The sequence below is a fragment of the Mytilus trossulus genome, chromosome 14, assembly GCF_036588685.1.
Source record: "Mytilus trossulus isolate FHL-02 chromosome 14, PNRI_Mtr1.1.1.hap1, whole genome shotgun sequence".
NCBI lineage: Eukaryota > Metazoa > Mollusca > Bivalvia > Mytilida > Mytilidae > Mytilus > Mytilus trossulus.
The window spans coordinates 7,040,294-7,098,463 of NC_086386.1; the positions used below are offsets into that span (position 1 = coordinate 7,040,294).

Below are 58,170 nucleotides of genomic sequence, written 5' to 3' on the forward strand. Positions count from 1 at the left end.
GTTGGTTACTTATTCCCTATTCAGTATTCGTTACCTATTCCCTATTCCCTATTCGTTACCTATTCCCTATTCGTTACCTATTCCCTATTCCATATTCGTTACCTATTCGTTACTTATTCCCTATTCCCTATTCGTTACCTATTTGTTACCTATTTCCTATTCCCTATTCGTTCCCTATTCCCTATTCGTTACCTATTCGTTACTTATTTGATTTTTAATATCCTTCCCTCTTTTTAATTATGGCATGGAATGGTTTAATATGGCTGCCGTTACCATGGAAACGGCACAAATGTGAAAAAAAACAGTTTTGGGTTTTTGGTGAACTGTTTGGATATGCTTCAACTCAGAATCATCATATTTTAAAACAATGTAGGTGTCCACTATATACAGGTGTTGGATGGTTTTGGTGATCATTGGAACTACTATGTTGCCATGGAAACTGCACCAAAATTTTCAAAATTCTCAAAATGCTCAAAACTTCATGAAACTTCACAGTAATGATGAGCAACATTGGAAGATGTGGTATTTGAAGTTGGAATTTCCAAAATTGTTGTCAATCAAGAAATCAAGCATCTTGATAATATCAGTTTCAGAGAATTTTTTTTAGAATCAGAGTGGTCTTTTACAAAGTAGGATTTATTCCTCCCTAAGACAAGATACTTATATCTACGTTGGCCATTCTTTTTTATGAAGCAAAGTAATACCAACTCTTTCAATTTTTCTTTCAGTTTTGAATGTGGAATACTTGTGTAAAGAGTAGAAAAGTCAAATGTTTTAATACTGTTACAAGATGAAAGAGAGTTAGATTGTATGTACTCTAAAAGATCTTTGGAATTTAAGTATCCACATCTGATTCACGCCACCTCTAGAATAGGCAGTTTCACAATAACGTTGAAGCCCGTCTTTGATTGCTGATAAAACAGATGTTAATAATTTAGAAAGAGGTTTCGTGGAGCACTTGGAAGACCCAGCAATATACCGTTGTTTGTAAGGACAATTATATAGTTTAGGTATCAACGTACAACAAACGTATTATAAGTGAATTGGTAACGAATAGGTAACAGGGTATTAACCGAGCGCTGGAACGGGTACATGCGCGCTAATAGGGTCATTTCATCTCTTAGGACATATTATTACAATCAGAGATACGGACACAATTAAAAATCCTTTTCTAAAAGGTGCAACGTACAACAAACGTGTTATAAGTGAATAGGTAACGAATAGGTAACGAATAGGTAACAGGGTATTAACCGAGCGTTCACTTGGAACGGGTACATGCGCTCTAATAGAGTCATTTCATCTGTAAGAACACATTGTTACCACCAGAGACATGAACACAATCTAAAAACGATTTATTTCAAGTTGCAACGTATACCCCGCTCATTAAAAGCGAATAAGAAACGAAAAGGCAACAGGGTATTAACCGAGCACTGGAATGAATCCATACGCGCTTATAGGTATATTTCATCTATAAAAACACATTATTACCACCAGAGATATGAACTTAATTGAAAATCCTTTTCTAAAAGGTGCAACGTACAACAAACGTATTATAAGTGAATAGGTAACGAATATGTAACAGGGTATTAACCGAGCGCTGGAGCGGGTACATGTGCGCTACTAGGGTCATTACATCTGTAAGAACACATTGGTACCACCAGACACACGGACACAATAAAAAATCGTTTTCTTAAAGGTGCAATGTACAACAAACATATTATAAGTGAACAGGTAACGAATAGGTAACGAATAGGTTACAGGTTATTTACCGAGCGCTGGAACTGAACATGCGCGCTAATAGGGGTATTTCATCTCTAAGAACACATTGTTACCACCAGAGACACGGACACAATTGAAAATCCTTTTCTAAAAGGTGCAACGTACAACAAACGAATTATAAGTGAATAGGTAACGAATAGGTAACAGGGTATTAACCGAGCGCTGGAACGGGTACATACGCGCTAATAGGGTAATTTCATCTCTAAGAACACATTGTTACCAACAGAGACATGAACACAATTAAAAAACGATTTATTTCAAGGTGCAACGTATTACGCTCGGACTAAAAGCGAATAAGGAACGAATAAGTAACAGGGTATTATCCGAGCGCTGGAACGAGTCCATACGCGCTTATATGTATATTTCATCTATAAGAACACATTATTACCACCAGAGATATGAACTTAATTGAAAATCCTTTTCTTAAAGGTGCAACGCACAACAAACGTATTAAAAGAGAATAAGTAACGAATATTTAACAGGGTATTATCCGAGCGCTGGAACGGGTACATATGCGCTTATAGAGTTATATCACCTCTAAGAACCCAGATCTACCATCAGAGACAACAAAACAATTGAAAATCATCTTGTTTTAAAAGGTGCAACGTATGATACACGTATTATAAGCGAATTATAAGCGAGTGATGGGACGAATTAAAAAGGTAATAGCATGCTCCAAAACGATGTACACCCTGCTAACATGTTTAACCCCACCACATTATGTTAGTATGTGCCTGTCCCTAGACAAGAGCCTGAAATTAAGTAGTTATCGTTTGTTTTTGTGTTACATATTTGTTTTCCGTTTATTTTTTTGTATATGAAATACGGCCGTCAGTTTTGTTGTCTGAATTGTTTGAGGTTGTCATGTCTGGGCCTTTTCTAGGTGACTACACGGTTTGGGCTATGCTCATTGTTGAAGGCCGTACAGTGAACTATAGTTGATAATTTCTGTGTCATTTGGTCTATTGTGAAGTGTTGTGTCATTGGCAATTATACCACATCTTCTTTTTTATGCAAGCGCTAACACAGTGATTTCATCCCATCGAACCAAGATCCATCTTCAAACATACGGACATAAAGCAGTTAAAAGGTAGAACGTATAAAAAACAAATAAGGAACAAATGCGTATCGAACATGAAGTAAAAGGATCGGTTGAGCACAAACCGTAAATAGTTCATAAAGAGGTCATTTTACCTCAACAAATTTAGAACTATTACCAGATATAAGAGTATTAACAACTAGATTCGTAATTGCTAGAAATAACGGATGGCACCCTTCCCCCTATTGCCAGGTGAGCGGCAGCCATTTTGACAATTTCAAAGTTAAAGAGAGCATCTAAAGATGTCTAGTAACATTTTTGCAAAGTTTTATAAAGTTTGAACATTTTGAAATTTTGGATATTTTTGCTGTTTCCATGGTTACGGCGGCCATTTTGAAAATTGGAAATTCAAAATCCAACTCTGCCTATGCCAGTAACCATTCCTGTAAAGTTCCATCCAGTTTGCTGAAAATTCTTATTTTTGAAATTTTTAACCTTTTTGCATTGTTTCCATTGTAACAAGACCTATTTTGGATTGACAACAATTTTGGAAATTCCAACTCCAAAATGCCACATCTTCCAATGTTGTTCATCATTACTGTGAAGTTTCATGAAGTTTTGAGCATTTTGAAAATTTTGGTGCAGTTTCCATTGCAACATAGTAGTTCCAATGATCGCCAAAATCATCCAACACCTGATTTAGTGGGCACCTACATTGTTTTAAAATATGATAATTCTGAGTTGAAGCATATCCAAACAGTTCACCAAAAACCCAGAACAGATTGTTTTCACATTTGTGCCGTTTCCATGGTAACGGCAGCCATATTAAACCATTCCATGCCATAATTAAAAAGAGGGAAGGATATTAAAAATCAAATAAGTAACGAATAGGTAACGAATAGGGAATAGGGAATAGGGAATAGGTAACGAATAGGGAATAGGGAATAGGTAACGAATAGGGAATAGGGAATAGGTAACGAATAGGTAACGAATAGGGAATAGGGAATAGGTAACGAATAGGGAATAGGGAATAAGTAACCAACTTGACGCCCATCTTCCCATCAATATAATGGTAGTGCTGTTGTTGATTATTGTATTGTTGGTAATAATATGCTAAAAATGTAGGTTTTTTTACTGTAAAGGATTTTACCGTCCACTCTGATCACTGTCATATAAATGTATGTTTATCTTTAAATTTTTCTCAAGTACAACAAAAAGTTGGGAGACCAATACCTAAGGGTTTACATTGGGACAATGAGGTTCAAAAATGTTATATACAGAGATGATGTTATCAAAAGAAGTTGAATCTAATGTAAAATCATTCTTAAGTAAAGACAGAGTACCACAAAGAAATGGGGTGGGTGAAGCCACCGAGGATTTAACAGATATATTCAACATTCTCGATAAACTAAGAAGTCTTTTAAATCTTCCTAAGGGTAACAAAACGTAAACAAATCTAGTTGAGGGTTTGACAGCGAGTGTGAATCAATGTATCGTAATTTAATCCAATCTTTTCGTTCACTCTCTAAGGGTTCTGTAAACGAAGAAAAGTTGAAGAAATATTATGGGCTAAAAAAAGCAGTTCAAAAAACTAGTACGAAAAAAAACCCACGACAGTATAAAGCAAAGATGCATGATTCCTTGCTGGAATTAGAAGACAAAAACCCCAAAGCCTATTGGGATATCATTAATAAATTTAAATATTAAGGACATGAGTGATCAGAGTTCCAATAACTATTAAATGTAGATTGTAGGGCAAAAAAATAACTATATTGCTGTTTTTTTATTTTTATTTTAGAAAAGCCTTTGACACAATCCGGAAGAATTTTCTGTTTTCTAAACTTTTTGAGCAAGGTATTAGTGGCAATATTTTCCATTTAATTAAAGATATGTACATATGTGTTAAATATTCAGTTAAACTAGATTCCGGACTGACTGACTGATTCCATACTCTCAAATGTTGGTGTTAAACAAGGGTGTAAACTGTGTCCCCTTCTTTTCAATTTATTTATGAATGACTTTCCAGGATACCTTGATAAAAAGTGTGATCCAGTAGATATAGGGAATACAAGCCTAAATTGTTTAATGTATGCAGATGACATAATTTTAATGTCTCAAACCAAAGAAGGGCTACAAAATTGTTTATCCTCATTGGAATTTTATTGACAAAAATGATCCAAACTCTCCTTCTGAAGTATGGAACCTATATATGTTTTTTAGTTTGACTGACAATAACTTGAGAGTTTGATCGACATTTAGTTCTGGAACACTGTTTGATACAACTATAGGAAGATTTGGATTGAGTTTGGTGGTTATTGTCGGAGATGTTTATGCGTAAGGGGCCAAAAAGGTGCCAACATAGGCATTTTCATGTTTCAGGAGAATAATTTATTTAGTTTAAACAGATCTTAACTACAAACGTCAATATTGAGCTTGACCTTTTTTTTCATCGTTACTTTAAAACCACGGAAACGACATACACATGTATAGTGATATTTTTTTTTTCAACCAATAACTACAATTCCTGACTATTAAACGTGAAAATCATCGGCATCGAAAAAGACCTCAATCAGTAACAACATAATCAAATTTTAAAAGATAAGCTTGAAGGCTTCATGAGTTGTTATACGGAAACCATGGCAGCCACATACTATACTTTGCCATTTTACCAACCCGATTTTTCTTTTGAGAAACCCGTCGGAAAATCAGTTGGTTGAACCATCCTTAGTTGAACTCGTCTAATAGACTCTAAAAACACCCAACAAAATAAAAACTTTTAAAAGACGGAAATTGTAGCGTACTCTCAGTTGACCAACATTAACCCTAGTTTGCCACCACGGAAACAAGTAAAAAAGTGCAAACTTACTTTTATTACGTATTCTATTCCACTAGATGTTAAATAAAGGTCCAATACTCAATTTATCAGCTTTCCTTTATGTTGTGTGTAATACCGATTTTAATGAAACGGTGAACGGACATGTTTTAACCAGCATGCCAAGTAGCGAGCAAATGTGTCTTATTTTAAAGTCGTGACCATGGAACCTGTAACAGGATATCAGTCTGGTTCGAACACAGTCAATTGATTATTTTAACAACTTTAAATGTGATATACCGATAAGGAGCCTATTGATGGGCAGAGTAATTACACTTGCAATTATGAATACAATAACACTGAACATAACAAATCGACATGTATTGTATCAAATGTAGACCTTGGTGCTTTACGGATCATCAAAACAATTATAAAAATATGTAATGCCGTGTTTAAAACTCATAATTTGTTGACTATTAACAAAATTATGCACCTGGATAAGTTTAAAATCACGGTTTTTTATTTTTATTTAAAAGTTATGTGTATTTTGTATTTTAAAGAGAATCAAACATTTTCTTTGATTTTGAAATTATAATATGCTCTTCCCTGCTTGATGGAAAAATGAACTTACTGCTTTGTGTTAGGGTTTAATTTACTACAGTCCCCCTGAATTGTCATTGCCCGGGTATGTCAAACAAACTAGATAATTATTAAATGTGGTTCAGTGGTTGTCGTTGGTTCGTGTCCGTCATGGTTTGTTTTTAGTAAATTATTTTGTAAAAAAATATAGGACGTTAGTTTTCTCAATTGAATTGTTTCATATTTTTCATGAAGGGGCCTGTTGTAGCCCTTTCGGTATGGGCTTTTCTCATTCTTGAAGTGCGTATGGTTGCCTATAATCAAATCTATCTCATTTGAATTTCGGTTCATTTATATGTTTTGGAGTTTGATATGACGTCCACTAGCGGATCCAGAAATTTTCATAAGTTGGGGCCCGTTGACTGGCCCGTTCCGGTCATATTTCAGTGATTCCCTATATAGGCAACCAAATTTTTCCCAGAAAAGGGGGGCGGTCGACAACCGCAACCCCCTCCCCTTTAATCCGACTCTGACGCCCTTTTTCATTGAACATGTTGACCTAGTACACAATTTGTTTAGGGCCAAATAAAGCCCGCCTCCAGGTGTGGTATAGTCTCGCTATGTTGAAAACCCATCGGTGGTCTTTGGCTGTTTTAAAATCGGCTCTCTGGTCGGGTTGTTGTCTCTCTGACACATTCCCCAATTCCATTGTCAATTTTATTTTTAACGTATTTCTGATGGCACAGGTAATGAAGTCTTTAAAGCCGATGTTTGCCTTTGATAAATCATAGATGTTATACGTGTACCTCTATGGGTAAATTGATGACCTATTTCGTCCAAGTAGTAAAGAAATCACAAGATAATACAAATTGTTCTTCCTGCTGCGTGTTATTGTGTTATTACAAAAGTGGTACATGATCGTATCCCTCGGAATTTGAATCGTATTCGATACAATTTTCAATTTTAGCAACCTAGATCGTCATTTGTAAATTTAATTATGAATCTTAAAAAATAAAATTCGAAATCATAGGACAATGTAGGAGTCTGTAACATGTTAAAGTATATGATATTTTAGTGTTTTTTCTATGCCAACTGTCTTTGTTGACACTTTAAAATGGGTACATTGGCGTTTTAAGGATTTATTTTAACTCTTCTGTTTAAATTATTAAGACACTTTACACATTCTCTTTTAATAAAGATGAATCATCATTTAACATGTTTAAATATAGAATAAATAAAGATATCATAGATAACAGGAATAAAATTTTACACTTATTCGTTTCCACGGGTGTCATTCGGTTTATCGAGAGAAATGATCGTGAAAGAATATCTAACGGCGGTCAAGTATTGAGAGACGATCGTAAAAGTTCTGGTAACGGATCGTGAAAGACATTTAATGTACATTCTTGTTCAGAATCTTTGAAAAAATCGCTTAATTTTCAAATCGTGGAACAAATCCGAACAAAAAAAATATGTCTGTCAAAATGGTTTAACTTCCTCAACATAACTGTAAAATCAGATAGAGAAAATATGCAGTACTTTATGAAAAAACACAAAAGGCGCAATGCATGTCTATGAAATTAATTACAAATAACACGCCTTTTGTACCTATAATGGTCATATTTCAGTTTATCGTGATATATTTGAAATCTCATCTTTGGTGTATCTGATAGTACAGTAAAATGAATGTATGTTCTTCTCTTAAAAGCATTAATTTGTATATGAAAACCTTGAACTTGTTAAATATCCATCAAACTTGATCGTGAAAGATCAGGCAACGCATTATTTTGATCGTGAAAGATAAAGCGTGACCAGACTTATTACTAGTAATCAGAAATCAGTATTTCTTTTACCATTTGATGAACCTGCAACTGGTTGAAGCCTATAACTATTTTGATAAGGATGAACATTAAAGCCATTTATTTTTATTCAACACTTTACCTAGAAAGTTAAAAAAACAACAACTAAAAACGTCTCTAAATAAGTTTAAAAGATTCAGCTCTGAGAATCGGTCAAGTGCAATTCAGGCAGACCGACACTATTTAGCCAATAATATGGATATGCAACGTTTATACCAAAATAATATCCATCAAACAAAAAATTACAGCAAAACAGCATCATTCATGAGTAATTTTGTGCAACAGTACTTTCTTATGTTCTGTATATATATATATTATTTTGGTCTCTTGTGGATAGTTGTCTCTTTGGCAATCATATCACATCTTCTTTTTTTTTTAATTAGGATTGTCAATGGTTCATACAAAGAGTGCAATGTCAGATGAACCATGCCATACAGATCTCTACAAATATCCCTTAGACCAAATAAATGTGTTCCGATCCTTACAATGCATTAGAAACTGACAAATGTAAAAGATATGCTTGGCCAATTAATTCGAAACATAAGGTCAAAAGTATATGAACCCTGGCCGACAGCCAGACATAGACATTTTACTATCATTCAATATATCAAATACAATTGATGTCATCATCGTCATATATGAAACAGGCAGACAGACATGTACACCATACACGAAATACCAGGGCGCTATAGCATACAGGTATTTATCCAAAAGGCTAAACAACATAAAACGAACATTGCCGAATGATGCATGCTAATGAGTTCGATGTTATTTGAAACCTTGCAGAAGTCGAAAATGTACACCTCACAATCATTACAACAGACAGTTATCCTAAAGCTTCACGAATCTGCGATACGGACTTGACCACAAAAATGAATCTTCATCTGTGAAATAAGGCATAGTCGGGGTCAGATTAATCCTGTCTGACTGACATGTAATTTATAGGATCCAATATACAAAATGTGGGTATCCTATAACTCGTGATAAGTGAGTACTTCACATGACAATAAAAAGCTTCATCCTACATTCAACCAACTATTTTACATTTCATTTTCTGAAAATATTAATACTTTGAAAAGCTTAAACCTATTGAGGATGTTGACCTATGTAGCTTTTCTCAATTCCAAAAAAAATATTCATCATGATATAATTGAAGAATAATTTGAACGTCTTCGTAGCATCAGATCTTTCACGATCCTTTTCACGATCTTCAAAAATGCGGAACGTGATCTTTCACGATCCGAAAAATCAATTTTTGTTTAAATAGTTCTTTATTTACCAAGTTTCATATTATGTTCATACAAAATAACTATTAGAACTATTTCATTAATTCAAATAGAATGCCCTTATTCGTATTAAAATTAGTTTTCTAGTCGAATTTGTGAAAAAATCATGTTTGTTTACATTTTTAAGTCATTGAAATGTCGAGAAGCAATCTGTCTTTGGTTGTTTTGTAATAACTATGTACTTTTAAAACTGGATATTCTCACATATTGATCATAATGTTGAACCATTTTGACAGACAGTTTTATTTTGTCGTAATTTTGTCTGTGTAATTAATTAAATTAGAATATGTATTGACCTTTCATATGTCTTCTCGATTAAATGTCTTTCACGATCCGTTACCAGAACTTTCACGATCGTCTCTTAATACTTGACCGCCGTTAGATATTCTTTCACGATCATTTTTCTCGATAAACCGAATGACACCCGTGGTTTCGTTTCGTTTCCAAAAGACTCATTAGTGACGCTCGAATCAAAAAATGATTAAAAGGCAAAATAAAGTACAAAGTTGAAGAGCATTGAGGACACAAAATCACTAAACTTTTTGCCATACATCATATATACAGCTAAGGTAATCTATTCCTGAGGTAGAAAAGGCTATGTATTTCAAAAATTCGAAGTTTTGTTAACAGTTAATTTATTATTGTCAACATATTATAACACAGAAAGTGGATTGCCTATTATTGTTCATTGTTTAATAGAAATAATGATGCCAATAATAGATAATCATAGACTGAATTGTTCTTTCCATTTCTGAAGTTCGTTTAAACTGACACCACTCCCTCCACAAACTACCACTAAAACAGTCTTAATAGATCCCAGTTCTCCTCCTTTGATAAGTTTCTCAATAACCCCACTATATACGGCGGCTAATGTAGCTCCACATGCTGGTTCCACAAGCATTCTGTGATCGTCTGCAAAACGTAAACACGCGCTAACAGCTTCCTTGTCATCCACCACTGAGGATATAACTTTATGTTTAGAACAGTACTCCAAAGATGTAGCACTAACAGTACAGGCGCCAAGACATTTGGCAACACTGGTTATACCCGGCAAGGTTACAAGTTTATTTGCCTTGACAGCAGCATTAAGACTGTCGGCTCCGTCAGTCTCCATTACTAACAATGGTACATCATTCCAGCCCTCCTTCCACATACCTTGTAATAATCCATTCATTAAGCCCCCTCCGCCACAACAGGTCACCACCAAGTCTGGTTTGAATCCAAGCTGTACTGATGATTCAGCAATGATTGTCGAATGACCTTCCCAAATATCCGGATGGTCAAATGGGTGAATGTACACACAATCAGGATCTTTTGACAGTTCTAACGCATGTTTATTACTTTCGTCCCACATGCTGCCATGATAAAGTACCTCAGCTGAGAAGTTTTCCCTCAGTTTGTCAGCTACAAACTGTGGGGTGCTCGTTGGCAAGACTATGGTAGCAGGTAAACCTAACTGCTTGGCAGCATATGCGGCGGCGAGTCCAGCATTTCCTCCTGAAGCACAGACAATCCGTTTACATCCACTTTCCTTTGCTTTTTGGCACAAATTCCCAATGCCACGTATTTTAAAAGATCCAGGTATCTGAATATTTTCTAGTTTTAGGTAAACTGAAAATCCTGTTAGTTTTGATATAGACGGACTTAACACTGTTGGTGTTTGTAAGTGAAGTTTTGATCCGGATGATAGATCATGCGAATTCATCGTATTGATTTATAGCTTGAAAAGTATGCCGAATATTGACGATATAGCCTAATTGATATTTGTTGATCAAAGGTAATACACAAAACACGTGAGGTAAACAATGAAGTGACTAATAATAGAATAACTTCGGATGGGATCTGTTAGTTTTACGACCTTAGGTCACCACTTTAAAAAGGGTTGGGTTGCATTTGGAATATTGACAGACCGCAGGCCGGACAGGGTGTGTTAGATATAATTTCTTCAAAGACATGGAAAATATATTTATATTACAACATTTTGTTTTATTACGTTAATACTTGGAATCACACAACATAATAGCACGAATAATAATCAAATATTATACAATTACTGTCTTTTGATGAGGTAAATGTGTGGTTTTATTGACTTTTGAAAAACTGATATTCACTGAGGCCAACGGCCGAAGTAAATATCAGTTTTTCAAAAGTCAATAAAACTACATATTTACCGAAACAAAAGACAGTAAATGTATTATTCCATATTCCGAAAGAAATTAATGTAATAGAAAATATTTACCAAAACCAATTGTACATCAAACGTTTTTTACCAAAATTATACATGTAAAAGCACGCGACGTTTTGCGCGGTGAATATCCTTTTTCCGCAGGTGAATATGCTTATTTATTCAAAATCCCGTTCATATAGAAAAACCTACTTATATTTTATCAATATGGAATAATATAAGATTATTATTATGTTAACGTTACGATTTTGAAATATCTGCAGATTGTTTTCTTTTTCTGTTGAAGATAAGCAAGATCATATGCCACAAAGTAATCGAACATTTTAGATTCTTATTAACCTTGTTGCAAAATCTCCTGTTTCAGAGTCAATCGTCAATCTAATTAAAATATAGATCTCTGATTTCGACCGTTATACTACATTATACTACATATTATTATATAGACTTTTAAAATGTAACATGTCTGACATTAATTGACATATGTCCGGTGTGTGCACAATCTTTAGAAGATTTAGAACATATGTTTCAATCTGCCACAATTCAGCGGCTGATTTTCTGAGGAATTTTTTTAACAAATTGTATTATTGTGCAATGTGGATGATACCCTTGTACGCTTGAGTTTGACCAAACGATGCCAATGGGTTTTTTGAAGAGAAGTAACGGTTCATGTTAATTTTTATTTCGCAAATTTTATTATGAGTATATATAGCAAGATTTAGTATCTTTAAAAGAAGATATTTCGTATTGTTGAATCCTCGACCTAAACACAATTTAGTAGACTATTTTAAATAGATATAGGAAGATGTGGTGTGAGTGCCAATGAGACAACTCTCCTTCCAAATAACAATTTAAAAATTAAACCATTATAGGTTAAAGTACGGCCTTCAACACGGAGCCTTGGCTCACACCGAACAACAAGCTATAAAGGGCCCCAAAATTACTAGTGTAAAACATTGTTAGAAAATAAAAACCCTCATTATTTTTATCTTTTATATCAGAGAAAGGAACATTTCTATTAGAAAAATATTTTAGATCGGACAATCTCCTTATTAAAGTAACAGATAACTATGCAAAATATTGTATTAATTTTAACTGAATTAGTTGATAAATGTATGAAGCATATATAAACTTTTGTTCAATTGCTATTAATATTGTTTTAACTGATTAAATGTAAAAAGTAAAACAACAAAAATACTGAACTCCGAGAAAAAAATCAAATTGGAAAGTCCCTAATCAAATAGCAAAATCAAATGATAAAACATATCAAACGAATGGACAAAATCTGTCATACTCCTGACTTGGTATAGACATTTTCAAATGTAGAAAATGGTGGATTGAACCTGGTGTTATAGCGCTAAACCTCTCACCTGTATGACAGTCGCATCAAATTCATTTATATTTACAACGATGTGTGAACAAAAAAGACATAATAGGTAAAATAGTCGTAATATGTAACTGTCTGTTTGTGACACCAGGTACTGCCTGATGATTTTTTTTTATTATACATGTTTGAATAAAATTGTATCCATAGAAAAAGACCGATGGCTTCAGTGCTGAAGGTCTTGAGTTCGATTCTGACCGTCGGGGAGCTAAAAAAAAAATCAGTACATCAGAAGAGTGATTGTCACACCCACACATATCTCTGGTACCCAGACCGGAGTTTAAACTAGAATTGGTTCTTTATGGACCTTGGCCGTTAGTCAAAGTTGTCCCCGACTATTTATGACCAAAAAACATGATACCAGAATCGCTTTTTTAGCTCACCTGTCCCGAAGGGACAAGTGAGCTTATGCCATCACTTGGCGTCCGTCGTCGTCCGTCGTCTGTCGTCGTCTGTCGTCGTCGTCGTCTGTCGTCGTAAACTATTTCAAGAATCTTCTCCTCTGAAACTACTGGGCCAAATACTTTCAAACTTTAACTGAATGTTCCTTAGGGTATCTTATTTATAAATTGTATCCGAAGTTTTGATCTATCAACAAACATGGTCGCCATTGCTAAAAATAGAACATAGGGGTCAAATGCAGTTTTTGGCTTATAACTCAAAAACCAAAGCATTTAGAGCAAATCTGACATGGGGTAATATTGTTTATCTATCTGCTCTAAAATTTTCAGATGAATCAGACAACCCGTTGTTGGGTTGCTGCCCCTGAATTGGTAATTTTAAGGAAATTTTGCTGTTTTTGGTTATTATCTTGAATATTATTATAGATAGAGATAAACTGTAAACAGCAATAATGTTCAGCAAAGTAAGATTTACAAATAAGTCAACATAACGAAAATGGTCAGTTGACCCCTTTAGGAGTTATTGCCCTTTATAGTCAATTTTTAACCATTTTTCGTATATCTTAGAAATCTTTTACAAAAATCTTCTCCTCTGAAACTACTGGGCCAAATACTTCCAAACTTTAACTGAATGTTTCTTAGGGTATCTAGTTTGTAAATTGTATCTGAAGTTATGATCTATCAACAAACGTGGTCGCCATTGCTAAAAATAGAACATAGGGGTCAAATGCAGTTTTTGGCTTATAACTCAAAAACCAAAGCATTTAGAGCAATCCGACATGGAGTAATATTGTTTATCAGGTCAAGATCTGTCTGCCCTGAAATTTTCAGATGAATCAGACAACCCGGTGTTGGGTTGCTGCCCCTGAATTGGTAATTTTAAGGAAATTTTGCTGTTTTTGGTTATTATCTTGAATTTTATTATAGATAGAGATAAACTGTAAACAGCAATAATGTTCAGCAAAGTAAGATTTACAAATGAGTCAACATGAAGGAAAGGGTCAGTTGACCCCTTTAGGAGTTATTGCCCTTTATAGTCAATTTTTAACCATTTTTCGTAAATCTTAGTAATCTTTTACAAAAATCTTCTCCTCTGAAACTGCTGGGCCAAATACTTCCAAACTTTAACTGAATGTTCCTTATGGTATCTAGCTTGTAAATTGTATCTGAAGTTATGATCTATCAACAAACATGGTCGCCATTGCTAAAAATAGAACATAGGGGTCAAATGCAGTTTTTGGCTTATAACTCAAAAACCAAAGCATTTAGAGCAAATCTGACGTGGGTAATATTGTTAATCATGTCAAGATCTATCTGCCCTGAAATTTTCAGATGAATCAGACAACCTGTTGTTGGGTTGCTGCCCCTGAATTGATAATTTTAAGGAAATTTTGCTGTTTTTGTTTATTATCTTGAATATAATTATAGATAGAAATAAACTGTAAACAGCAATAATGTTCAGCAAAATAAGATCTTCAATTAAGTCAATTTGACCAAAAGTGTCAATTGACCCCTTAAGGAGTTATTGCCCTTTAAAGACTTTTTTCACAATTTGTTCATCATGTTGACTTACTTTAAAAAATCTTCTCCTTTGAAACTGCTGTATCAATTTCAGCCAAACTTAGGCTAAATGAGTTTCAGAGTATCTAGTATAAATTTTATATTTTATTTCCTTGTATGTCAAGAAACATAGCTCCTATGGCTAAAATAGAACAAAGGAGAAAATGATTATTTTTTTTGGCTTTTGAAGAAAATAGGACGATCCAAAAAACATTTAGATAAACTGAAAAGCCAAAATAATCATTGATTAGAGATTTAACCAAAAGAATTAAGGTGAGCGATTCAGGCTCTTGAGAGCCTCTTGTTAAAAATATTAGTCCTTTTTCAAACTTAAGATAGCCGGAAAATCTGTATATCATTGAACCAGTGACTTATTGATATTTTATACAGAGTAATTCAGTGTATTAGTCCCAGAATGAATCGCTTCTTTCCACTTTAGATTTTCCAAGGTCGACGTTTAAAGAGACACACTGGTAAAAGCTCTAAATATGTATTCCACTGAGTGTATAAATAATCTTTCAATCTGTTCAATTGACGTCTGGATCTGGCATGTACGTAACTACTACTAGTAGTCCTTTGTTAATTTATGCCGAGACTACTGAAACACAGTGTTATAGTCCTTTCAGATTTACGTATCATTGTCATTTTGCTTAGTTTCGTCTATTAACTTTTCTGGCATCGGACTCAGTTTGGCTGTGGATATTGTTATGTAATTGTTTATTTTACATTGGCTAGAGGTATAGGGAATGCAGTCAGTACCCTCTGGTCTTTGTTAGTTTTGTATGTTTTTCTCTCTCCATTTTTAGGTAAAGACTGCATGAAATGCAATCAAACCCTTATAGGACTGACTTGATATCAAAATCTTCCAAGGCTTATCAGTACCTTTTGATTCACAAATTATAGTGCATTGATCATAAAATTCTATACATCCTATAGTAAGTATCTTACTATACAAATCCTTGATCCTATCCATGAACATTAGATGTCATATATGCTCAGATATTCAAGGCACAAAATGATGTTACAGTTGTCAAGAAAATAATACTTCTATGATAAACTGCAACTGGTCTAAATCAGAGGTTCTGAATTTAGACTAGGAACATCAATTTGAGTAAAATTAGTTTTATCATTTGATTGCTTAATCACATGTTCAATTTAGCTGTGTAAAATTTAATTACTCAGTATTGAAAAAGGCAACAAGAACTGATTTACACATGAAATAACTGAATTTTAAAGCTGTAAGTTTTATCTGAATTATTTGGAACTCCAATAATGCTGTCTGCTCTATCATTGTTAAAAAAAAAATCCATTTAGTGTTTAGCAAATAGCACCATAGGATTTGAAATAACAATGTGAAATTCATTCCATTATAACACCCATTGAGATAGCATCATGGTGTTAGAATCACTGGAGAGAAAACAACCATTTAGTGAGTGTAACAGACTATAAATGGGTAGATAAATTCCATGAGCAAGAAAATGTCATCCTCAATGCAATTCATAAGAATTTTTTTTACACATCTATAAAAATTGGATAATTTCAGCTGTTTTCAACATTTTGGTCAGTACTTCTTACCATTTAGGAAAAAAAATATTTTTTTTTATTGTGTACAATGAAATAAGTGGTCATGATGTCCTGAACTATGTATGTATTTTATTGTTTTTTTTTTTTTTTTTAACTTTTACAATACATGATCAAAATAGGCAAAAGGAGGGGCATGACTGTGTTTTTAGGGGGGTCAGGTGTTGAGGGTTAGTTTGATCTTTTGTAGGTTTAGCTAGCTATAAAACCAGGTTTAATCCACAATTTTGTACATAAGGAAATGCCTGTACCAAGTCAGGAATATGAGTTGTTATTTTTTTGAGCTTTTGATTTTGCCATTTGATTACAGACCTTTTGATTTGAATTTTCCTTGGAGATTGGTATTTTTTTTTGTACTGTCCATTGATTTTGGTGATTCCAGATGTACTTGAAAGTACAGTATAATAGTACAATATACTACAAAACTTGACAGCAATATTTTAAGGGTACATGATTATGCACATGCTATTATATAATTTGAAATTGGACCTATACAACAATTTTTACTGAAAAATAAATTCTACATGACATAATTTCTGGTTAAATAAATAAAATAACAAGTCCAGAGCTTATATTATTTTATTCATATGGACAAAAACTTAACATTTATCAGGTATAAAAAAACAGACAATTTTTGTCCAATATCTAGGTATGAAATTGACAAGTTTAATAACAATCAATACTTAAATATGGATAACAGCATTTATCAATAAAGCTGAATCCCATATAGCAATTTCTTGGAATATAACTTTAACCATAGATATAGGAAGATGTGGTGTGAGTGCCAATGAGACAACTCTCCATCCAAATAACAATTTAAAAATTAAACCATTATAGGTTAAAGTACGGCCTTCAACACGGAGCCTTGGCTCACACCAAACAACAAGCTATAAAGGGCCCCAAAATTACTAGTGTAAAACCATTCAAACGGGAAAACCAACGGTCTAATCTATATAAACAAAACGAGAAACGAGAAACACGTATATATTACAGAAACAAACGACAACTACTGTACATCAGATTCATACATATATATATATATATATAATGATAAGAATATAATGTAAAATGTGTTTTAGTAAAAACAAAAGTGCATTTTTTTTTCTTTTCTGTGAAAATATTTTAGACAAGAAAAATTTGACAACAGTGGATAAAATTATCTGGCTTCAATCTTGACCATAAGTCTTTAGATAAAGTTTTTTTTCTGAACAATTTTTATTTTGTCTAGTCTTATTTAACTCATATTAAGGGGATAGTTAGAAATCAAGTCGTTACTGTCAATTCAGGAATTATTGTGATGTCTTTATTATTGCAAATAATGCAAAAAGGATATAATCGCAATAATTTAAACTCACATTTTGAATAAATTAAATTCACATTTTAGTTTTAAATGGCAAAATTGCAATAATAAATGCATGCAATAATTTCTGGATTTACAGAACACATTATTTACAAAATATATTCAAATTTATTTTTATTTATATGTCTGCACATGACAGTGTCAATGATCACATCAAGATGTATATGGTGCATTACAATGTACAATGCATCAGGACTAATGCATCAAATAGTTCCTGATCCATTGTTGCACAATTTGTGTTTGTATTTTGTAGATATATTTATAAACTTGTACTTGAGTTTCTCTTTGTAAAACAAGACTGATGCCATCCTTTGTATGTTTATTGGTCTGCTCATATAACTGGTGAGTACAAAATTAGGGCTTGAAACACCAAATCCATTATTTTCAATGGTTGTTTTCTGAGTCTGAGTTTTATAACAGCAAGGACTAGTCTTTTAACATTTCATTCTGTTGTTTATTTTTTCAAAACACAATAGTTTACTATGACAATCTATCAAAAATGTTAAATTTCATCTTAATTTGAGGTAGTTTGTTTTTATTTAACTTTCACAGAATCTATGAAAATAACTTTAGATAACAAGTTGAGACTCTAATTATATGATTTTACATACAGTTTAACAGGTAGTGGCTGCATGGCTGACTTGAGAATTACTAATACAACACAATTTCCATTGAAAATTTATTTAAAGCTATATAGGTATGATTTAAACTAACAATTGAAAAGAAAAACAGATTAGTATTTATATTGTAACTACAGATAATTTATTTTGTACATAATTATTATTTTGAATTGGAACAGATAGTTCTGATTTCAGCAAAATTTTTCAATCATGATGTCAAATTCTACCTTTTTATAGAGTTTTTGGCTTTAACTTCTTATCAAAAATAAAATCATTGAAAAAACATATAAAAGATAAAACTGTCAAAATAATTGGAAGACACAACATTTACTAATGTTGACCTCAACATGACATTTGGATCAGATCTTAAATTGATAAAAAAAAAAATGTAATAGAAATGTAATGGATAAGGCTTTTGAGAATGAATCAGCTGTTTCATATTATGCCGGAAATTTTGATCTTTTTAAATACTATAAAAATAATTGAAGAAACATCTGAATATTTATACTACAATACAGAAAAATATAAAAAACAAGAAATGTCTCAAAGTAACAAATAGCATATTTTCAAAATAAGTAAGATGACAAAAAGTACAACATGAACAGTACAATACATGGATACAAATTTTATGTCAGCAGCATTTACAAAACATCCCCTTTGGTATCATTCCCAGCATGCATTATACCTAGTTCTGACAGGAAGTACAATACTTATGTCACCCTTGTTTGTAGGTTGTATTTCTCTGGCTGGAGGAAGTATGTTATTATACACTGTACAATATCTTCTAATTCATGCTGAGCTGACTGCTTGTCCAATCTGTAAACATATCATATTTATTAATACATAAAATTGTGAATGGAAATGGGGAATGTGTCAAAGAGACAACAACCCGACCATAGAAAAAACAACAGCAGAAGATCACCAACAAGTCTTCAATGTAGTGAGAAATTCCCGCACCAGAGGCGTAGATTTTAATATTATTGAGTGTTACTAGTTCTAAAATAACATATAAGCCGTGTAACGTATGAATATTTTTTTTTATTTAAGTCTTGTAAAGGAAAACACAAAATGGAGCTGATAGCCATACTTCTGCAAATGACAAAAGCCACCTTTCTGTGAGATGTGAAGTCTTTTGATATGTTTGTTTTTAAGTTATTACAATAATTGTAACTTTTTAATCTTGAGACTGTCCTTTTACATGGTTCATCATTAGAATCCTGTTTGTTTCAAAATAATATGTTAAAAGACCATTGTTTGGAAATAAAAACAAATGTTTTTAAATATCATCTTTTTACTAAGGATAGATGCACATCTCTATAAACTTACCCTTTCTGTGGATCTGGTTTATGTTCAGTATAATATTTGATCTTAGGTTCTGTTCCACTCGTCCTAAGTGTGGCTACACAACCATTCTCAAATGTATATGTAACCATCTGACTTGACTTACTCACTGGTAAAGTCTGGAATATATTTAATAAAATACATGTTAAATTTATATTATTTTTAATATGAGGAAGGCGCTACCTTAAATGCCAGCTTTATACTAAGACAATGTCCTATATATTGATTGGTTGTTGGTTGTTTAATGTCCAGTGGCAAGTATTTCACATATGGTCCTTTTTCGGTTCTTTTCTGTAAATCATCACTCTTTTCTGTAAGTTGTCGAACACGATGTAGCTTACTTTAACTGTAACATGCAAATAGACCATCTTTGTATTGCTACACTAAAAAAGTTTACTGTTATACAAGTGTCCATCAAAAGTTTTTTTTTTTCAATCAAAATAAGTTTGTTCCTTCATTTAACAATGATCAGAATGAATCATAAGGTAGATAACTCTGTACTTACTGGTATATTGTCTGGTTTACTGTTATCAATTCCTACTGTTAGGTCTCTTACATATTTAATTTTATATGGACCACAGGTATCAGGGTGCTATAAAGACAAAGATATGACTGATAACATCAACAGTAGCAATTCTAAACAAAAATCAACGAATAAAATTCTTAGTTTCATCATATTCCAGAGCCTGAAAATATTATTATTGTAACAAGCACATAACTGATTGATTGATTGATAGTTGGGTGTTTAACACATCTTTCAGCAATATTGGCCATATCACGTAACTTTTATAGGTAAAAAATTCAGAGTGCCCCCGAAGAACCACAACTTTTAAGTGAAATTAGTGTTACTTTTTTTTTTTTTTTTGATTGATACTATCTTGTTTTTCTTTAATGTAAGAGGTAAATAAATATCAAAAGGTTAATTTAAATAGAAATTGCTCATTTACATAGTCATAGTGTATGTAGAATATTCTAGCTAAATGGTTTTCTCTATCTAAAAAGTTATATTATTATACACTTACCTTCCCAGTTCCATTAAAATTTCTCAGATCATCAAACAACTTTTTTATAACATCTTTATCATGGCAGATAAAGTAGGAATTCAAACTTATGTGGTAGCCATACCTGTAAGAGAATATTACAAATAATAAATTAATTAGCTGGTGCCACTTTCAGCACTTTATCATACTGGCGTTGTTTTATTTGTGGAGGAAGCCAGAGTACACATTGTTATGCATTTACTTTTCTACATTGGCTAGAGGTATAGGGGAGGGTTGAGATCTCACAAACATGTTTAACCCCGCCGCATTTTTGCGCCTGTCCCAAGTCAGAAGCCTCTGGTCTTTGTTTGTCTTGTATTATTTTAATTTTAGTTGCTTGTGTACAATTTGGAAATTAGTATGGCGTTCATTATCACTGAACTAGTATAAATTTGTTTAGGGGCCAGCTGAAGGACGCCTCCAGGTGCGGGAATTTCTTGCTACATTGAAGACCTGTTGGTGACCTTCTGCTGTTGTTTTTTCTATGGTCGGGTTGTTGTCTCTTTGACACATTCCCCATTTCCATTCTCAATTTTAGTCAGTCAAACATGGTATGGCCCCACATAACTCAAAAACTGTCAGTTGAAAACATCGATATAGTATGGTTAACTGGAAATGATGATAAGCAGGCTACAAAGCTTTCAGGCAAGTAGATAAAGAGGAGTAAAGTATGTAATGGGTGGATAGAGGAAGACAATTAATGTGACCTCTGAAATAGCTAAGTGCAGTACAGTCAGGCTTTGATTAGCAGGTGTGTGCTTCCTCAAAAAAAGTTTAAATAGAGAGTATATTTTTTAGACATCAGAGCTAAGATCAATTGATATAAATACATGTACTACAATAAAAAGGAACACCTCACAAAATAAAATTGAGTATTCTATGACAAAGTTTTTCATATCAGAATATCATACTTATTATTTATTTTTTTTAAATAATTTCTGTATTTCTGTATTTAAAATGTATTTTCTAATAAAAATATTGTATGTAATGTTCACTTTGATTGGAACATTATTTCATTGAAAAAATCCAGGATTGATGGTCTGAAATTGCAGGTACAAACACATTCATCCTAGCTGGGATGATTATTTTAGGAAATAAGTAGTGTTTTTTTTTTCAGTTGGATGAGTATAGATATAACATCATTGTATTTGAAGATATGTAGGCATCATTTTTTTATTTGATGGTCACAAAATCCTTATAGAAGTATAACAGAACAGTAACTTACTTTTGGTAAACATTTTCTAGTTGTTTGTAAAGTGTAAGACCCTGGTCATACAGATAAGTGGCCATCTCTGCTGTTACCATGGAGGCACTGACTCCATCCTTGTCTAGCACACTGGAACCACACATGAATCCTGTGGAACAAAAACAGGCATTTGTCATGGGTGATATACATTAATTGTTGAAGGCAGTAAAGTTGGAGTAAGCTCTGCTCCTTTCATATATTCTACACAACAGTACAGTTATCAAATAGCAAGTTCATATATAGAAAAGTAATATAATACAACTCAACAGAAAATATCATTTTGTTGGGATTTTATAATGGTATCTTATTAAAAAGGACAAAAAAAGTATAGATAAAAGAAAGAAAAATATGATTATGAAAAAAAAAAAATATAGTAAATTAAAAAAAAATTTAAAAAAATAGTTTCATATCTGTTTATTTTGTAGTTGCTAATCCATCAAATTTTCCTGAAAAGCCGCCTGGTAAATATGCCAAGCTTGATTAAACTTATCAAATCATTTATTTTGAATTGATATCTTCTCCAAAATAATGATGCTTTAAAAAAAAACTCTGCTCCTTTCTTGATGAATGGTATCTGATTAAAATATAATTACATAACAACCAATTATATTTCAAACGACATTTCAAGCACCTGTTTTCATATCACAAGCAATCATTCTGTTGTCAATTCAATTTGCAGTGTTTTCCTCGCTGCTGTAATATTGCCATTTCTTTTATCATTCCAAATTTGGTATAATATTATTAGGTCTTGTCAAATTTGAAAATTAAAAAATATCAGCAACAAGCAGGTGTGTGAGAGTTCAAGAACATGTGACAACTCATCACTGTGTAGCTACTAACAGTCATTATATTGAGTGAGAAAAGAGTGACTAAATATCTGCTTGGTGAATAGACAAATGAACTGACAAATAAATGGATGGACAAAATGTTTGAGATAATGCTTTATACACTGTCAGTGTAGAGTAATAAATTTAAACCAAACAATCTTACCAATGGCCTCCTCAAAGGCAAACAGGACAGTTTTCCCTGCCTTCAAATATTCATCGGATTTGTTTCCCATCCATTTAAACCCAGTCAAGGTTTCCTATAAAATACAGATAAAGACTAAATGTATGAAATCATTTTAACTTGACTTTAAAAATCTTTTACATGTTAAAACCAATTTTTATATTCATGCTTGTACATATCCTACTGAACTAGAGGAGAGTGATGGGTAAATGGGAATCATCGAAGACTTTGAAAGGTAGTGAGTGCATACCTGCCAACATTTCAAAATGTTCATGGGGGTTTTACTGCAAGATGATTGCCATGGTCCTACAAATCCTGTAAGGGGGCCTTCAAATTTTTTCTTATGTTGTTTATTTGCTTCTTCATATTTTCACAATGCTATACCAATAGTAAAATTGATTGTTTTGTTTTAAATTGTGGACAAAATCCCTATTGCAAAATTTCCAATTATTGAGAGCCTCCAAAGGGGAAATCCCCCACAAATAGTGACAAGTTGGTAGATATGTGAGTGGAAAGATTTAAGTCATGTCAGGCCAAGTGGGTAACACTAGAATTCAAAGTATCATTTAACAGAAAAATACTTCCTAGGAGATCCACAAATGCTTACAAGATACAACTCATCCTTATGAAGTTCAAAACCAACTGGAACTATGATTTATCTCACAAAAGGATAACTCTGTCGTACATTACTGTACGGTAATTTGATTATCTCCCCTTTAACATGTTAGCAAGTCTACTATTCCTTTATGCTTGTGAAGTGTTCTACAACTCTGTGTTCTTTCAATTCTATATTTCCTTCAGTGTAGGAGGTACATAGAATGATAGGGTGATTCCTATAAACTCCAAAAAACTTTGAATGTTAGAAACATGCAACAACAAAAAAACGTACGCATGGGGTGTATTAAAAAAAACAAAATAAGAACAAACTGACAGCAATTGCAGGGCTAATCTGTAGATCATGTTTATGAAACATGCACAACTGAATTTTGTAAAGACCTAATATAAAACCACTTATCAATTTTATTTATCACAAGCTAATGTGTTTATAAATACATGCATGAAAAAAAGGCCAATTGTTCAATTACATATAAACATGGTAATATTTATTCATTAGTTAAAAATACCTCAAAATTAAATCCTTCATTTCTGGCTATTGTCTGTAATATCTTAGATGATACTGTACTTGCTAACATATACACTTCAGATGCTAAAACATAGTATATTAGTAGGGAAATAAAAGCATATGTTGGGTATATGTCAATTAGACAGCTATCAAACAACACAAAAACAGAAAAAAACAACATCTACTATAAATTTATATTACAAATAACTCTAGATTTTTGTCCATTGAATTTCAGAACAATACATTGTGGGATAGTATCAATTTGTGATACATGGCAGGAAATATTGATATAGCCACATATGATTGAAACATTATTTTTAAATTCTATTTTCAACAAAATAAAGCCATGATAATCCAAACAAAACTGATTTAATTGGATAGACAGTTAATTAGCAATCTGATAAGTATTTCTATTGTTTATATCCCATGTACATGCACAGTAAGTTAGTCCTGTTGAGCGCTTAAAGTGGTCACATGGATTGTATTACACCTGGCCTTACTGACACCCAAGGCTTCCAAAACGGTCATATATTCCGGACAATTGTATAATGTCCGGTAAAAGTCCGGCTGGGAAAAGCATGAAACGGTCTTTTACTTTTAAGATATCAAGGCTTTTTCGGTCATTTTTACATAATTCACGATCTTTTTGACCCAATATTTTGCCTTTAACAGCCACACATTTCCGGCCATAAAAGTGACATGATGATTAATTACTATCAAAACATTCCCTACTTCAATACTTTCTAATTTAATCAAGGCTAATTAGTTGTTGGACAGCTGAAATCGGTGAACCCTGAAATCTACCTGTTCAGGTAACAGGTAAACTATTTTCAGTACAGGACATCGTATAAATTGATCAGTCTATTCACAATTATTTTTTAACATTTCAGCAGTTTGTATCTACTTGATTTAGTTCAAAAGATTAAAATTATAAAAAATACGTTTGTAAACATGATTTGATGAAAAATTTAAAAAGGATTTAGAATGAAAAATCGTCAGAACTACTTAGTATTAACTAGAACACATGTGCGCATGTGCACAGGTGGGAAGTTTAATTGTGCATCCTACATTTCTTCCAAAATGCTAAAATTATCAGTTAAACCTGTATCTAACGTTCATTTGAAGTATTTTGTTGAAGAAATAACGTGGAAAGAGCTTCATCACTCAGTCGTGCTTTGTAAACGTACACGGATTTTACGTATCCGTATATGGTCCATGTTTTACCATTGTCAAGTCAACATCCGGTTTAAAACGAAAGTAAAGTTTTTGACATCATTTTGCACAAATAAAGAGTCTAAGGCAGATATGAGCACACTGATGTGCACACTTTGCATGATGCACTGTCAATTTAACAGTTTACGTCAGAACATCAAATTCATATCAAAGTAAAGTTTAATAACGTTTTTTTTTAATCTAATGTCAATCATTGGGATGGCCATCTGATTACTTTAATTTATTTAAATTGCCTCTTGTGACTTAGTCTTAGGGACTAAAATTGGGATCAGATATAAAATGTCCGGCTGGCTCAAATATTTTTTGGAAGCCTTGCTGACACCTAGAGGAAATGGGCCAAGATACCAGGCTAAGCACCATCATCCTTACACTATACCTTACCTGGAACATCAGGATTCTTCTGTCTAAAGGAAAGCCAACTCCACCATCCCAGCAAGGCACCAATTTCATTTCCTGAGAAAATATGCCATTTACCACTGGAAATTATCAATAAAATATTTACTTCATCATTAATCTTTTTGGTTAATTTCAATGATTTAAAATAGATAAAAAAAAAAGAAAACAATTGGTGTCCAATAGTTTAGAAATTATGGTTGCCTTTCAAGAATGCACAGAGGCAGGCTGGCTGTTTGACTCACTGTCAAAATAAATGAAACTGTTCTTACGACTCTAGTATTTTTAAACTATAATCAAAATGTATAACTATTTCAATACTGTAGTATACCTAGAAAACATTTCAACAAGGCACATTTCTGTGTTACAAACGGAATAAAATATTTAGTACTCATGAAAGCAAAACAATTCAAGTTCATGAGCTATCAAAATTCTTCAATTTTTCAATAAAATATAAGCACCCTGATAAAACAATTCATGTGAAGAAGAATGGGGATTTGAATATTGATTTACCTTTCTAGTTTTTCAGCGATAGCAAGTCTGTCAGCATCAGGGTCATTAGCTAATATCACACTACTATTGTTAGCATTGGCTGTGTCTATTGCTAGGGACTAAAAATAATCAAAAAGTTAGATCTTAATTGACATAACATGTATTGGCAGTTTATCTTTAAAGGATGGATAGGTGTAAATACATTTACTGTGTAAGCATGAATATTTTTTTGGCAAGAGTTGTGTAAACTTCTTCATCATTTGGTGTCTGGTGGAGAAATTTTTCATTGGTAACCATACAATGATACATAATTATTTTTAACCCCTTTCAATTTTCAAATGTTTTAATGAACGAATCTGTCAAGATTTTGTGTGGTTTCACTATTTCCTTACCTTTCTCTCCTTTCAAAACTATGTAAAGCAGGAAAAAGAAATATTCAAAAACTAAAACCATAATTTATTTATAGGTCTAGGTAGATTCAACAGTTTGAAATTATAAAACATATTTAAAAGCCAATGACTCCATAAATTTACTATTTTCTCTATATCTTAGCTTTTACTACTTTTGTAATCCCACTATTAAGTTAACTTATTGTCCTTCCCTATGCCTATATCACCCTGCTCTGTCGCTTTGTAATTCTTGTATCAAGACTTCAAAACGAGACCAGGCATTATCAGTAACGTCACAATGTGAGAGGAGAAGTTATCACGGACGTCACAATGGGAGAGGAAAAGTTATTAAGCTTGATTTCGTCAAGCGTAACTTGGGGAGAAAGAAAAGACCAGTAATAGAACAATAACAAGAATGTGTCCATAGTACACGGATGCCCCATGCGCACTATCATTTTACATGTTCAGTGGACCATGAAATTGGGGTCAATACTTTAATATGACATTAAAATTAGAAAGATCATATCATAGGGACCATGTGTACTAAGTTTCAAATTGATTGGACTTCAACTTCATCAAAAACTACCTCGACCAAAAACTTTAACCTGAAGCGGGATGAAAGAATGGACGAACAAACGGACGAACAGAGGCATAGACCAGAAAACATAATGCCCCTCTACTATTGTATGTGGGGCATAAAAAGATAATCAGGTTTTCTATGTATAGATATCGTAAAATATCAGCTGCTCAGCACAATGTGAACCTTTTGAGCTCGTTCACTGCGCTCACTCGCCACAAAGGTTTACATTGTGGCTTGCAGTTGATATTTTACAATATCAATGTATAGAAAACTCAATAATTTATACTTACTAAAGCTCCTTCACCTTCTTCAGGGTTTGGATATCGTACTGTGGGGAATTCAGGATCTGGCATTATCTGTTGAAAGAAAATTACTTTACAAATATTACAGTAGTAAGACATTAGGAAAGTATATCAAAATCCTTTCAGACTACATGAAACTGCAGTGATAAATGCATTGTCTCCTTGTTGTTGTGCGACTAAACGTTATAAGAAAGTTTATATGAAGAGGACATACAGCAGTTCATGAACAATGTTGTTAAAGATATATAGTGGACTTTCATTGTCTTGAATTTTGACGACTTGATATTTTGCAATATTGATATTTCAGCGCAGTCCAATCGGTTTCAAATAACAGATATACTGACCTGTTCTATCACAGGGACGGGTTCTTTAACACCAAACACTTTACAGGCCTCTATAACATAAGGATATCCCACACCATGCATGGCAGTGTATGTAAATATTACAGATGATTTACTATTCTGCTCCCTACAATATATGATAAAACCATACACACAATATGCTCAATTTGAATTCTATATTCTTAAGTGACTTAGTCTCTTTCTATTATTTGGAATTCTTTTATAATTGACTAACTATAAAATGTTAAGAACAGCAGGATCAGTTTTGCTTTAAATATTTTCTTCCTTGAAAAGGCACTAGATGTCAAATTCATGTTTACTGATTTTAATCAAATTCTCATATTCAATTTATAACAAATTGAATGTAAAACATTTATTCAAACTATAAAAAGTCTAAAATAAACAATAAACAGGTCAAGGGCATGAAAATATGTTGCTTCATTTCATGTGTATTTTAATCTAGACACCATCTAATTATCGAGTTGACCTCTAAAGTCATCATATGACCATATAAGCAATATAAACATAAATAAAGATATAAATAGATTAAGCAAACTGGTGCTGTTGGATTTTTCTATGACTATTTAATTTCATATTATAGATGATAAATAAATGTTTATCATCGTTTTTACCTGTATAAGAATGAACTTTTGTGGATCAAATCAGTCAATAAAATGATTTACCTTTGTTTTACTTTTTATGTTGACATTCTTTTTCTTTAAATAAACTTTACACATACAATTCATGTGTTATCAATTTCAAACCAGGGGGTTAAATTGAAGTTCACATGAATACAGATTCAATGAGGTCCAGTTATTCACTTGCAAGTGAATAATTCATAATCAATGTTTTTTTTTTGCTTATGACAAAATTGAACCATAGCTGCTAAAAGCTATTTTTTATTGGACTATTTGCATTTCATTAATGATTGAGCAAAACAAATAATGTATTAGATTTTTTTATATATTTGGTAGCTAGTGACCCTTTAATGGAATACTTGTTTGGTTAAAAAAGTTACAGTAATTTTACCTGAAATAACATAATTTTTTCAGATCTTCATTATAATGTTTCAAAATATCATTGTAAGGATCCTTCCTTAAAGGACTTTTCTCTACAACTGATGCATCCCATGAAGTAACCAGTGGTACCAAGTTTTCCTCGATTGACTTGGCTACATGTTTATCAACAGGGGAGATAATCTGAAATTGAAAAGGGAAATAATTAAAATTTTTAATGATTATATCCATGTTTTAACAGGTCTTCATAGACTTTCGATCTTAACTGAAACTTGATAAACTTGAAATCTTACTGTTTCTACTCTTCAAAAAGTTTCATTTAATGCATTTTCGTGAAGGAATATATATTTTAAGAAAAAACAAAAAAATGCTAAGATCCCTTCATGGTATACACCACAATAAAGCCATTAGTAGACTTTAAACATGAATGATGTCACAATAGTAAAGGCTCAAAAGTCTATTATTCTTATAAACAAACAATAAGAAGCATATTAAATATTGATATTTTTAACACAAGTTGAACAAAGTATGATATTACGACAGATCCTAAATATCTGAGACCTGAGATCCATTACTTCCATACACTTTGTAACCATTGTCTTCTTTAGGATTATGTGAGGCAGTAACCATGATTCCACAATCTGCTTTACAATATATCACAGCATAAGCCTGAAAATGAAAGAGGTAAATATGTAAGTCCATTATTGGTAAAACTAATTCTTTTTTATTGAAATTTTGAATTACCAAAATTGTATATTATATGGAAGTTTTTTGTGTGTTCTCTTTCTTTTTTTTCCCTTTTTTTTGTAATTTCATGAAATTTTCACTTTCAATTCTGTGTGGTATTTTTATGATCTTCAAAATTTTAAAGAAGACCTATTGGTTAGAATATTTGACAACTAATTCTTATCATGAATAACCTAATGCTGATCCCTGAACCATGACATGTGGTCAAAGTCAGATGAACCTAAAATAGCTTAAAGATATGGATATTACATGCAATGATTCTATAAACCAAATACAATTGTCCTATTTCAATGTATTCATAAAAACCATGATAACTGGAACAGCCTCTGAGATCACAAGAAAGTTCTGTGTTCAATCATTGTCAAAGTCAAACACAAGACTTTAAAATTGGTATGTTCTGCTTCTCCATTTTGCAAGCAACATTTTTAAGAGTAGAACAAAGACTGGTTGGCTCAAATACAGAATAATTTGGGTAGTATGTCTTTCTGTAGATTAATACTAGTTTGTTTTTTTTAAATATGCTTAGCATGTGTCTAGTTCAAAGCAGGGTTCATATTCATATAACATTTATATATTATAATAGGGAGATGACAAAAAAAATGCCTCTAATTTTTTTAAACATGAAATCTTTGTACAAATGTATTACATATTATCACATATTTGTTATGAATACCGTAGGTTTTGCATATGCAATAACCTCCAAATTGCCCGGGGCAAAAAAGACATATCCATATTGTGCCCTGTTCCTAATGACGTGACGTCATTGCATCCTCAACAACACGTTTGTGATTATTTGCTTAAAGATTTTACCTTTTATGTATCATAAAATTGTTATAATTTACGTTTTTTCTCTTTTCTGCAGAACTTAAATATGTGATAAAAAGATTATAACATGTCTTTTCCATATTGGCCCGAGTATCATCCCTCGACCCATATCGGCCCTCGGCTAAAGCCTCGATGCCGATATGGGAGTCTCGGGATGATACCAGGGCCAATATGGAAAAAGGCATGTTATAATCTATACTTATCATTTTTAGGAACATAAGAATACAGCATATTTGAAACCAATTGTTTTTGCAATTATCATGGTGAAAGTTAAACAAATCAAGATCAAAAATAATGTGTAGAATATTAACAACAAGAATGCGTCCATTGTACACAGACGCCCTACTCACACTATCATTTTGTATGTACCATGGTCCGTGATTTTGGGGTCAAAACTTTAATTTGGCATAAAAATTAAAATAATAGGGAATATGTGTAATAAGTTTCTAGTTTATTGGATTTCAACTTCATCAAAAACTACTTTGATTAAAAACTTTAATCTAACTAGGTGTCGCTCACCTTGGTCTATGTGCATATTTAACAAAGGACACAAATGGATTCATGACAACATTGTATTTTGGTGATGGTGATGTGTTTGAAGTTCTTACTTTACTGAACGATTTTGCTTCTTACAATTATATCTATAATGAACTTTGCCCATTAGAAACAGAGAACTATATTTGGTAAAAATTTACAAAAATTTACCAAATTAATGAAAATTGTTAAAAATTGACTATAAAGGGCAATAACTCCTTAAGGGGTCAATTGACCATTTAGGTCATGTTGACTTATTTGTAGATCTTACTTTGTTGAACATTATTACTGTTTACAGTTTATCGCTATCTATAATAGTATTCAAGATAACCAAAAAGTCAAAATTTCTTTAAAAATTACCAATTGCAGGGCAGCAACCCAACAACCAATTGTCCAATTCATCTGAAAATTTCAGGGCAGATAGACCTTGACCTGATAAACAGTTTTATCCCCAAGTCAGATTTCCTCAAAATGCTTTGGTTTTTGAGTTATAAGCCAAAAACTGCATTTTACCCCTATGTTCTATTTTTAGCTGTGGCCCATCTTGGTTGAATGGCCAGGTCATTGGACACATTTTTCAAACTAGATACCCCAAAGATGATTGTGGCCAAGTTTGGATTATTTTGGATCAGTAGTTTCAGAGGAGAAGATTTTTGCAAAAGATTACATTAATTTACGAAAAATAGTTAAAAATTGACTATAAAGGACAATAACTCCTAAACGGGTCAACTGACCATTTTGGTCATGTTGAATTTGTAGATCTTACTTTGCTGAACATTATTGCTGTTTACAGTTTATCTTTATCTATAAGAATATTCAAGATAATAACCAAAAACAGCAAAATTTCCTCAAAATTACCAATTCAGGGATAGCAACCCAACAACCAATTGACCGATTCATCTGAAAATTTCAGGGCAGATAGATCTTGACCTGATAAACATTTTTATCCCACGTCAGATTTCCTCAAAATGCTTTGGATTTTGAGTTATAAGCTAAAAACTGCATTTTACCCCTATGTTCTATTTTTAGCCGTGGCGGCCATCATAGTTGGTTGACCAGGTCACGCCACACATTTTTTAAACTAGATACCCAAAAGATGATTGTGGCCAAGTTTGGATTAATTTGGATCAGTAGTTTCAGAGGAGAAGATTTTTGTTAAAGATTACTTTAATTTACGAAAAATGGTTAAAAATTGACTATAAAGGGCAATAACTCCTAAACTGGTCAACTGACCATTTTGGTCATGTTGACTTATTTGTAGATCTTACTTTGCTGAACATTATTGCTGTTTACAGTTTATCTCTCTCTATAATAATATTCAAGATAATAACCAAAAACAGCAAAATTTCCTCAAAATTACCAATTCAGGGACAGCAACCCAACAACCAATTGACCGACTCATCTGAAAATTTCAGGGCAGATAGATCTTGACCTGATAAACATTTTTATCCCACGTCAGATTTCCTCAAAATGCTTTGGATTTTGAGTTATAAGCAACTGCATTTTACCCCTATGTTCTATTTTTAGCCGTGGCGGCCATCTTGGTTGGTTGACCTGGTCACGCCACACATTTTTTAAACTAGATACCCAAATGATGATTGTGGCCAAGTTTGGTTTGATTTGGCCCAGTAGTTTCAGAGGAGAAGATTTTTGTAAAAGCCAACGCCTGACGACGCCGGATGCGAAGTGATGAGAAAAGCTCACTTGGCCCTTTGGACCAGGTGAGCTAAAAAGGGACAGACGGACCAGCAAGACAAACAGATGCACAGACCTGAAAACATACAGCCCCTAGGTTGGGCATACAAATAGCAATGGAGTTTTAATTATTTTCAATGTTTATCCTATTCATCTTAAAGTAATGCAACTGTCTGGATGTTGCTTCAACTTTTCAGTAATTTAATTACAGTCCTTTTTAGTATTACTTACCACATAAGGAGTAGGACAAACTCTGGAATAGAGGTAGACGGGTACTTCTGCATTAATAAACACTGTCGCTGTCAACCAGGCAAATCTGTAACACAAAGTCAACACATAAATATCTTTAAAAAAAAATAATATAAACCTTAATAAACACTGTCGCTGTCAACCAGGCAAATCTGTAACTCAAAGTCAACACATAAATATCTTAAAAAGTAATATAAACCTTGATAAACACTGTCGCTGTCAACCAGGCAAATCTGTAACACAAAGTGAACACATAAATATCTTAAAAAGTCATATAAACCTTGATAAACACTGTCGCTGTCAACCAGGCAAATCTGTAACACAAAGTGAACACATAAATATTCAAAAAAGTCATATAAACCTTGATAAACACTGTCGCTGTCAACCAGGCAAAACTGTAACACAAAGTCAACACATGAATATCTTAACAAGTCATATAAACCCTGATAAACACTGTCGCTGTGAACCAGGCAAATCTGTAACACAAAGTCAACACATAAATATCTTAAAAAGTAATATAAACCTTGATAAACACTGTCGCTGTCAACCAGGCAAATCTATAACACAAAGTGAACACATAAAAATTTTAAAAAAGCTTGGATAAGAGGTCAACCAGCATACTGTAAATTCAGAAATTAGTGTGTACATTTATTATTGTGATTTATAATTTTATAATGCAATTTTAATATTTTGCAATATGAAGAAAAATCCTGTTTAATTCATATAACTTTTCGGAGACAATGTGTGTATTTAGCACAGCTGGTTTGAGTTTACAGTAAAAAGACTGCAAACATCTGAAATGTCACAATTAGCACTAGGAAAATTAAAGAACCTTAGTGAGCACGCTCACATACATGTACCCCATGTCCCCACATTTTCACTGAAGAAATAAAATAACTATAAGAATCATAATTTCCTGTCGATATGCACATCTACATAGTATGTCCTTATTATCTACAAAGTTTCATGAAATTCTGACGTGTGGTTTCAGAGGAGTTGCCATGACAAACTGTTGAAGAAGTATATCGAAGTAAATAAGTTCAAAGGGACATAACTCATAGAAAAAAAATTGCATCATAATTTCCTGTCGTTTTGCACATCTCCATAGTATGTCCTTTTTATCTACAATGTTTCATGAAATTCTGATGTGTGGTTTCAGAGAAGTTGCGATGACAAACTGTTGCAGTAGTATATTGAAGCAAAAAAATTCAAAGGGGAGTAACTCCTAGAAAAAAATTGAATCCTAATTTCCTGTTAAAATGCACATCTACATAGTATGTCCTTATTATCTAAAAGGTTTCATTAATTTCTGATGTGTGGTTTTAGAGGAGTTGCGATGACAAACTGTTGCAGAAGTATATTGAAGCAAATAATTTCAAAGGGACGCAACTCATACAAAAAAAAATTGAATCGTAATTTCCTGTCGATATGCACATCTACTTAGTGTGTCCTTATTAACTTCATTGCATGGGGTATAATAAGAAATAGTTAGACTCTGTCTTTGAAATGAAAGTCTGCTCTTCATTCACCATGCACATGGTTACTTAATTACAGGAACAACCAAACGTTTAATTCATAACAACATTTTCTAACTGTTTTAGTCATATTTGGGAAATTTCGTCTGAAGTCGAATATGACAATACAATTTTATATACATAACATTATGACATATTCTGTAAACACTGTGGAACATTCAATGTACAAGGAATGCTATATGTTGTATGTACATTTACCTTTCACTATTGTGTCTGCCATCATAACCCACAACCACACCATTACTTTTAACAGATGGACAATTTTTTAATAAATATTGACACAGACCCTGAAAATATAATGAACATATTATTAAAATTATTATTATTGACTTGTCAACAGGACATATGTAGTTTTTATAAGGCCAAAATTCTTGTGTTTCTGCTAACCAAACCTATTCTTATTGCCGTGCATTAAAAAATCAACTTTCAACTGTTCGTGCCTTGACAAAACTTTACAAACTAACTTATTTTATTTTATACTTCGCAATGAAGTGCATGTATGCTCTATGTTATAACGGCATCCATCATGAACACTTTATATTTTGTCTTAGAATTCAATATAAACAATATATAATTAAAATATATTTTCAAAGTTAATGCTAGATTACCTTAGCCATATTTTGCACAACTTTTTGGAATTTTGGGTCCTCAATGCTCTTAAACTTCGTACTTGTTTGGCTTTTTAACTGTTTTGATATGAGCACCACTGATGAGTCTTGTGTAGAAGGAATGCAAGTCTTGCGTATTAAATTATAATCTTGGTACCTTTAATAAATATTTTAGTCATATCTAATATGAAAATTATAGTCATTTATATTTTGATATTAATATTTATATTTTATTATATTCTCTTTTTTACCTGAGTTTACCTGTAAGATAAATACACGCAAATGTAATCAAAAGCTGCACGCAAACTTAAAACATTTTATCCCAAAATGCACGCAAATGTAATGCTCCCACTAATCTTTAGTGCCTACCCTAACATTTTTTATGACATTTTGGAATACGCACTGCTGTTTAAGTGTTAGTAGTAACCAGCTAAAAAATGTTTGTAAAATAAAATGATATTGCATACCTACCTACCTACCCTATTTTTTTCAGCACTTTAGCAGAAACACATGTATTACAGTATTCTTTCGTGGCTTAAAGAAAAGCTATGTCTCTGAATCCTTCTACATCTTAAACTAAACAAAAAGTTTAGTTTGGATGCTTTAAACCCTTAAATTTCCAAAATAGTCTACCAGGGCAGTGGTTGACTGAATTTTGTTTTAAACATTTTTCAGATGTTTAAAAAACATTAATAATATCATTTTTGTCCTGTCAAATTAACCTCAAAAGGCAGACTTCTAGCAAAAGATGAACTATTACAATTCATGCAATAATTCAGGTACAAGTTCTTTTTTACATAGTTAAATAAATAGTATAGAAAGATAATGCTAAAACACATAGTAAGCCTTGCCCAGGGATCATTTTTAAGGGTATGAATCATCACCAGGCACTGTTAATTGTGCATTTTCACTTACCTATACTTTTAAAATGTCAGAACTTTTGCCACTGATACCAATAATTGGTGTGGTTTCAACTAATAGCAGTACCATTGGAGCTTTAGTGGTAAGTAAGGTCAAACAAAAAAGTATGTGTTTACTGTCATGTGCCGGGAGAAAAATAGGTTAGGTAGGTAGGGATTTTTTTTTAAATTTAATTATTTTTTTACATTGTGTTTATTGGAACAACATTGTGACAGTTCAAAAATTATAAAAAAAAACTTAAAGGTAGGGGATAAAAATTAGGGTAGGTAGGGGTACAGTAAACTCAGATACTTATTTTTTTGGCCTTATCTCTGTATATCAGTATTCTCTCTATTTCGCCACTAGTAGGTAATTATACGAAACAGGCCTTGGTCTGCAAAATATAACAATAATTCTTACCTGAGTAGTTTGGATAATTGTTAAATCATTCATCATAGAAAATCCTGCTGCCATTCGAGTTCTAAGTCCTGCAAAAATGCATATAAAATGTTTTTGAAGGTGATTGAATTATCAATGTATAAACCATTACTAGAGTTAATCATGTATCTTCAGCTTGAGAGTTTTGATTCTTGATGCTATTTACATTAACACGATAAATGTACGAAGATCCGGAAAATATTTTTTCAGAATTTTTATCATTTGATTTTTTAATTTTTTTTCAAGCTCGAATGCATCAATTCCGTCATGTCTGTAGATTTTTAATTTAAATTTCAATTATATCAACAAAAATTACTTAAGTTACAAAAAATTTGGATTTACATGAAAATTTAGTTATAGGAGCAATTAATATATACATCTTAAGCTGCGCTAGGTTTAAATACATTGATCATTTTATCATGCAGTTGTTTACAAAGCTTATGTTAAGCATGTCAGCATTATTATTTGTATCTACTAAAAGCTGTTCTAAATGGGTTTGTATCAACCTTTTATATTATGGTAGGGATTTTTGTTTTATATTTTATGTTAGTACTTGAATCTAACAGTGTATGTTTTATGTTTTTGTCTTTGATTTCTTTTATTCTTTTAATTACCATGCTGAATGTACAGCGCTTAGAGTAATTTTCATTTATTTATATAGGGCGCTCTTTAAATTTTCATTATTATTATGGAAGCAGGACAAGTCGCCCCACTGGCATTTCTTTAAAATTTTGTATCAATTACAAATGTATAAAATGAAAATCTTATTTGATGGGTGTTTGGGGTCTAAAAAAGCGTGCCTCTTATCCTATGCGTTTAAATCTGGACAAACTCAATCATTCTCTAACAAATTAACCTGCAGTCCCAAACTCCATTCTTTTTAACAATCTTTTCTTTAGTTCTTCTATATTTTTTTCATTTACTAACTGTAATATGTTGGATCTTGTTGCTTCATTCTGAAAAAAATATTCATAAAGCTATTATAAAATACCTTTAAAATTATAAATGAAGACACCTTGAATGTATATATACATGTATGTAATTTTTAAACATAAGCACAAGTATACATACCTCATTGCCATGTTAAGTGGAACAATTATTTTGACAGAATCAATAGTTTCTTCTCTTTATTTTCAGATATGATTATTTTCAGTAATATTTTCAATTTGCTACATAAACTTTTTTGTAAATGTGACCTTGACCTCGATCAAGTGACCTTAACATTAATTGGGTTCTTTGTTTCATCATATAAATTGTATGATCACTTATCTGTAAAATATCAATGCAATCCCATTTGTAACTATTTGATTTGGTACCCCTGTTTTGCACAAATGTGAGTCTATTTTTAGTAGCTATGACCATGGCCTTGATCTTTAATGACCTCAAAATCAATTGGGTTCTTATTGTACCAAAACCTTGGGTTCATGTACATATCTAACCATCATATTGTCATACTCTTCCAAAAAGGGAGACAATCTGTTACAAACAATTATATTTCATACTTTTTTTTTTAAATCTTCAAAGTTTTAGTGATACCAAGCTAAATATATGCAGTTATTTACATCAAAGCAAGTTAAAAGACTTTAAAAAAAAAAAATCATGATTTTTAAACACTTAAAAAATAACACCAAATTAGGCTGTGTATACATTTTTGTAAATAACAACTAGCAGTAATCATTTATAATTAAAAAAATATTGGATAATTTCTCAAATTTAATTCAAGAATTAAGAATTGGTATTTGTATACATATAAAAAAAATATTTAATAATTCAACTAAAATATTAATCCAAATTGGGCATGAACATGTAGGGTGCGAACAGAGATTGGGACGAACATGTGGGATGCGAACCTGTAGGATGTGAAAGTATACTGGGCGCGAACAGACCTGATACAGTGTACATGTAAACTGCAGTTTCAATCTGCCTTGCACATTTGCAGCATATATGCTCTTAAAGTCTTTACTGTCAGGCGTCAAACAGTCACCTTCCGCTACTGTAAGTGTTATTTTGTTAAAATTGAACATCGTTCATCAAAATATTCTCATCTTGATTTGTCTGAGGTATATATGTAATTATCCAACATTATTTTGGAAAAAAATACTGTGATAATCATCTAAACATGCTTTGAATTGTTTTACATTGTCTTATCGGGGCCTTTTAAAGCTGACTATGCAGTATGGGCTTTGCTCATTGTTGAAGGCTGTACGGTGATCTATAGTTGTTAATGTTTGTGTCATTTTGGTCTTTTGTGAATAGTTGTCTCACTTGGCAATCATACCGCATCTTTTTTATATTAAAGTAAACATGAGTGTTAACATTTTTTTAACAATTCCTTTTACAGTATGTATGTATGTATGTACTGGTAAATGCCTCCGATATCCAAAGAACCCCTCAAAAACTGCCAGGGTACAGTGGCATCCATGTGTACACACTCCCTATCGGGATGAATTAGAGATTGTGTCACTTACTCACTAACATATAGTTTTACGAACATTATTTTTACAAGGACAATCAATCCCCACCCAACACAAAGGGAGTGATAGGACACCAGGAAGTCTGTTATTAAGGTGGAGCAAGCGGAAGTACTCGGAGAGAACCACCGGGCCACTCGCTGGAAACAGACAAACCAGAGAGATATCAGAAGATTGATCTCCAGGTCAAAGTAGGGGACAACTTTGACCAACAGAGGCCCCCAAAGTACCCATTCTTGTTTAAACTCCAGTCTGGGTACCAGAGATGTGTGTGAGAGGGTGAATATTACCCTTCTGAAGTACTGATTTTTTTAGAACCCCAAGTGAAAATACACCTTATCGCTATTTAGTCCATTCCTGGAAAAACAGTCATTAATACAACTTCCTGTTTAGGTCACGTGGGCCGAAAATGGAGGTCACCAGCAGTGAGCTGAGGGAGGAAAAACTTTAGAAAGTGATCATCAAGAAACATTGATATAGTATGATCCACTTTTTTCGAAATTGAAATTGAAGTAAAAAAATATTCTGTTTGAAGTATTTACAGTAGTTTAAACAGGTCTCATTAACAAGTATCATGCATGGTGAATTGTTTCAACAGGGTCCCAGATAGCTTCTACTGGATGAAAAAGTTGTGTAATTTTAGAGCTTACCCGGAATGGAATAAATAGCGATTAGGTGTATTGAACTCACTCAGGACCTTCAGCACTCAGTCACCGTAGCCACCGGTCTTAACCACTAGACCATGAACTCACAGTAATTGAACATGAAGCTATTCCAATTATTCATATACACTTGGGACAGTCAGGACAGGTCAAATAATTTTTGTTTAGCGGCTAGCCCTCCCCCTTTTTTCCTTTAATATTATCAGTGTCAGTGACCACTGCGATCAGAAAAATATATAAAATACGGTGTTCTCTACAAGTTAACTTATGTTAATTTGCTACACATAAATAATTAATATAAAAAATATACAAAGAAAAAAATATTTTGAAAAAAAAAGGGAAAGCTTCCAGGGCTAAAAAAATATGAATTGCAGCATCTCAGTTGAAACCACACTTTTTGACTTACTTTATCCCATTCAAACCATTCCCTCAGCCTTGTGTTTAATTCTTCATCTCCTGTATCATAATTTGTAGCGTTTAAGGCCATGCTTGCAACAATATATACGCCAGAAAATTATAGCAGACAGAATATTCAAGGCCGCTAAGGGAGGTAATGCGGAAAATTACCTGTAAATTAAAATTACTGTTTATTTTTTACGAAACGAATCTATATTCGAGAAAAGGGGTGGGGCCGCGGGCCCCTTGTCTCCTTAATCCACCACTGGTGGAACCCCAGATGAGACTGGTACTGATTTAGAGGAAATAATATATACGACTGTTTGTGTTCTATCGGATAAAAAAGTTTGGATCCAGTTAATAGTATATTTTTTTCTTATTTTTTATGCAGCAAAATACTGCAATCTGATTGGTTAATTACCCGGTGTAAATAACACCCCATCCTTGTTCTCCCAGGGATAAATATAATTTTACCAAAAATTAAGAATTAATTCTTTTTACCAAAATAGAAAAAAAATCAAATGTAAAAAAAAAATTATAAATAATTATTAAAAAAAAATCAGTAATTAAAATTTGAGGATAAAAATTGAAAAAGAAAAAAAAATCCTAAACATTAAAAAAAAAACATTTTATTTTTAATTTCCCAAAAATAAAGAAAACAAAAGTATTTGACAATCTGCAGCAACATGTACGTTGAAAACTTGTTACACTGACATTTTCATTAGCAATTTTAAATTTGACATTCCGGTTTAAAAATGATTAAAGGAATTGTTCATAAGAAATACATTCGTTATCTTGGCATAATCAGGGGTGTACGGAATTTTACACCGTTGTTGAAAATGCATACACCCATTCGGCTGCGCCTCAGCAACGGTGTAAAATTATGTACACCTCTGATTATACCAAGATAACTAATATTATACAACAGTAGACCCCCACAGTAGGTATACAAAAACGTTTACATAATTTAAATCCGAACAAAACAGCAGGACCAGATGAAAATAAACCAAGATTTTTAAAAGGACTTTCATATAAAATTGCACCAATACCTACCATTATCTTTGAGAAGTCAATTAAAACAGGTATTGTTCCAGATGACTGGAAAACTGATCATGTCTCTCCTGTATACAAAAAAAGGCCAAAACTATATTAACCCTGAAAACTACCGTCCTATATCACTTACATGTATTTGCTGCAAACTTTTAGAACACATCGTAGTTAAACACATCATGAAACATGCAGATAATCACAACATCTTATATCCCCGGGTACAGCATGGATTTCGCAGAGGTCGATCTTGCGAAGCACAACTTCTAGAATCTATAGGCGATGTCTCACGTAACATGGAAAACGGTAAACAAATAGATGGCACTGGATTATTCTAAAGCATTTGATAAAGTTTCACATTATTTTCTTACTAATAAGCTTTATCATTACGGGATACAGGTGGAATTAAATTACTGGATACAAATTTTTCTTAGCAATCGCAAACAGGCAGTAGTCCTAGAGGGAAAAAAATCTGAGTATGTTGCAGTTGAGTCAGGGGTTCCACAGGGGTCAGTTCTTGGACCAAGTCTCTTCTTGTACTATATTAATGACATTCTAACTGGCCTAACATTTACAGTACGTTTATTTGCAGACGACACAATAGTTTATTTGGCAATAAAATCAAATTCCGATTCCTCAATATTACAAAAATATCTTGACAAACTGGCATCGTGGGAAACTACTTGGAAAATGGCATTCCACACACAATCATTCATTAGAACATTTTAACAACTGTAAAATATCTGGGGGTCACCACCAGTTCCAACCTTAAATGGGATGTGCATATTAACAACATATGCAAGAAAGCTAAAAGCACACTAGGCTTTTTAAGGAGGAACCTGAACATAAGTTCAACATCCATTATTTAAAGAACAAGCATATAAGTCCCTAGTAAGACCATAACTAGAGTATGCTTGCTCTATTTGGGATCCATACTTACAACAAGACATATATATATAGATAACATTGAAAAAGTTCAAAGGAGGGCTGCACGTTTTCTTACCAACAAATACAGAAACACCTCAAGCGTTGGTAACATGTTACAACATCTTCAGGAATGGCGCAGTCTCTAACAGAAGAAAAGACTCCAGATTGGTAATGAATGCGTTACAAAATTGAACACGAAAAGGTTGCAATTTCTAAAACTACTAAATTAATTCTACAAAAAAGACAAACAAGACATTATAACTCGAACAGCTTTCAGATTCCATCCTGCAAAACACAGTACAGAAAAGGATCATATTTCCCAAGAAGTATTACCGACTGGAACAAACTACCAGATAACATTGTAAATTGCACTTCAGTAGACACTTTCAAATCTTCAATTTCAAAGCATCAATATTTACTCAATTACAACATCTTACTTTATTATACACATTTTTTAATTTTTTTTATTTTTCGTATTTTTTCTATAAATTGTACATTTTTCAATCTATGTCTTGTTGTAAGTTTCCTCCTGTGACATAATCTTCAATTTGTTGAAGTCGGTCACTATATGGTAGAATAGAATAGTATAAAGTTGGTAAAGTGATATATTTGAGGATGGAACGTTTTAGCCAAGTCCACAATGATGAGGTGTGTATGCTGCTCATGATTATTTCTAGATATGCTATTTCTTTGTTGAAGTAACGTAAATTATAAAAGAGACCATTGAAAACTTGACTGTATTTATGTATATTTAATTTATAATAGAAATTATTGAACCGAAAGAATAAAGTGCGTTCTTCGACTGTCATAGTTCATTTATTGTACCATCCAAAAGCACAGAAGGCTTCGTACTTTATTTGACCTTTTTAACTTTTTTGGATTCGAGCGTCACTGATGAGTCTTTTGTAGGCGAAATGCGCGTCTGGCGTATATACTAAATGTAGTCTTGGTATCTTTGATAAGTTTATTTACTGCATTTGTTTGAAATGAGTAAGAACAAAATACCTGTTTTCTTTGAGGGACCCATATCATCAGATTCACAACAATATACTACTTTTACACGCAAGGATAAAGAGCTTGAAATGAAAGTTGTGTATGCAACACGCAGAGGTCTGGACAAAATATGAACCCAAGGAATAAGAATACACCTTTGACTATGCAAAATTTTAAAAGTAAGGGAAGAAAAATGGTAAGACTTTTGTTCTGAAAATGTTGTTCATTTTGCATGTAAAGGACCCTTGTAGAAACTCTTTTGGATAAGTTCAAAGAAGTATGCTAATATAAAAATTCCTGCAAATCTCAATTAGTTCAACAGAAATATATATGCTATCATATCAGTACTTCATTTGAATCATTTAATTCAGTTTCTTAGAGAAGTATTTGCCGCTGTCAACCGCCATATAATTTAACACAGTTTACTTCGATTCTTTTTTGAGAAACCGTGTACAGATTAGATATATAATTATCTTTAAATGTACATTTATATAAAGTAAAATATTAATTGAAATCCAGTTCATGTTCGTCTTTGTCTTTTTCTTGTTTCCGATCCTCATTTCCCTATAAAGGGACATTAATTTTGGTGACATAGGCGGATCCAGGGGGCCCGGCCCCCTTTCGTGAGAAATATTGGTTGATTATATAGGGGATGACTGAAGCATGACTTGAACGGGCCCCTGAGATCAGTCAGCGGGCCCCTTACAAAAAGTTCCTGATCCGCCACTGGGTGATTTCATTTTTCATTTTTTTTTAAATATTACTCATATATATATACTTCCTATAGAAGGACATGAAAACAATTGTTCCTTTAAAAAGTAAGGAGAAACGCTTTTTGAAACTGTCTTAAAAGATGTATATATGTTTATATGCCAGCATTTTCTTTCTTTGGTTGTAATTTTTTGTTTGGTTCCTTCTAACATTGTCTAATGTATGGACATGTCTCAGTTTGATATATGTGTATTTATATTGTAGTTCCAAATGCTAATGATAGTGTTGCGTGTATTATATCAGAAACCCTTTTACAACAAGGATAAAGATGAATACATAAGCCAAGTCATCTCAAATATAGAGGTTCGTTCCATTTGTATAATTACACTTGAAGAATAAATAAACTTTTACTTGTCGGTGAGTTTTAATGTAATTGTTGTTTTTCAAACCATTGCGTCTCTACTTTCTAAGAGACAAATATCAATGGGCTCACTTATAACTAAAACAAGACGATAGCGTTTTTTACATTCTTTTTCCATATTGAAACCCTTTATACAAACTTCATGAAATTGTGCTCATTGCACAAGGTCGATTTGAATGGCTTTAACGTTTCTATATACTAGTAACAACTTCTTCGAATGCAGACCAGCAGCTGCGGTTTCTTTTTTCTGTTGTTGTTGCGTTGCTGACTCATTGAGGTACCCCCAAATCTCTTTTTATCCAATTTTTATTTCAATACATTTGAAATTCTTAATTTTGCAAAAACTCAAATCTTAATTTGCAAAAGCTTAAATAACGGTCCATAATTTCGAAAAAGCAGGATTTATCAGAACTTCTACAAGTTGTCTATTATAAAGATCATTAACATCCTATAACAATCATGAATGTTGACACGCATGCGAGTCGTGTGATAATAGAAGGAATGAATAATAACGAACAGATCCGATAAGAAAGATGATGGGCGATTTGTCAGATGATCATAGTGATAAACAACGTTAAACACAATCAATCCATCAATACAAATTATTGCACAAATAAAAACTTTTATTTTATTAAGACTTTATTGACTGATGGCGCTCATTTTTAACAGAAGTATTCATTCCTATATATTTTTGTCTGTTAGATCTATAAGGAGCAGAACCACGTATGTTATTTTGTTTTGGTCTGTTATGACTTTTTTCGGGAATGTTCTGGTTCGTGTCTACATTATCATCGGGTTTCTTTTCATCATCTATATCAAAATCTGACAGTTCAAGGTCATCACAGGATATATCATCCTGAAGCACCACATGATTCTTTATCGGGCCGTTTATCGCTGCTTCCTCTTCCTCTGTGCTCTTGTCATTTATATTTAATTTGTCGTTGATCTGGAAAACTCTGTCACCACTTGAAGTATTACCTTCATCTCCAGATGGAATAAATAATTCCCCATCGAAGTCAGCTTTTAATGACATTACTTCGTTATCTGATGGTTGATTGTCCACTGATCCCTGGTCGTTCAATATGGTATCTAGAGAATCATGACTTCCTATTGGAAGTGAATCAAGACTTCCGATGGGAAATGAATCCATACTACTTCCTTTGTCAAAAGTTTCGGTTGATTCCAATGTGTCAATACTTTCAAGACTTCGACGTTTGGATGGCAGCACTCGGCGAAACTTATTTTCGCTTTCAGGGTCATATGCGTTGTTATCAACTCCACTTTTATTTTTTTGTTTTTTTGAAGGGGACTTGGGAGGTTTTGAACCTCTTTTATGCTTTTTACTTTTCTTTTTTGTTTTTTCATGTGGAACTAACTCTGTTTGCAAAAACGTTCTGAGATCAATTTCACTGCCGTCTCCGTTGTCCTCTTCATTTGACTGTGTTATTATCATAATGTCACTATTGACGGTTCTCGCTGATGGGATGGGAGATAACTCTTTTCTCATGGTGCACGACTCTATTTCCATGATAGATTTAATTTTATTTTGACCTTTTGAATCGCCTCCAAATCCCGAAGAATCGGAGGAATTAGTGTTTTCACGAAGATTAAGACGGCTTAGCTCTAAGTTATTGCTTTCTGTATTGGTTACAAAGATATTCGGCTGAACCGCATTGCTATCATTCTTATCTTCATCTGTTGACTGAAGCGAGTTTCGTTCATGTTTATTTTGGTCATACTTATGGCTAGTCTGGTGTTTATTGAATTTTTCTTTCATTTGTTCATTATCTTTAGTTAATAGATCACTTATGTCTGTCGTTTCGTGTTCTATATATGAATGGTTCTGGTCTCTATTGCCGCTCTTAATAGCTTTCTTCACGGAGATATACTTATTACTTCCGTGTCTATCCACATTGGTATGAACTTGAAACTCTTCACCTGCCTCTTCCATGGGTTTGGTTCGGAATATTTCTTTCTGGTAATCTTAAAGAAAACAAATTTTCCAAATTTTAATACTAGGACAAAAAAGGGATATACTAGATTCATCAATGTTGTATTGTATATGATGTAATTTTATTCTAATTTTATTTCGTTCAGCTTTTATTATTTGTATGTAATGGAGAACATGTTCTAAGTTGCAAAACTTGTGTCTGGTCCTATTTTCAATGGTTTATTTTACAATAAATTATAATGTTTGGCTTTTTTATTTAAAATAATGCATTTACTCCACTTAACCTCGAAGTCCAACTCTTGCATTTGTTTTCACACAAAATCTTAGTTAATAGTGACATGTAAATTTCTACGCTTGCAAACACAATATTTTCTGCAGTTGATGAATAAATGATGTTTACGGAATTGCATTGTATCGTTGATGATTGTCGGTTCTTCGTTTATCATGCTATTGCTGTTAAGGTAGCTACCGATGAGAAAATATGAATATCGTGTGGTTCGATCTTGTATGTCTTGTTAACATTTGCTTTAAACAAATAGAAGTTAAGATCAGTGATATTGTTGGCTTTTTTTCAAAACTACCTCTACCCTTTTTTTGTTGGGAAAATATGCGTCATTTTCATCAAATTGGGAAAAAACATAAACCATGAATTTGACTGAAACTTTAATTTACAGACCCATTTTCAAGAGTCAAACCCTGCTTTAAAATAAGACTCCATTTTGTAAGTGATGATACATAAATAGACCCTCAAATGTGCATATATAGTCATTTTAGACAAGAAAATTGTTTAAATGAGTGTTTTTCAGTTTGTATTCATGCACAAAAGTACTGAGACTGCACTGCTTGGGAAAAAAAAGTTGTCTTTTTGGGAAAAATTTAAAGCCATTTTTTTAAATTGGGATTCTTCTCAAGGGGAGAAAGCATGTATCCTCCATTAATTTAAGGCAAACAATATCACTGATTATTAACATTTCTATATTTCAGCCAATAAATTATATGAACGGAAAAATGTAGAAAAAGCAAACTGAAGATATACAGTTCATGTAATTGTCTTTTATTAAACAGCATAATGTTTTGCCTATTTCAAGAATTACAAAACTATACCTCTAAACAACTTAGCTCTTTGGTTTTTGACACCACCCAGTGTCCCATGCAGAAATAGTTCCTCGGCGTCAAATTTCAATTCTAAATCTGTGTACTGTGTATGTCTGTGAATCTAAATTTGAAAGAAAGCAGTCAATTTAATTATTTTAAACGTAAAAGTATAAATATTTTAAACGGGAGTCTCAAACATTTTTCGCTGAGCTTAACATTCGGAAACCACAATAATGTATACATGTATATGTACATCGTGTCATTCTTTAACTTGATTGACAAGTATAGAACACCGCACGTACGCTATAGCGTAATGTCATTTTCTATTAGTTAATCTCTCTTTTCTAGTCAATGATGTTCACGTATTTTCAACAAGCAGAACATTTCAAATGAAGTAATATATTACATTGTCAGAGCGGTATTAAACTGCACAAAACTTGAAAGATAGAAATATAAAGATAGAAATGAGGTGTCACAAAAAAAGAAATAAAACTCCGATGTATTTCTAAATATCGTGCAACTCTCCGACTTTTCACCTCAAAAAAAATCCTACTGATTTTTTTCAAGCAGAGCAAGAACATGTGATAACGACCCCAGTTTTCGTCGAAGTTGGTAGGCTTCAATCAATTTTATTTACTGCCGCTAAATTGTCTGTATATATATAGTTGTATTGTCTGTATATATATATTTGTATTGTCTGTATATACTACGGTATGGTTTTATTGCTACAAACATTTGAGAATTAGTATCTTGACATCTCGTGAGGAAGTAGTACCCGGACATAAGTAAGCCTATTTTCATTGGCAAATGTGTAAATGTATAGGCAGTAGATATTCTTGACCTTTATACAGGTGTCATGATCCCTGAACCAAATTCTTACAAAATTGTTGTCTTTAGTTGAAATATTGCATGTCAAATTCCTCTGCCATAGTCATTCATTTTGGAGCTTAGTTAGTATTATCTACAACATTCCAATCTGCATTACGGAACATGTCTGATTATATAGATTCAATGTTTAAAATTAGGTTCTTCATAAAAATTCAAGAACAATATAAAATCCAATTGTCTAGCTAACTTAAAAAAAAATACTATTCTTTTAGGACAATGGTCAAAATAAAAAAAATAAAAAAAGAGGAATCCAAAAAAAACCATGAACGGTCCGTACTGTTCTATAATGACTATGTGCTGCTTTGTGCGACTGGAACATACCTTATAGATACCGGTCTGTATTGACCAGATAGGTAGACAGACTATACAACAGATGATGTTTTCTGCGTCTGTGAAGTCGGCCTGTTCCTCGCCATTTGTAATGACCAATTTAGCACCAACAGCCTCACACTTCGTCATGGTGATTCGGCGACACCATCGCTCAACACATCCATTAAAATTAATCTAATTGATGAATAAAGCATATTCTCATAAAAATCATATAATGGCTTATTCTTTAGGTTTATTTTATTTTATTTTATTTATGTGTGTCATTTAATGTCTATCTACATTATTTCAAATATTATCACGGATTAGATTAAAGAACATGAATAAAGCACATTTATTGTAAACAAAAACAAAATATGAGGAAAAAGGTTTTTAAAGATGTATACATACGATAATCAAATCAAGATATTTTTTAATATAAATTGCATATCAACAAAACTAAAGTATCGGTAAACTAACACAAATTCATGAAACTGAAAACGTTTATTTGGTATACCTCGAGACAAAACTTTTTGCCTTCTTGCATAACATTTATACATCTCATTATTGAAGCATGGATAGAATCTCCATGACCCATGGTAGGATCTAGCATCACCAGGCAAGGAGCTGAAAATATCAATAAGATAATATCTGAATTCTCTCAACTCCCATTGGACCTTAAAACGTGTTGAACGAAAATATAATCATTGTGCATAAACAATTAGGCACTATAAATGATGAAAGGTGTTATTCGATGCATTTCAAACTAATAGATGGTTAAAATGTACCTTTGAAGCCTGATTGGTGTTTTCGGTTCTCATTTTGTATCGTACTCTTATGTTTGCTGTGTTATAATGGCAAGCAGACGTTTGGGGAAAGACCATTCCCAATAGAGGTTTTAACAACAACCCTCCGACCAGACATTGTGTTGTGGTCTAGAATCAGCAATCAGGTCATACGTTTAGAGCTTACAGTGCCATGAGAATAAAGAAGCCAATGAGAGAAAGCTAGCGAAGTACCAGGAATTGGTAACAGACATCCAAGAAAAGAATTGGAGGACATAGTACTTTGCAGTTGAGGTAGGATGTAAAGGCCTTGTTTTTAAAACTTTTTGGAGGGCCTTGTATTCCCTGGGACTAATTGACCAGTTAGAAGAAGCGTAGTAGGAAAAGTTGGAAGACAGGCAGAGGAAGCTTCTGGATGGGTACGGAGGAAGAAGGAAGAACAGTGGTAGAGCTAACTGGTTCCTGACTGAGCCTGATCAGCTCAGTCGGAGCAACCAAAAGAGATTGTCGTTGACAGCGCCGAAACAGTCGATCGCAAGGAGAGGGGATCCACCTGATGATGGAACCAGCTGAGCAGTGGAATCACTGTATTTTAGGTATAATAAAAAAATATCTAAATGAAACAAATGTACACCGAGAGAAACTAAAAAGTCATTTACGACAAAATGCATTCATGAGGGCTTTGTTTGGTTTGCTCTCCCTTTTGGTATCGTACCTGTGTTTGTTTGTTTGTTATGATTTTTTTATAGAAAAAAAGTTGAAGAATATCTTTTATAGAAAAAGAGTTGAAGAATATGAGTAAAATTGCCAATATGTAAATTTACCGAACGTAAATCTTCTATCTTGGTGTTCTCAAAAATTTTGAAATTATTCATGTAACTAATATCCGGTTTTATTTAACTACAGACAAACATCAATATTAGTTAATGTTATATAATGTCTTGCAACGCTTGAATGACGAATAACTCTGAATGTAAGGTGCCCATAGGAAGTTGGGGGGGGGGGGGGATGAACTAATAAAAAAATATTTTAGATTATGCTTAACGTTTATTATATACCTCTATCGGACTTGCCGAAGCGTGAAGTTTTCCTGACTAGAGTCACACCAAACACTGACACCCTTTCTATCAACCACACTCTTACTTGTTCTAGGTCCTTTATCTTCTCTACGTTCACAACCCTAAAATATAATAATGTTGACGATTATCGGAGTATATAATTTGTATTTGCTTTTGATGTTATATTTGTTATAAATTCTCATAGGATTTTGTCTAATGCTTAGTCCGTTTCTGTGTGTGTTACATTTTAATGTTGTGTCGTTGTTCTCCTCTTATATGTATTGCGTTTCCCTCAGTTTTAGTTTGATACCCCGATTTTTGTTTGTCCAGTGATTTTATGAGTTTCGAACAGCGGTATACTACTGTTGCCTTTATTGATATTGGTTTAACTAAAAAAACAGCACCATGTTTTTTGCATTGTCATTATCCGAGCAGTATGTTCGCCGTATTCTTAGTAAAAATCTATAGTCTGTCAATGTTAACAAAATAAATACAAGCCATAAATAGATAAGCCTCCTCGGTGGCCCCTATTTCCTTTATTTCCTTATCTTTATTTCTGAATGCTATTGTATGAGAATTTGGATAGGGTTTATGTAATAGGGAATAATGCCAAAAATATCTAATAGAAAATCGGACCCAGAAATAAAAAAGATAGAAAGAAATAGGGCAAAACAATACAAAAATAGAAAAAACGGGGTGCTAAAAGTTAATATATAATACCGTTAAAATGAAAATGTGTAGGTATGCTCACAAATTAGACAACTATCAACAGAAGACAAAGATGTTAACAATAGTACGTCACCATAAAACATCTAACAAGGAGCAGAAACGATATCGTACTGATGTATGCCAATATCATCAAGCCAAAAACATGTATGTACGTCAGATAGCAACAAGCCACATACCCAAAGAGAGAGCAAGCACATAATTGGGTGGAGTTTAACATGTTTGATAGCGATTACTTATCTCCATACTCTAGATCAAGGAATGCAATAGTGTAACAATGTAGATCAATCTATAAACATCGATCGTACTGAAAGGGTTGGCTAATCATGTAGGGTACTGGGCACAAAATACATAACAAATTGACAAAAGCTATACAAGAGGTGCCAGTTTACCTCTAAACTGGCAGATACCTAAGGAAAGTTCAAAGCTCAATTTAATCACATAAATATACCATTTTTTCTTGATTAAAATTTCATAAGCAATATATCTGATTATCAGAAGGGTCACGGTAAATCCTGATGAAATTCAAAAACAACAATTTGGAATTATACAACCAATACGTTTTCCTACTATTTGCTGATAAGGTTAAACTCTTCTGAAAAGCAAGTTGTCCTAAAATGAAGCTAACCTTTTGTACAAAGTTATGTACCTTTGTCCTGGGATAACGATAGATTAAAAGTCATAAACAGAACCGCTTCATGTATGAAATGGGTAAATAAGTGTAAATTATAGACAATAGTACATATCAGCTCTAAGATCTAAATTACCAAATAAATGACACAAATGGAAAATAAAAGTAAAAAAAAAGTGTAATGCAGAGTAGAAGCTTACCATGCCTTGCCATTTTCACTTATATCCCCAAATGTTGGTTTATTCATTTTTGTTGCATGGAAAAACACATTTACTTCGTCAGAGTCATATGTTATAAGTCCATTTTTCTCTAAGTAAAATAAGTCGTTTAATTTCCTTGGATTTTCAGCAAATTCCTCCCATGGTATAAGAATGAGCCCGTTATAATTGACGTTATACTCTTTCATCTGAGAGGACATCTCCCTGTACTTTGGCTTTGTTTCGTGTAATATAACTTCCTCAGTCTCTTTATATTTGTTCCTTGGATCTTCATTGTCTATGGTGGTTGATGTGATGTATCCCAGATCAACTGACCTTCGAAGAGAGACAACTTCCTCCACATGATCAACCTGAACACAGTTAAGGTTTGCAGAGTCTATACTAACCCCTCCAAAGTATCCATTGGTCATCACATTGGAGGAAGGAAGGAATGGTGGAACTGGCGTTTCTTTTCCAGTCGACATCGCTTGTGTTTTCACAGACCTTAAAATTGACTTAAAATTGATTAAAATCAACGCTTACTGGTTCATTCGTCATATTGATGTGTTCTCCTGCTATGCATATTGTCTCTAAATGTAGAGGTTCAAAATGATACAGCTTCCATCGTCCTGGTATATACAGTTTTAATATATACACTGCGTGGTACAGAAAACGTATTGAACAGCAAGCATGAATCCTCGTTTTGATATCTTTAGTTTGCTATAATTTCACGTTAAACCATTCCCAGAGTGTAAAATTATCTCATTTATGTGATCAAAACTTTCCCTGAACCAAAGTTCCAAGTTAGAACTTGGCAGTAGTCACATATATCACATTGTCACTCATTTAAATTCTCTAACATGTCTGTCTCGCCGGTAAATTTTGTCTTATTTAGTACTATGCAATACACAAAGAATTACTTAGTGTAATGGATACCAAGATTAACTGAAAACAAAGGCTGTAATCCCATGTTCTTTATGATCTATACAAACATGTCAAGCAGTATTGTAAAAGTTTAATTTAAATGGTCTTTAAACTGCACGGAGGACCTTTGTCACACTTTCACGCTTACCATTTGTAGTTCTATTATTCTAATAATAATATGTACTTTGTTTAATGATCATTCGTTGGAGGTTCTTACGAGTCTTTGAGGCGAAGTAAGCTTTAATGACGGGTCAATGAATTTAAATGGCTTTTTATCTTTTAGGGTCAATTCAAATGATATGATCAAATGTGTAAGCTATTGAAGTAAGTTAATTCAATTATCGAGTACATTGAAGTGCAATTCAATTTATTATCAACGAATAAAAAAAAAAACTTAAAAATCGAGTGTTGCTTTTCGAGACATCTATAAACTGCAACTGACATAAAGGCTAATATGGAACTGATTATAATATCATGTACGAAAAAAACTTATTAGACTGAAATGAATGACATGCAGCCCATTTTGATGAAGAAAAAATATCTTCGACTGGAACATAATTTCCAACGATGCATTTTGATACTTGAATTCGAAAGAAAAACATATATATCTTTTAATTTCAATATTGATCAGTCTAATTCAATATCAGCCAGTTAAAAGGGGAGGTCACTCTAATATTTTACATATCAATTTTACTGGTTTACGTTTCTCCATTACAACGAGTTTTCGTCGAAAAACGAAATAAACCAGTATCATTTTGATTAAATCTTAAATTCACGATTATAATTCATATCTGTTTTTCAATGCTTTTTACAATTTCAATGTATAAAAAGTAGCTAGGTTTAAATTAACTTATACACCTATTCATAATGCGTGTGTATTGATTTTTATACTCAGGTAAAAGATTTATATGATTATACAAATGTCTTGTTGAAACTTGTTTTGGTAATGATTCTTACTATGGTGGCATATATATAAACAAAGAAGGATCGTTTGATATAAGGTCAGTTTCTCTCTAAAGGTCCTATTTGTTTTAGTAGAAAACTCTGTCGATGATTTGACAAAATAATACTATACTTTACTAGTTTATACATTTCAATTCAAATTCAATTGAATTAAGTTATTTATTCTACAAGTCAGAGAATCGTGTACACTTTTCATTATTATTCTTATTCAGAAAAACTCGTAACGAAATTTGACGTATTTTAGTTTAATTTTTATATGACGCAACTGAAAATATTTGCTAGTATCTTAGATTCATTTTATACGTGGTTCCACTCTGAGAGGGGCGTGTAATGCCCAGGTGTTTGTTGATAGTAAATTTGTCAACCTAATGAATATTTAACACCAAAAGATCTTATTACGAAAATCCTGTAAGATATATTTGACCAGTCATATTTCTTAGGTGAAATAAAGCTGCATCTTCCATTTCCACAATCAAGTTGTAAAATAAAAAATATGTATACTATTTTTTCTAATATTTTCATTAATTTGGGGCCGAAAATGTGTTGCTGATTCAAAAATAGGAAGAGAAAAAATGACGAAGTTATGAATATTCATAAAGATGACAAGGATGTTAACGCCCCCTGTTTCCAATACACATCCAAATGTTTACAACACAACCTTTCATGTCTTTGTTCAAATGTTTACATACATTGATTTAAAAGATGAGTCACGTGGCTAAAATATATATACAAAACTAATATACGTACTGGTATTATTGGTACAGTGTTTACTTCGGTATATCATTTCAAAATATAGCCATAGGTAAGTCGTTTTATTTTTTTCCTCAACTTGATGAATTATCAATTTACTGTAATAATTATCATGATTATGTATAAGTAATGTTATTTAAAACTTGAACTTACAGGCAGTTTTTTCGTGGATGAAGACAAAATATACTAAATGCGTCATTTGGTATAAGATTTTTTTCTCTCTTAATACTTCACTGACGATTTTATTTATTGAAAAGAAATAAAAGGGAATATTGGGAAAACTGGTCACTGGCGATTATATCTGTTTAAAGATTGAAAGGGAAAATGGAAAAAACAGCAAAAAATCGAAATATCAAATGTTGCTATTTATTTTAAAATTCTTATATTGTATTAGTTTTATCTGAACTTTTAGAAATGTAGAATTATGCGATAAGTTTTTTTCTCTACATATTGACTGCAAATCAGATCTTAAAAATATCCCCGAAGCACCTGAAGTGAACTCCATATATATTTTTGTCATCTACTTGGCATAATGCCACCTTTGTTCAAAAGTTCCGTCGTCGTTTGTATTTAATCTTTGCTAGCTGTATTGATCACGTTTGTTTAAAAATCCCATTTATTATAAAATAAAAAATCTTTTCAACAAATAGCATGTATACAAAATTATTATATACAAAAATAATTCATTTTTAATCACTAAAACATTGATATGTGAAAAGTTTCATTAAAAAATAAACATAGTGTAAAGACACCTGTTTATTGCTGTAAGCTAACCTCTAAATGTTAAGTAATTTATGTTGTTGGGTTGCTGTCTGATAAACGTACATTCTTTGACAATTGACAGTTATATAAAAATTCAAGTTCTGTTTATTCTACATTACAATTGTCTTTTCTACCATTTGTTAAATGAATTCTAGTCATCTCCCTCTGACAAAAGTTGCTGACTTCTAATACCGTGATTTGCCAGAAGAACTGCTCATATTTATTCTTGTTTGCAAGAACCAAAACATTTTTTACGGTTTTGTGAATTGGTATTATTCATTTCATATTTATGTAAAGAACTCAAATTCGTTTGCATTATGACCGGAATGATGGACTATCAATCGGTCAAAAGATTTTTATAATCAATATGTTCTTCAACCGGTCATACTTAAAATGATTTTTCAACTATTTTGATTCAAGCGCCACTGGAGAGTCTTATTTTCAAATTATCAGACTGGCATATCTTTGGTGATTTTTTATTCTTGACAAGGAACTCGACAGCAATTCAATTATCACACATTACAAAACATTTTTAATAAAGCTAAATATCCCTGCGACCTCAGACTAGGTTTATGTTATCATAAAATAAAAACTAGTCAATTTGATACTATTATTTTTTATTGTAGAAAATACATACAGTAATGGCAACTGCAGGCGAGGACCAGACAGACAATGGCCCAAAGAGAAGTTTGATTGTAGATGAAGCTGCGTTCGAAGAACAGTTCTTAAGGTGCCACATCTGTAATGAGAAATATAGCCAAGCAGACAGACTTCCGAAATCACTACCATGCAATCATACTTTCTGTCTTATATGTCTCAAATCCGTTTTCGACCACCATCATCAGAATTCTAGAAGAACAGTGCCATGGATGGACGATAACTTGGAAGGTGTATTAAAATGCCCAGAATGCCGTGTAGAAATTTTTCTGAGCCGAACTGAAATTAGTGCTCTACCCTCAGACCATCGTGTTATACAAATGATGGACTTTTTGTCACGTGTAACTACAAAATCTCAAAATGTTTGTACTAAACATGAGAACCAGCCACTGAACTTTTTCTGTAAGAAATGTTTGATACCCGTTTGCAGAGACTGTACAGTACTTGACCATAAAGAGGGACAAGAGCACGTGATTGTTGATGTCACGGAGGCGTTGTCTGAGAACAGTAATGAGTTCGATGAAATGAACGATAAAAATAAAGGCATGCTGGATAAAATGAAAGGGCGAACAGATTCACTCGCAAATGCTTCAAAACAATTAGACTTACTGGAAAGAAAGCTAAGATCAACTATCAAAGACACTTTTATAGAATATCGATTATTGCTAGAACGTAGACAAGAGGCGCTCATTAAAATATTGCGGGAAAGTGTACAAGAACAGAAACAAAAGATTAACACGCGTTTTGTTGACATCTGTACCCAGGGATCACAGTTACAGAAACTTTACGATACGTTTACAAAAGCAAGGTCAAACAATGACATAAGACAATTGTTCACAGTTCAGCAACAACTAAAAGAAAAAGAGACTGAATTTACTTGTACTGCCGAAGCAACCGATGACGAACTGTTCATTACTTGTAAATTTGAGGCACCAAACGAATGTTTATTCTTATCAGAAATGAGTGGCCTAGGGGAAGTTACAACTATTGAAGACCTGTCGTTAAAGAACCCGGTTCCAGCTCATCAACTAGTCTTACTAGACAGTTTGGACTCGCATCGTATAAATCCAGCTTTATATTTACCCGAACTTGACTGTGACGAAAACGAGAGCCCTGATAATGAAAACGACACAGAACAAAACGACGAAGACCACATTTTGCCTGACGATATTTCTTCAAATATCAGAAACCGTTTATTACAAGGATCTGAAAATGACCAACAAACAGACGAAAACGACGATCATTATTTGGATCAACTTCGAGAACACCGTGAACAACTTGCTTCTACTTATCTAATGAGAATCGCGTCTCGCTTGAACGAAAGTGCTGCGGAAATGGCTGAAGCATTGAATCAACAACCAACCCAGCCAGAACAAAGAACACCAAGCCAGAGCAACCAATCATCGCGTGGAAGTAATAATAGGTCAAGTTCATCGAGACAACGTCGTCCACAGCAACCAGTAAGAGTTGTACGTCATCCAACGCAGCCGACACCACCACGTGAGGCACGTGACCAGGGTGGTATGTACACGTCATCACGTTACACGAATTCAGACAATAGATAGATGTGTAATATGTATAAATTGAAATCGTTAATGTTAACAACTTTATCCCAGTGTGCATTTATGGACGCAATGCTTCATTCGGCATTTGTAGGACCTTAATTTAGTCCTTTTATTTTGAACCCTTCCTATTTGTGTGAGAGACAAAGCATAATGTGATATGATAAAAAATGTGATTACTATGAAATAAAATAGTTTAAAGAGTATCGTTTTTAATTATACTGGTTCCAGTAGGTGCAAGTCATATGATTATCTTCATTCCCTTTTTAGCTCACCTGGCCTTAATGCGTCCGTTGTTAGTCTTCGTCGTCCGTTAACTTTACCAATAATGTTCTACTCTGAATCTGCTGGGTCGAATTCAACTGAACTTTGTCACAATCATAATCGGGGTGTTTAGTCTTAAACCATCCACCCCGCCTCCACCTAAAATGCAGTTTTTTGGCTTATATCTCCGTCACTTTTAAAAGCATTTAGAGTGTATCAGATGTGAGAATGGAATGCTTCGCTGAACGAAGCCTGATACGACCACAGAGGTCGAATATTGAACTATTGGGGCACATTTGGACACAATATTCAAGGTTGATACGGTCTGAATTTGGATTATGATAAAATGTTTGACACAATATAGGTTTCTGACATAAAATAAATGGGGTAAAATAATTCTTACAACTCTATTGCGCAATATTGTGAAATTTGAAAAAAATGACCGAAAAAGTATGAGTCCAATAAAAGCGAATTGGGAAAACAGTCCCCACTTTTACATTTTGACCCCCACCCCTTTGGAGCAATAACACCACAACTCAATCCCAG

At 32.9% G+C, this 58,170-nt stretch overlaps 4 protein-coding genes across 6 annotated transcripts; 1 reads left to right on the forward strand and 3 right to left on the reverse strand.

The window, feature by feature from the left end:
- Positions 1-9,911: 9,911 nt before the first annotated feature.
- LOC134697191 (serine dehydratase-like) lies at positions 9,912-11,159 on the reverse strand. The gene has a single exon (XM_063559284.1). The coding sequence runs from the start codon at positions 11,057-11,059 to the stop codon at positions 10,079-10,081; it is 981 nt and encodes a 326-aa protein (XP_063415354.1). The 5' UTR covers positions 11,060-11,159; the 3' UTR covers positions 9,912-10,078.
- A 5,864-nt stretch (positions 11,160-17,023) lies between these two features.
- LOC134697192 (phosphopentomutase-like) lies at positions 17,024-40,163 on the reverse strand. Its single transcript, XM_063559285.1, has 18 exons — positions 40,017-40,163; positions 37,334-37,433; positions 36,460-36,527; positions 34,730-34,818; positions 32,979-33,063; positions 29,508-29,615; positions 28,960-29,129; positions 27,934-28,057; positions 27,578-27,643; positions 26,340-26,437; positions 25,815-25,909; positions 24,202-24,284; positions 23,060-23,153; positions 22,049-22,178; positions 20,806-20,908; positions 20,289-20,375; positions 19,769-19,902; positions 17,024-19,258 (listed from the first exon to the last, which is right to left on the reverse strand). The coding sequence occupies exons 1-18, from the start codon at positions 40,095-40,097 to the stop codon at positions 19,153-19,155; spliced, it is 1,821 nt and encodes a 606-aa protein (XP_063415355.1). The 5' UTR covers positions 40,098-40,163; the 3' UTR covers positions 17,024-19,152.
- A 4,573-nt stretch (positions 40,164-44,736) lies between these two features.
- On the reverse strand, positions 44,737-52,756 carry LOC134696960 (uncharacterized). Its single transcript, XM_063558928.1, has 6 exons — positions 51,746-52,756; positions 50,189-50,310; positions 48,863-48,972; positions 48,361-48,543; positions 47,161-47,272; positions 44,737-46,088 (listed from the first exon to the last, which is right to left on the reverse strand). Exons 1-6 carry the CDS (start codon positions 52,225-52,227, stop codon positions 44,737-44,739), a joined length of 2,361 nt encoding a protein of 786 aa, XP_063414998.1. The 5' UTR covers positions 52,228-52,756.
- A 697-nt stretch (positions 52,757-53,453) lies between these two features.
- On the forward strand, positions 53,454-57,564 carry LOC134695620 (tripartite motif-containing protein 59-like). 3 transcript variants are annotated; one of them, XM_063556921.1, is made up of 2 exons: positions 53,454-53,561; positions 55,768-57,564. In XM_063556921.1, the coding sequence occupies exon 2, from the start codon at positions 55,783-55,785 to the stop codon at positions 57,361-57,363; it is 1,581 nt and encodes a 526-aa protein (XP_063412991.1). In that variant the 5' UTR covers positions 53,454-53,561; positions 55,768-55,782; the 3' UTR covers positions 57,364-57,564. The 3 variants fall into 3 exon arrangements, with proteins under 3 accessions (XP_063412991.1, XP_063412989.1, XP_063412990.1); XM_063556919.1 differs by lacking the exon at positions 53,454-53,561 and adding an exon at positions 53,568-53,667; XM_063556920.1 differs by lacking the exon at positions 53,454-53,561 and adding an exon at positions 54,263-54,431.
- Positions 57,565-58,170: the final 606 nt, after the last annotated feature.

Excerpts from the sequence above, each read along its gene's own strand:
- LOC134697191 (XM_063559284.1), bottom strand. The coding sequence starts at position 11,059 with ATGAATTCGCATGATCTATCATCCGGATCAAAACTTCACTTACAAACA.
- LOC134697192 (XM_063559285.1), bottom strand. The coding sequence starts at position 40,097 with ATGGCCTTAAACGCTACAAATTATGATACAGGAGATGAAGAATTAAAC. Across the intron at positions 37,434-40,016 it reads AATGGTTTGAATGGGATAAA|AATGAAGCAACAAGATCCAA; the intron begins GTAAGTCAAAAA and ends TATTTTTTTCAG. Across the intron at positions 22,179-23,059 it reads TGCCTTTGAGGAGGCCATTG|GATTCATGTGTGGTTCCAGT; the intron begins GTAAGATTGTTT and ends TTTGTTCCACAG.
- LOC134696960 (XM_063558928.1), bottom strand. The coding sequence starts at position 52,227 with ATGTCGACTGGAAAAGAAACGCCAGTTCCACCATTCCTTCCTTCCTCC. Across the intron at positions 50,311-51,745 it reads AGTGAAAATGGCAAGGCATG|GGTTGTGAACGTAGAGAAGA; the intron begins GTAAGCTTCTAC and ends ATTATATTTTAG. Across the intron at positions 48,973-50,188 it reads CTTCGGCAAGTCCGATAGAG|CTCCTTGCCTGGTGATGCTA; the intron begins GTATATAATAAA and ends TGATATTTTCAG.
- LOC134695620 (XM_063556921.1), top strand. The coding sequence starts at position 55,783 with ATGGCAACTGCAGGCGAGGACCAGACAGACAATGGCCCAAAGAGAAGT.